The sequence below is a fragment of the Rattus norvegicus genome, chromosome 17 (genome assembly GCF_036323735.1).
Source record: "Rattus norvegicus strain BN/NHsdMcwi chromosome 17, GRCr8, whole genome shotgun sequence".
Lineage (NCBI taxonomy): Eukaryota > Metazoa > Chordata > Mammalia > Rodentia > Muridae > Rattus > Rattus norvegicus.
The window spans coordinates 66,443,332-66,515,420 of NC_086035.1; the positions used below are offsets into that span (position 1 = coordinate 66,443,332).

A 72,089-nucleotide genomic window follows, 5' to 3' on the forward strand; every position below is an offset into this window, starting at 1 on the left:
TCTCTTCCAGGAACTCCCTCGAAAATCTCTCGTCTCTATGAGAAAATGACTGACGAAAGAAAATTAAAGAAAGAATGTTTATTTAGCTCACAGTTTGAGGAGGCTGCCCGTGATGCTAGGAAGGTGGGGTGACAAAGGAGTTTAAATGAGTGGACAGGAAAGTGAGGCAGCTGGTTACACCACAAACAAAACAAAGGGACAAAGAGGAATTCAGCTGTCTTTCTATCGCCCCCACCCCTCTTAATTCAGTCTGGAACTCTCGTCCAAGAGCTGCCCAGAGGTGTGTCTCATAGGTGATTTTCAATTTCTTCAAGTTGATAGGTTAACCATTTCATAGATACGCAAAGAAATAATATTAATTCCTACTTGAGGTTAGTGTTGTAAGTTCCCACATAAAGTTAACCCTCACTTAAAAGTAACGTACTTATAATTCCTGTTAGCTGATGAGAGGGCTTTATCACTCAGTTTCTAAAAGACTGCCCAGCTTAAAATAAAAACATAAGGGGTTGGGGATTTAGCTCAGTGGTAGAGCGCTTGCCTAGCAAGCGCAAGGCCCTGGGTTCAGTCCCCAGCTCCGAAAAAAAAAAAAAGAAAAAGGAGAAAAAAATAAATAAAAACATAAGAAAGAAACAATGAGAGCAGAATAGAAGTTAGAATTTTTTTTGTAAATAAAACTCAACATCCTACCAAGAGAAGTATTTTCAAGAGTTCATGAAATATCTGTGTTTGGGACCAGGTAATAGACCATTGACAAAAGCTGAAGCCATAGATGACATTTTATAGGTGCTACAACCAACACTAAACATATGTCTATACTTCAAAACAATAGGAAAATGATGCCGTGAGATAATTTAGTAAGTAATGTCAGAAAGTTTCATATTATAGCTTGTATAATTCACTGGCATTGCCATCACTGACAAGCCTGGTTCAGTGGAATACACCTGTTACTCCAACACTCCAGAAGGTGAAGCAGGAGGATCAGGAATTCAAGACTAACGTAGCCTACATAGTGAGGCACTGTCATAAACAGGACAAAAGAGGATGGTGGTAAGATGGACGCACTTGTTGCTTTCGTAGAGGACTCAGATTCAGTTCCCTGGCACCCCCTATGGCTTCTCTCAACCATCAAAGTCCAGGTTAGGATATCTGATACCCTCTTCTGGCCTCCACGGGCACTTCTGCATACAGTGCCCATTCATACACGTGGGCACTCATAGATACAATAAAATAAAGATAGATAAATCTCTTTTCAAAAGGACAAAACAAAGAACCTCATGTCTTTAAATGGTGCATTATTGTTTTTAAGTGCTGCGTTATGAAATTTATTGCCCTTCATTTTAAAGATGAAAAGGTAAAAAAACCATTTAAAATGGGGTTGGAGAGATGATTCAGCAGTTAAGAGAGATTACTTCTCTGGGAAAGGACCCAGGTTCAGTTCCCATCACCCTATGGTGGCTCATAACCTGTAGAACCAGCTCTCCCAAATTAAGCACAGAATGTGCTTAATTCACTCAGTATTCTCTATCCCTTTTCAACATGCTCCAGGGGATAAGACAGGGAATGTTGTCACTGGGTTAGTGGAGGAATAGGGATCTGATACGTAGAGAACAGAAATACAAGTCATGAAGAGAAAGAATGAGAGGAGAGAAGGGTGAAGAGACAGATACAGAAGGAAGAAGAAAGAAAGAGATGGGGGGCAGAGATCATGGTTGAAGAATACAAAGAATTTTCCTAAAACAGTTTTCACAACTTTTTTTTTCATTGCTGAAGGGAACCCTGGGCCTCACTAAGGCTCTACCACTGTGCAAGATTTCCACTGTTATGGTTTTCAGAGTTGCAGTTCATAACCAAGATGGTACACAGGAAAGCCTTAGAAGAGGATTAATAAAATCAGACGATTACTAGGAAAGATTGTTATATTATATGGAGACAAACTAGAAGCAGCAGAAAGAGTATGAGCTATCAAGGGGAGATCAAGAAAGACGGGGCTAGAAGAAAAGCAATCGGTGGGAGAGTGAAATTTTAGTGGATAAAACTCGGGGTTGTTCTTCCCGAAGACCTGGGTTCGATTCTCACACCCACATTTTGTCTCACAAGTATCTGTAACTCAGTTCCAGGGAATCTGATGCTCTTCTCTGACCCTCACAGGCACTTGGGTGCATGTAGTTCATAGACAGCCATGTAGGCAAAACACCCTCACATATAACATGATAATAAAATGTTTGAAAGAAAGATTAAGAACTGCAAAAAGACTGGGTTAAAAAGAATTAGAGGATTCTTTCCAGCTTCTGGCTATTATAAATAAGGCTGCTATGAACATAGTGGAGCACGTGTCTTTGTTATATGTTGGGGCATCTTGTGGGTATATGCCCAAGAGAGGTATAGCTGGATCCTCAGGCAGTTCAATGTCCAATTTTCTGAGGAACCTCCAGACTGATATCCAGAATGGTTGTACCAGTCTACAATCCCACCAACAATGGAGGAGTGTTCCTCTTTCTCCACATCCTCGCCAGCATCTGCTGTCACCTGAGTTTTTGATCTTAGCCATTCTCACTGGTGTGTGGGGAAATCTCAGGGTTGTTTTGATTTGCATTTCCCTTATGACTAAAGATGTTGAACATTTCTTTAGGTGTTTCTCAGCCATTCGGCATTCCTCAGCTGTGAATTCTTTGTTTAGCTCTGAATCCCATTTTTCAATAGGGTTATTTGTCTCCCTGCGGTCTAACTTCTTGAGTTCTTTGTATATTTTGGATATAAGTCCTCTATCTGTTGTAGGATTGGTAAAGATCTTTTCCCAATCTGTTGGTTGTTGTTTTGTCCTAACCACAGTGTCATTTGCCTTACAGAAGCTTTGCAGTTTTATGAGATCCCATTTGTCGATTCTTTTTTTTTTTTTTTGATTTTTTTTTTATTAACTTGAGTATTTCTTATATACATTTCGAGTGTTATTCCCTTTCCCGGTTTCCGGGCAAACATCCCCCTCCCCCCTCCCCTTCCTTATGGGTGTTCCCCTCCCAACCCTCCCCCCATTGCCGCGCTCCCCCCATAGACTAGTTCACTGGGGGTTCAGTCTTAGCAGGACCCAGGGCTTCCCCTTCCACTGGTGCTCTTACTAGGATATTCATTGCTACCTATGGGGTCAGAGTCCAGGGTCAGTCCATGTATAGTCTTTAGGTAGTGGCTTAGTCCCTGGAAGCTCTGGTTGCTTGGCATTGTTGTACTTTTGGGGTCTCGAGCCCCTTCAAGCTCTTCCAGTTCTTTCTCTGATTCCTTCAATAGGGGACCTATTCTCAGTTCAGTGGTTTGCTGCTGGCATTCGCCTCTATATTTGCTGTATTCTGGCTGTGTCTCTCAGGAGCGATCTACATCCGGCTCCTGTCAGTCTGCACTTCTTTGCTTCATCCATCTTGTCTAATTGGGTGGCTGTATATGTATGGGCCACATGTGGGGCAGGCTCTGAATGGGTGTTCCTTCAGTCTCTGTTTTAATCTTTTCCTCTCCCTTCCCTGCCAAGAGTATTCTTTTTCCTCATTTAAAGAAGGAGTGAAGCATTCACATTTTGATCATCCGTCTTGAGTTTCGTTTGTTCTAGGTATCTAGGGTAATTCAAGCATTTGGGCTAATAGCCACTTATCAATGAGTGCATACCATGTATGTCTTTCTGTGATTGGGTTAGCTCACTCAGGATGATATTTTCCAGTTCCAACCATTTGCCTACGAATTTCATAAACTCGTTGTTTTTGATAGCTGAGTAATATTCCATTGTGTAGATGTACCACATTTTCTGTATCCATTCCTCTGTTGAAGGGCATCTGGGTTCTTTCCATTTTCTGGCTATTATAAATAAGGCTGCGATGAACATAGTGGAGCACGTGTCTCTTTTATATGTTGAGGCATCTTTTGGGTATATGCCCAAGAGAGGTATAGCTGGATCCTCAGGCAGTTCAATGTCCAATTTTCTGAGGAACCTCCAGACTGATTTCCAGAATGGTTTTACCAGTCTGCAATCCCACCAACAATGGAGGAGTGTTCCTCTTTCTCCACATCCTCGCCAGCATCTGCTGTCACCTGAGTTTTTGATCTTAGCCAATCGCACTGGTGTGAGGTGAAATCTCAGGGTTGTTTTGATTTGCATTTCCCTTATGACTAAAGATGTTGAACATTTCTTTAGGTGTTTCTCCGCCATTCGGCATTCCTCAGCTGTGAATTCTTTGTTTAGCTCTGAACCCCATTTTTTAATAGGGTTATTTGTTTCCCTGCGGTCTAACTTCTTGAGTTCTTTGTATATTTTGGATATAAGGCCTCTATCTGTTGTAGGATTGGTAAAGATCTTTTCCCAATCTGTTGGTTGCCGTTTTGTCCTAACCACAGTGTCATTTGCCTTACAGAAGCTTTGCAGTTTTATGAGATCCCATTTGTCGATTCTTGATCTTAGAGCATAAGCCATTGGTGTTTTGTTCAGGAAATTTTTTCCAGTGCCCATGTGTTCCAGATGCTTCCCTAGTTTTTCTTCTATTAGTTTGAGTGTGTCTGGTTTGATGTGGAGGTCCTTGATCCACTTGGACTTAAGCTTTGTACAGGGTGATAAGGATGGATCGATCTGCATTCTTCTACATGTTGCCCTCCAGTAGAACCAGCACCATTTGCTGAAAATGCTATCTTTTTTCCATTGGATGGTTTTGGCTCCTTTGTCAAAAATCAAGTGACCATAGGTGTGTGGGTTCTTTTCTGGGTCTTCAATTCTATTCCATTGGTCTATCTGTCTGTCTCTGTACCAATACCATGCAGTTTTTATCACTATTGCTCTGTAATACTGCTTGAGTTCAGGGATAGTGATTCCCCCTGAAGTCCTTTTATTGTTGAGGATAGCTTTAGCTATCCTGGGTTTTTTGTTATTCCAGATGAATTTGCAAATTGTTCTGTCTAACTCTTTGAAGAATTGGATTGGTATTTTGATGGGGATTGCATTGAATCTGTAGATTGCTTTTGGTAAAATGGCCATTTTTACCATATTAATCCTGCCAATCCATGAGCATGGGAGATCTTTCCATCTTCTGAGGTCTTCTTCAATTTCTTTCCTCAGTGTCTTGAAGTTCTTATTGTACAGATCTTTTACTTGCTTGGTTAAAGTCACACCGAGGTACTTTATATTATTTGGGTCTATTATGAAGGGTGTCGTTTCCCTAATTTCTTTCTCGGCTTGTTTCTCTTTTGTATAGAGGAAGGCAACTGATTTATTTGAGTTAATTTTATACCCAGCCACTTTGCTGAAGTTGTTTATCAGCTTTAGTAGTTCTCTGGTGGAACTTTTGGGATCACTTAAATATACTATCATGTCATCTGCAAATAGTGATATTTTGACCTCTTCTTTTCCGATCTGTATCCCTTTGATCTCCTTTTGTTGTCTGATTGCTCTGGCTAGAACTTCAAGAACTATATTGAATAAGTAGGGAGAGAGTGGGCAGCCTTGTCTAGTCCCTGATTTTAGTGGGATTGCTTCAAGTTTCTCTCCATTTAGTTTAATGTTAGCAACTGGTTTGCTGTATATGGCTTTTACTATGTTTAGGTATGGGCCTTGAATTCCTATTCTTTCCAGGACTTTTATCATGAAGGGGTGTTGAATTTTGTCAAATGCTTTCTCAGCATCTAATGAAATGATCATGTGGTTCTGTTCTTTCAGTTTGTTTATATAATGGATCACGTTGATGGTTTTCCGTATATTAAACCATCCCTGCATGCCTGGGATGAAGCCTACTTGATCATGGTGGATGATTGTTTTGATGTGCTCTTGAATTCGGTTTGCCAGAATTTTATTGAGTATTTTTGCGTCGATATTCATAAGGGAAATTGGTCTGAAGTTCTCTTTCTTTGTTGTGTCTTTGTGTGGTTTAGGTATAAGAGTAATTGTGGCTTCGTAGAAGGAATTCGGTAGGGCTCCATCTGTTTCAATTTTGTGGAATAGTTTGGATAATATTGGTATGAGGTCTTCTATGAAGGTTTGATAGAATTCTGCACTAAACCCGTCTGGACCTGGGCTCTTTTTGGTTGGGAGACCTTTAATGACTGCTTCTATTTCCTTAGGAGTTATGGGGTTGTTTAACTGGTTTATCTGTTCCTGATTTAACTTCGATACCTGGTATCTGTCTAGGAAATTGTCCATTTCCTGAAGATTTTCAAATTTTGTTGAATATAGGTTTTTATAGTAAGATCTGATGATTTTTTGAATTTCCTCCGAATCTGTAGTTATGTCTCCCTTTTCATTTCTGATTTTGTTAATTTGGACACACTCTCTGTGTCCTCTCGTTAGTCTGGCTAAGGGTTTATCTATCTTGTTGATTTTCTCAAAGAACCAACTTTTGGTTCTGTTGATTCTTTCTATGGTCCTTTTTGTTTCTACTTGGTTGATTTCAGCTCTGAGTTTGATTATTTCCTGCCTTCTACTCCTCCTGGGTGTATTTGCTTCTTTTTGTTCTAGAGCTTTTAGGTGTGCTGTCAAGCTGCTGACATATGCTCTTTCCTGTTTCTTTCTGCAGGCACTCAGCGCTATGAGTTTTCCTCTTAGCACAGCTTTCATTGTGTCCCATAAGTTTGAGTATGTTGTATCTTCATTTTCATTAAATTCTAAAAAGTTTTTAATTTCTTTCTTTATTTCTTCCTTGACCAGGTTATCATTGAGTAGAGCATTGTTCAATTTCCACGTATATGTGGGCATTCTTCCCTTATTGTTATTGAAGACCAGTTTTAGGCCGTGGTGGTCCGATAGCACGCATGGGATTATTTCTATCTTTCTGTACCTGTTGAGGCCCGTTTTTTGACCAATTATATGGTCAATTTTGGAGAAAGTACCATGAGGAGCTGAGAAGAAGGTATATCCTTTTGCTTTAGGATAGAATGTTCTATAAATATCCGTTAAGTCCATTTGGCTCATGACTTCTCTTAGTCTGTCGACATCACTGTTTAATTTCTGTTTCCATGATCTGTCCATTGATGAGAGTGGGGTGTTGAAATCTCCCACTATTATTGTGTGAGGTGCAATGTGTGTTTTGAGCTTTAGTAAGGTTTCTTTTACGTATGTAGGTGCCCTTTTATTTGGGGCATAGATATTTAGGATTGAGAGTTCATCTTGGTTGATTTTTCCTTTGATGAATATGAAGTGTCCTTCCTTATCTTTTTTGATGACTTTTAGTTGGAAATTGATTTTATTTGATATTAGAATGGCTACTCCAGCTTGCTTCTTCTGACCATTTGCTTGGAAAGTTGTTTTCCAGCCTTTCACTCTGAGGTAGTGTCTGTCTTTGTCTCTGAGGTGTGTTTCCTGTAGGCAGCAGAATGCAGGGTCCTCGTTGCGTATCCAGTTTGTTAATCTATGTCTTTTTATTGGGGAGTTGAGGCCATTGATATTGAGAGATATTAAGGAATAGTGATTATTGTTTCCCTTTATATTCATATTTGGATGTGAGGTTATGTTTGTGTGCTTTTCTTCTCTTTGTTTTGTTGCCAAGACGATTAGTTTCTTGCTTCTTCTAGGGTATAGCTTGCCTCCTTATGTTGGGCTTTACCATTTATTATCCTTTGTAGTGCTGGATTTGTAGAAAGATATTGTGTAAATTTGGTTTTGTCATGGAATATCTTGGTTTCTCCATCAATGTTAATTGAGAGTTTTGCTGGATACAGTAATCTGGGCTGGCATTTGTGTTCTCTTAGGGTCTGTATAACATCAGTCCAGGATCTTCTGGCCTTCATAGTTTCTGGCGAGAAGTCTGGTGTGATTCTGATAGGTCTCCCTTTATATGTTACTTGACCTTTTTCCCTTACTGCTTTTAATATTCTTTCTTTATTTTGTGCGTTTGGTGTTTTGACAATTATGTGATGGGAGGTGTTTCTTTTCTGGTCCAATCTATTTGGAGTTCTGTAGGCTTCTTGTATGTCTATGGGTATCTCTTTTTTTAGGTTAGGGAAGTTTTCTTCTATGATTTTGTTGAAGATATTTACTGGTCCTTTGAGCTGGGAGTCTTCACTCTCTTCTATACCTATTATCCTTAGGTTTGATCTTCTCATTGAGTCCTGGATTTCCTGTATGTTTTGGACCAGTAGCTTTTTCCGCTTTACATTATCTTTGACAGTTGAGTCAATGATTTCTATGGAATCTTCTACTCCTGAGATTCTCTCTTCCATCTCTTGTATTCTGTTGGTGAAGCTTGTATCTACAGCTCCTTGTCTCTTCTTTTGGTTTTCTATATCCAGGGTTGTTTCCATGTGTTCTTTCTTGATTGCTTCTATTTCCATTTTTAATTCCTTCAACTGTTTGATTGTGTTTTCCTGGAATTCTTTCAGGGATTTTTGCGATTCCTCTCTGTAGGCTTTTACTTGTTTATTAATGTTTTCCTGTGCTTCCCTAAGTGTGTTCAGGTCTTTCTTGAAGTCCTCCAGCATCATGATCAAATATGATTTTGAAACTAGATCTTGCTTTTCTGGTGTGTTTGGATATTCCATGTTTGTTTTGGTGGGAGAATTGGGCTCCGATGATGGCATGTCGTCTTGGTTTCTGTTGCTTGGGTTCCTGCGCTTGCCTCTCGCCATCAGATTATCTCTAGTGTTACTTTGTTTTGTCATTTGTCGATTCTTGAACTTAGAGCATAAGCCATTGGTGTTTTGTTCAGGAAATTTTTTACAGTGCCCATGTGCTTGAGATGCTGCCCTAGTTTTTCTTCTATTAGTTTGAGTGTATCTGGTTTAATGTGAAGGTCCTTGATCCACTTGGACTTAAGCTTTGTACAGGGTGATAAGGGTGGATCAATTTGCATTCTTCTACATGTTGACCTCCAGTTGAACCAACACCATTTGCTGAAAATGCTATCTTTTTTCCATTGAATGGTTTTGGCTCCTTTGTCAAAAATCAAGTGCCCATAGGAGGGTGGGTTCATTTCTGGGTCTTCAATTCTGTTCCATTTGTCTATCTGTCAGTCTCTGTACCAATACCCTGCAGTTTTTATCACTATTGCTCTGTAATACTGCTTGAGTTCAGGGATAGTGATTCCCCCTGAAGTCCTTTTATTGTTGATGATAGTTTTAGATATCCTGGGTTTTTTGTTATTCCAGATGAATTTGCAAATTGTTCTTTCTAACTCTTTGAAGAATTGGATTGGTAGTTTGATGGGGATTGCATTGAATCTGTAGATTCCTTTTGGTAAAATGGCCATTTTTACTATATTAATCCTGCCAATCCATGAGCATGGGAGATCTTTCCATCTTCTGAAGTCTTCTTCAATTTCTTTCTTCATGTCTTGAAGTTCTTATTGTACAGATCTTTTACTTGCTTGGTTAAAGTCACACTTAGGTACTTTATAGTTTGGGTATATTATGCAGGGTGTCATTTCTCCAATTTCTTTCTCGGTCTGTTTCTCTTTTGTGTAGAGGAAGGCTACTAATTTATTTGAGTTAATTTTATACCCAGCCACTTTGCTGAAGTTGTTTATCAGCTTTAGTAGTTCTCTGGTGGAACTTTTGGGATCACTTAAATATACTATCATATCATCTGCAAATAGTGATATTTTGACTTCTTCTTTTCCAATCTGTATCCCCTTGATTTCCTTTTGTTGTCTGATTGCTCTGGCTAGAACTTCAAGAACTATATTGAATAAGTAGGGAGAGAGTGGGGAGCCTTGTTTAGTATGTACTTCAACAGAGGAATGGATACAGAAATTGTGGAACATCTACACAATGGAATATTACTCAGCTATCAAAAACAACGAGTTTATGAAATTCATAGACAAATGGTTGGAGCTGGAAAATATCATCCTGAGTGAGGTAACCCAATCACAGAAAACACACATGGTATGCACTCATTGATAAGTGGATATTAGCCCAAAAACTTGAATTACCTTAGATGCATAGAACACATGAAACTCAAGACGGATGATCAAAATGTGAATGCTTCACTCCTTCTTTAAAAGGGGAAACAAGAATACCCTTGGCAGGGAATCGAGAGGCAAAGATTAAAACAGAGACAGAAGGAACACCCATTCAGAGCCTGCCCCACATGTGGTCCATATATGTACAGCCACCCAATTAGACAAGATGGATGAAGCAAAGAAGTGCAGGCCTACAGGAGCCGGATGTAGATCTCTCCTGAGAGACACAGCCAGAATACAGCAAATACAGAGGCGAATGCCAGCAGCAAACCACTGAACTGAGAATAGGACCCCCGTTGAAGGAATCAGAGAAAGAACTGGAAGAGCTTCAAGGGGCTCGAGACCCCTTATGAACAACAATGCCAAGCAACCAGAGCTTCCAGGGACTAAGCCACTAGCTAAAGACTATACATGGACTGACCCTGGACTCTGACCTCATAGGTAGCAATGAATATCCTAGTAAGAGCACCAGTGGAAGGGGAAGCCCTTGGTCCTGCTAAGACTGAACCCTAGTGAACGTGATTGTTGGGGGGAGGGTGGCAATGGGGGGAGGATGGGGAGGGAAACACCCATAAAAAAGGGGGGGAGGGATTAGGGCGATGTTTGCCCGGAAACCGTGAAAGGGAGTAACATTCCAAATGTAAATAAGAAATACTCAAGTTAATAAAAAAAAAAAAGAAAATTAGAAGAGCAGTACATATATGAGGGAGACACATGCACACAAAAGCAAAACAATAAAAAACAAAACAAACATGTGTACTTTGAAAAACAGTAGCCCAGCTTATGCTTGCTGGGTGTGGTGGCTTACACTTCTAATCCTAGCACTCAGGAGGCAGAGACAGGTGGATCTTTGTGAGTTTGAGGCCAGCCTGGTCTATAGAGTGAGTTTCAGGACTGTCAGGGCTACATAGAGAGACATTGTCTCAAAAGAAAAAACGGAATTAGTATTATTGAATTCAGACAGATAGGGCTGGGAGAGGTTCAACAAGTGAAGCGCTTTCTTCTAGGGGAGATCCTGTGAAGAATTGATATCCTTTTCCATGATTTATTTGTGAGGCCATGGTGGAATTCTGGCAATGAAACCCAAAGCTTCCCATGTGCTAAGAAAGTGAACGGCATCTCCGTCCTATTTTCTTTTCAAATGTTTGCTCGAGCTCTCCAGTGAGGCCCACCCTGCGTATCCTTTCTCTGTGGGAAGATTTTAATTGCTCATCTCTTAAAGAGGTATACAGGACTGGATTCACATCCCTGTATCAAGCAATTATTTATCAATTCCATCACTAATTTTAAAAATATGATCCTATCAATGTGAAGGCAGTACAGATATTTTTCTTATTGATTTTTGGTATTTTTTAAAAAAGCTAGTAGATCACTTTAGAGAAGTTTTTATTTACAGAAAAATGAGAAGAAAGCACATTTTCATGTAGTCTCCTCATATGCAAGCCACCCCTGTCCCTGTTATTGCTACTTTGCTTTAGTACGGTACATTTATTATTACCAGTGAACCTACAATGACACCTCAGTGTCATATAAGGTCAACAGTTTACAAGAAGGCTAATTCTTGGTGTACTTTCTTTAGACAGATGTATAATGACACATACTTGTCATTGTAGTTGCACACAGAAGTTTCACGGTTAATAAGGGTGAACTAGGGTGATCTCCTGCCCCAGCCCATCTCCTCTCTCTCCTCCACCCGCTGGATTCAGTTTTTATGCCACCAACCGGGATGTAGCAGCTGACTTAAGTTTCACCAAGTAGGTGTTTGAATGTCATTCCATGCTGTAAGTGGTCTGTCTTCTTTCTCTGGAAAACACATGGCTCTCTACTGTTTCAGAGTGAAACAAGGAAAATTGCAGTTAACACTGGGACGGGCCTGTCTACAGAAAGAGCCACACTGTGTTAAAGATTCTTCAAGGCTTGACTTCTTTTTGCATTGCAGAAAAAATATTCAGTCCCTTCTAAGTTTTATTCATATAATGTCTTTGTAATCTCAGCTGAAATGCAAAAATTCAAACATATACACAATATGTTGAATAAATCAAATCTTTACTTTTATATATGTTACATATACGTATACATACATATATTAATTTTAAAAGTCACATTATTGTAATGAACACACAAATAAAAATCAACATTTTTCCATTCCCAAACACCATGCATCTCAATGAACTCATGTAAAGTTAGTCTAGACATACTGATTAGATTGCTACTTAGCCAAATTATTGATTAAATAAAATACTTAGGCTGTGGTCACTTACATGGAGCCTCTGCACTGGCCCAAAGGAGTAAAGCTACTTACCCTGAAGGTCACACCAAGACTATTCACATTTTGTATGTGTTTATTTTATTTTGTGTGTGTGTGTGTGTTTGTGTGTGTGTGTGTGTGTATGTGTATTGTCCTCCACACACGCACACACACACCATGTGTGTGCAGGAACAGGTAGATATCAGAAGATTCATCAGATCCCGTGGAGCTGGTGTTGCAAATGATTTTGAGCTATCATGTAGGTGCATGTTGGGAACTGAACTGAGATCCTCTGGAAGAGCAGTGAGCACTCTTAAGTGTCGAGCCATCTCCCCCTGCCCCTAAAATGATCACATGTAAATATTAAAGTTGACAGTGGCTCCTAGCTCTGTTTGACTCTAGTAACAATAAATACATATTGAGTGTATGTATGTATGTATGTATGTATGTATGTATGTATGTATATATGTATGTATGTATGTATGTAAAAAGTGTGAGAGGTTGTATACCTTAAATTTATCTAGGGGCTCCAGATTGCCTGACAATCATTTTGTTGGTTCTTCACATCCTTGCTTTTATTTTATACACACACACAATACACACACACACACACACACACACACACACACACACACCTAAACCATCACTATTTCCTGAAGCTGGAACATATTATTTGTAGAAAAATCAAAATATTTTGTATGTTGTGCTGTCTAGCATGATGTCAACATGACAAAGCTACAATCATTGGAGAAGAAGAAACTTCAGTTGCCAAACGCCACCATAGGACCTGTAGGGCATTGTTTAAATCAGTGATTGACAGGGAAAGTGCCCAGTCCATTGTTCATTGGTCCACCGCTGGGCTGGTGGTCCTAGGTTGTATAAGAAAGCACACTGAGCAGGCCATGAGGAGAAGCCAGTAACAGCATCCATCCATGGCTTCTGCATCAGCTTCTGCCTCCGAGTTCCTGTCCTGACTTCCTTCAGTAGTGAACAGTAGTCAGAAGCATAAGAAAAATAAACCCTCTCCTCCCTGAGTTGCTTTGGTTATGGTGTTTCACTGCAGCAATAAAAACCCCAAGTAGGATCTGTGTATTGTTCCACTTCAAGCAGAGCTTGAGCTCGGGTTTAAATGACGTGTCCTGTGTGGTGCGGATACTTCGGTCATCTTTCCTATTCTAACCTCAGCCCTGAACCAGCAGGAGTATTTGGAAGCTTGTTTGCAATACAGAGTCTTGGTTGGAAGGAGAAGAAGAACTGAGCCTTCTTGGTGATAACAACAACAACAGAACCCTTAGAATGATTTGGGGCAGGGTTTGTCAGTGTAGACTGAATGGGCAGGTGTGGCTGAGCTGAGAGAATCTGTCTGTCTACTGTCACACATGGCCCTGCTTGGGTCTCATTGTGGAGTTTAGTAGTTCATCAGGTGAATGTGTGTGTGTGTGTGTGTGTGTGTGTGTGTGTGTGTGTTATATGTGTGTGCTGTATGTGTGTGTACATTATGTGCAGGTTCACATGTTCAGCTGCATATGGGGATTGTATGTGTACAAGAGACACCACAGGAAGGTGGGTGTCGGCCTCACAAGCACCAGCCAACTCCTGGGAGCAGGATCTCTCACTGTCTCATCCATCAGGCTAGATTGAGGAAGCAGTAAGCCCCAGGGATTTTCCTGTCTTTGCCTTAGTACTGTGATTGATTACAATGAAATGATTACACCGATCATTAATATGGCGAGTGGAATGTTCCACAGCACTGTTGGGGAGGTCAGAGGAGAATTGCACAGTTGGTTCTCTCCCTTCACCTTTACGTGTGTTCTGGGGATTGAAGTGGGCTCGCCAGTCTTGACCCACACGTGCTTTTAGCAGTAAGGCCCTCTCACCTGGTCCTGCACCTTACATCTGTACCCGAGTTCTGAGGATCAAACCCAGGTCTTTAGACTTGCAGGGAAAGATTTTGAGGACTGCATCACATTCTCTCCTCACAGTAGGATCTATTACTGTCAAAGTGTGAAATGCCTCTGCTCAGATGGGAAATTGAATACACTAGCCACGGTCTTTAATGTGGCAAACCTATAGACGTCATGGGTTCTACACTCATCTTTGAATTATCGTTGGAATCAGTGCTCCCCGACAGTGTGCTGGGAAGTTGTTGGGAGAAACATCACAGTGTGAAATCAACCAAGAAGGGTTGGTGATGACGAGTGCAGATGACTCCTCGACTCTGCTGGGGATGTCATCAGGACAAAAGCACTGAGTCTAAATGTGGCAAGGGACAAGACTGGGAATGACAGAGAAGAGATCCTAATGACAGAAGCCCCCCCTCCAAGTGATCAGTTCTACCTTGAAATCCTATGAATTCCTTATTCCAACAATCACCCCAGGACTATAGGCCATACAATACTCAGTGAAGGAACAGGTAATTTGTTCTTAGTTTTTATTTATTGACGAGAAAAAGGACTGAATGCAATAAGACAGCAAATGGCAAAGGATTTAACAAGCAGTGAAGAAAAAAAAACTTTTTGCTTTTGTATTAGCAAGAAATTACTTTTCTCATTAGTCAAAAAACAACCCCCCCAAAAAAAAACCAAAAAAAAAAATCCAAAAAACCCAGAAAAATCAAAATAGCTAGTTTTTTTCGTCTGATTATTATTAGTTATTTCAGAAATGTTTCTCCCGAAGTCCATGCATTTAAGTGTTGACCCTGATGCAGGATTGATGGTAGATAGTTTAGGTGACTAGAACATCGGGGCTTTCTTATTGCAACAGTGGGCAAATCTATTGAACTCATAGATAATGGGCTCTAAGGAGGTGGGACCTAGGTGGGTTATGCCTGTGAAGGATTTACTCTTCTCTGTGCGTCTCTCTCTCTCTTTGTGCTTCCTTGCCAATGTGAACTTTGCCCTCTTCTACCTACATCATAGCTCTAGCTCTTGCCTTACTGGTTTCTGTCTTACCTTATGTCCAAAGCAGTTGAGCCATAGAACACACATTGAGACTTTGATACAGTAAACCCAAAGCAATCGTTCCTGCTGTACTAAGTTTGCTTCCCAGCTATTTTATCACAGTTCCAGAATGCCGACTAACAAGCCAATGACTCCAGAGTCTGCATTCAGCGTTTCCATGATTTATAGACTAAAGATACTTTGGAATAGACATTCAACATTTTTTTATAATGTAGGCATAACATTTTGCCAAATATATTCACCCCTTCCTCATTTTGAAGAAAAGGAAAGTTTTGATTTCTCTTTATATTTGTCCAAAACAGTCCTGTATTTTCTCTTGTTATTCATTACTAGATAGCGTACAAGTAGACCTGAAAGCAAATGGAATTCTGGGGTTTGGCTCACCATATGAGGGCCAGGTTCTGTGAAGTTAATGAACCTGATTAGAAATGCAAATTTCTGCCTCTTTTACCTTTATTCTGTCTGTCTGCCTATTTATCTACCTACCTACCTATCTTTCAATCACCTACTTACCTTTTTATCTTTCGATTTATTTTAGTTTTTGGAGACAGGGTTTTTCTGTGTAGCCCAGGCTGTTCTGGAACTCACTAAGTAGATCAGGCTAGCCTCAAACTCAGAGATCCATCTGCATCTGCCTCCGGAGTGCTGTGACCAAAGGTGCCCAACCCCCATCCAGCCACAAATTCCTCCTGTATGTTGTTATAACCATGCAGCACACATCCCACCGGAGGGAATTCTGCAGTTGCAAGTGATGACTATAACAGGCAGAGACAACTGGGATCGCAGTGGTCCTTGTCTGAGCCTGTGTTCTACAGAGACTACAGCATATCAGATGCACCGCACAGAACTTTTAGGGAGGAAAGTGATATTTCTGTAGACTGCAGTTGAAAACTTTTTAAGAGCTCGAAGAATCAAGGGAACAACTAGTTAAAACTCACAGGGTTAATTTTAGCTGACAAATTGATTGAAGGATTTCAGCACTCAACTTCTATAACTACCTTCACCCTTATGTATTCCAATCATGGGTTGGAGATGACCTCTCCTATAACTGTACTTCTGACGTCTCACAGCCCATATATCTTGTCAGGCTCCACAAATGGGGACACATCTTCTAAATGGGGCCACCAAGATAACAGGAAGCCTTCTGCAATGGTTCTGAACCAAGGGGTGATCTTCTCTTCTCCACGGGTCCCCCTGTCCAGTAGCTCCTGCACGTCCTCCTGGCTCATATAGCTGTAGCTTCTCACTTCTCTGGGATCTGGGTTCAGCGTAAGGTCCTTCCTCACCAACAGAAGATAGCCAATCTCATGGTCTCCCCAGATATCATCAGAAGGACTCTTGTGGTAGATCCGGTTCATGAAAATGATGTCCATTATGGAAATCTGTGTCAAAGTTGGTACATTATTAATTCAGTAATAGATAAAATTTGGATTAAAGCAAAACAGTTGATTCCTTTGCTCAGTCCTTTTCATAGAGTGCCTCTGAAGCACTTGCACTTTATTAGCATGTAGGCGGATTACATTGAAAAGGGCACCATTTCTATAACAACAGCTTCACTTTTCATTCACAATGAAGACCACATGTGAACAGGACATGAGGCTGAACACAGCTCTGAGCATTAGGACATGCAGGTATGTGAAAGATTTCTTTTTGAGAATGGAAAGAAAAGCAGCTTCAATACAGTGCCTTGTTCCATAGCCTCTCCTGTGGACCAGGGTTGGGCACTTCACAGGAACATTGTTTCCTATGCAAGACAGAAGCCCTGTTAGGCCAGCAGACACTTCCTAGGTCAGCTTTTGATGGATGAAACTTGACAGCAATGTCATGTGACATTCTACGTATTAAACAGACCCCTGAGCACATGAAAAAGTTCATTGAGCCCCATGCTGGAGTGAGTGGGTACCTGGTCCTGGGGGATGCCCAGTTCAGCCTGCAGACGTCTCAGGGCTGCCCTCCTCACTCCCACGGCATCCTCCTCTTCCAGCTCCTCAGGCACATATAAAGGGTGACTAGAACAGGAATCTGTAAAATGTCCTGGGGCAACATACAGCATGCTGCTTTAGAGAGAACACTCTTTATTGAATAGGAGCAATTTCCTTCCTGGTCATAGTTAGTGTAGAGTGTGGGTTCACCTTGGACTTTTATCAGTATCAGGTCTTCTATATGCAAATAGTAGATTATAAAATCTCACAAGTTGATTCGAGTTGCAAAATGCTTATAATTTAATATCCTTGTATCGAGTGGGAGTGGGACTGTCTTTCTGTCTCTCTGTCTCTCTGTCTCTCTTTCTCTTTCTCTCTCTGTCTCTCTTTCTCTCTCTCTCTCTCACACACACACACGCGCGCGCACACACACACACACACACACACACACACACACACACACACGGGGTTAGGAGGGAAGAGTGCTCAGATGGGTTCTCTCACATCCCTGTCAGGTTCCCAAACCCTAAGTTAGACTCCAGTGCTCCCTGGGGTTGAGCTGGGTGGCTCACCAGGAAAAGTGTACTTGGCATCTGCTCTCTGCTGAACCAAGAGCTGGTTTTGTGTGTTGAAGAGGACCACACTGAAGCCTCGGTGTAGCAGGCCTGCAAAGTGAGCATGTGCGAGTTAGGGTCATGCTGGAGTCAGCATGGAGTCTGCATATCCATCTCTTTCTCATTCTCATGCAACTCAGGATGATGGCACCAGGAGTGGCTGGTGATTCTTGCTGGGATAGAACCTATGCCAGTTGATTGGCATTTGGTGACTCAGTATTTATTTACACACAGTAAGTCTGCAAGTGAATACTTCAGTTTTCCTCCACTTGTAAACAAAACCTAGAGAGCCAAGTAGTAAAGTAAGCCTTGCAAGGTAGGCTGAACCCCACTGTGTGAATCTAAAGCTATAACTTGAAAGTGTCCTAGCTGCTTTGGCCACACTGTGCAGGCATATGGATGGCCCAGTGGCATAGAGGCACTGCTTATGCCTAGAAGTTGGGACACGTGAGGCACCTAGAGGGCTCACAGTGGGGTGTCTCCCACCACCCCCTTTTCCTTGAGACACATATAGACCTGACACGCCTGCCTATGGAGAAGAGGCTGGCCTTGAACTCACAGAGATAACTTGTCTCTGCTTCTCTACTGGGACTAAAGATGTACAGCACCACCCCCAGCTTGTCTACAATTTCTGACTTTCCCAATCCCTTCGAGGCAGCAGTCACAGTCTGCATCACCCAGTGCACTGATGGAAGTGTTAGCCTTATCAAGTTAGCAGCAGCCGCAGCAGCACCCGCTGGACAGCTGCCTCCCGACCCTGCATGGCTCAGAGTGGCCCATGGCACCAGGCCTGCACATGGCACCCTCCTTTCCACTCACCCTTGTTGATGTTTTCCATCAGGTGGCAGTTCTTCTTGGTGTCGGCCCCAATGATCTGGTCCTGCTTGTCAATGACAATGAGGATCTCCTCTAGGCGTTTTATCTGGAGTTCATTCAGGTGGGTTTTGCTTGCCTGGAACATACCTGTGAACACCAACGGCCTCTTGTATAAACAGAAAGCATAAGGGGAGAGAGGTGTGTGAGCCCCTCCAATGTCAGCGCCGGAAGCATGCGCAGATATGGAAGTGTAACGAGAAGGATGAGGCTTTAGTGATCAGACAGTGAGCTACATGGGCAACTGAGAGTTCTCATGGTCTGAATTTTATTTCTCCATGATGATTAAATCACTGTGTAGAGAGAGCAGTGTCCTCAAATGAAGCTAACTGTGGCCAAGGGACACTCCTGGACGAATGCCACCAAAGAACTTCTCTACTGTTAGCCATCATTGTTGCTCTCTGTGTCTTCCTTTAATTTGCGATTATTATTTTTTTTTATTTGATACTTGCCCGTTCACAAAAGAAGTCCGGGAGTATGTAGAATTGGAGAAATCAAAAGACCAGGGTTGGGAATAGAGTTCAGTGGTAGGGAACTTGTTTAATCTGAGCGAGGACCTGAGACCCATCCTACTGTACTACAGAATAGATAAATAAATGTTCCCACAAGCCCCAATGCAGCCCACTCCCAATACAGGGTGATCATGCTAAGGAAGCCAGGAGACGAGTGCCTGGGTCAGAGAGATACACACTGCACCACAGCACAGCTCTGAGATACCAACCATTAGGCACAGACAGACCTAGGCTCTCACCTTCTCTGAAGTTGGGTCTTGTGCGGCCTCTGAAACCCAGGATGAGTGGAGACAGGCGGCCTTACCTGCAGCTTCTTTTATACTGGGTAACACAGTAGTATCCTGTTGGAAGACCTTTTCAGATTTGGCTCTGTGACAAAACGGTCTCTGTCCTTATCCCTTCCCACTGGAGACTGAAGGAGGGTGTGCCTACCTCAGTGTATTACCATAGGTGAATAAAAATGACAGGCATTGCAACTTTTTTTCTGGAATCCATGCATTAAATATTCCTCTGTAGTTTATCTGAGATCTCAGGGGCCCAAGTCACTGTAAAATTATTTATGAGTCTTGATTGCACTTAACCCCAAAAGCACATAAAATAAATAATATAAAAAGGCTGAGGCGGCAGTTTGAATTAGGTAGTTGTACATGTCTAGAACACAGAAGTCCATAGCCATGTCAGATGCTTTTCATCTCCAATACAGTAATCATGTCAGAGCAGAGCAAAATAAACTAAATTTAAAATGAAAAAGCAGGAGCGGGGCTGGAGAGACGGCTCAGTGGTTAAGAGCACAGTCTGCTCTTCTGAAGGACCCAGGTTCTATTCCCAGCACCCACAAGGCAGCTCACAACTGTCTATAACTCCAGTTCCAGGGGATCTGACAACTTCACACCAATGCACACAAAATTAAATAAATGAAGGCCACAAATCAGAAGCATCAGTGCCTGGAGTAGAGACTATGTGTGGAGGCCACCTACCCAGCCGCATCCCGTCACACTCTCGCAAGGTACATGCATGCTCACATCCCGCTCCCTGGCAGGCCATGCACACTCACTCAGGCGTCTACTTCTGTCCATGTAGCCTTCTCAGACTGACACTTGAGAAGATGCAGTGGAGTCTTAAGGAAAGTCTTAACATCCCTCCCTGTAGGTCTGAACTAGGGTGATCTCCTGCCCCAGCCCATCTCCTCTCTCCCCTCTACCCGCTGAATTCAGCTTTTATTCCAACAACCGGGATGTAGCAGATGACTGAAGTTGCACCAAGTAGGTGTTTGAATTCCATTCCATGGTGTAAGTGGTCTGTCTTCTTTCCCTGGAAAACACATGGCTCTCTACTGTTTCAGAGTGAAAGAAGGAAAATTGCAGTTAACACTGGGACGGGCCTGTCTACAGAAAGAGCCACACTGTGTTAAAGATTCTTCAAGGCTTGACTTCTTTTTGCATTGCAGAAAAAATATTCAGTCCTTTCTAAGTTTTATTCATATAATGTCTTTGTAATCTCAGCTGAAATGTAAAAAATTTAAACATATATACAATATGTTGAATAAATTTGGCTATTTAGCCAAATTATTGGTTAAATAAAATACATAGGCTGTGGTCACTTACATGGAGCCTCTGCACTGGCCCAAAGGAGTAAAGCTACTTATCCTAAAGGTCACACCAAGACTGATCACATTTTATATGTCCTTATTTTATTTTGTGTACATGTGTGTGTGTTTATGTGTGTGTATGTGTGTGTATGTGTGTGTGTTTGTGTGTGTGTATGTGTGTGTGTGTGTGTGTCTATGTGTATTGGCCTGCATACACACAACATATGCAATGCAGGAACAGGTAGAGGTCAGAAGAGGCATCAGATCCCCTGGAGCTGGTGCTGCAAATGGTTTTTAGCTCTCATGTACGTGCATGTTGGGAACTGACCTGAGATCCTCTGGAAGAGCAGTGAGCACTCTTAAGTGTCGAGCCATCTGCTCCTGCCCCTAAAATGATCACATATACATATTAAAGTTGACAGTGGCTCCTAGCTCTGTGTGACTCTACTAACAATAAATAAATATTGAGTGTATGTATGTATGTTTGTATGTATGTAAAATTGGTGAGGGTTGTAGACCTTAAATTTATTTAGGGACTCCAGATTGCCTGACAATGATCTTGTTGGTTCTTCACTTCCTTGCTTTTATTTTACACACACACACACACACACACACACACACACACACACCCTCCCTCCATCTCTATTTCCTGAAACTGGAAAATATTATTTGTAGAAAAGTCAAAATATTTTGTATGTTGTGCTGTCTAGCAGGATGTCAACTTGACAAAGCTACAATCATTGGAGAAGAAGAAACTTCAGTTCAAAACGTCACCATAGGACCTGTAGGGCATTCTTTAAATCGGTGGTTCAGCATGTGTGTGTGTGTGTGTGTGTGTGTGTGTGTGTGTGTGCTGTATGCGTGTGCACATGTATGTGCAGGTTCACATGTTCAGCTCCATATGGAGATTGTATGTGTACAAGACAGACCACAGGAAGGTGGGTGCCGGCCTGACAAGCACCAGGCAACTCCTGGGAGCAGGATCTCTCACTGTCTCATCCATCAGGCTAGATTGAGGAAGTCGTAAGCCCCAGGGTTCCCCTGTCTTTGTCCCATACTGTGATTGATTACAGCGAAATGATTACATCGATCATTAATATGGGGAGTGCAATGTGCCGCAGCACTGTTGGGGAGGTCAGAGGACAATTGCACAGTTGGTTCTCTCCCTTCACCTTTACGTGTGTTCTGGGGATTGAAGTGGGCTCGCCAGTCTTGACTCACACGTGCTTTTAGCAGTAAGGGCCTTCTCACCTGGTCCTGCACCTTACATCTGTACCCGAGTTCTGAGGATCAAACCCACGTCTTTAGACTCGGAAGGGAAACATTTGGAGGACTGCATCACATTCTCTCCTCACAGTAGGATCTATTACTGTCAAAGTGTGAAATGCCTCTGCTCAGATGGGAAATTGAATACACTAGTCATGGTCTTCAATGTGGCAAACCTATAGACGTCATGGGTTCTACACTCATCTTTGAATTATTTTTGGAATCAGTGAGCCCTGACAGTGTGCTGGGAGAAGCATCACAGTGTGAAATCAACCAAGAAGGGTCGGTGATGACGAGTGCATATGTCTCCTCTTCCCTCCCCTTCAACCTGTTGCTGGATTCAACTTTTATTGCAAGCCCTGCGATGTGGCAGATGGCTCAAGTTTCAGCAAACGAGAATTTGCACATGACACCATTTTTTAATATCTTCTTTTTCTGGAAAGTAGAAGGGTCTCTACTGTTTTAGAGCCCAACTTGAAGTTAAAGCAAAATTGCACCTAATAATATGAACTGCATGTATGTATGTGTGTGTGTGTGTTTGTGTGTATGTATGTATACATACATGAAGGCCTCACCTATGTCAAGAAAAGTTAAGAATGGACATCACTACTTCGTGTTGTCTCTGCTTTACTTGGTTCTTGTGTATCTCCAAATCTCAGCTCCTGGTAGCACTCATTCTGCTTCACAGAATAAGGGGTCATTTGTTGCCCGATTCTAGAACTTTGGATAGAACTAAGGTCCTTAAAACAAACCAGCTACCATCCATCAACAAATTCTTCAAATTTGTTTGTGATTCTGTCTTTCAACTTCTTTATCTAATCTTTCATACACACGCACATGTACACACACACACATACACACACACACACACACACACACACACACACACACACACACGCACGCAAACAATCCAAAAATCTCATCTCCCAATCTGATGACCCACGGAGACTCATTGCTTGCAAACTTAATTCCACTTTCCCTGCAAAATTTCCACAGACTCAAGTCCTACCCTAGTAACTCCTGTTCACCCTGGATCCTGGCAACAAAGAACTACCAGGCCCTGTGCAATCCCACACACCCCTCCTATAACCTTGTGCAATAGCCCATCGGATGCTGCAGGATGACAACTTTTCTACCTGACTCCTGCTGTCCTTTCTTGGGATAGTCAACCTTTGTCTTGCTAACTGCAGAATTACAACAAAGGCCACATTTCATCATCATCTTGGATTATGAGTCCTTCCTTGGATTGTTAGTCATGATCTCCTTTAGAATTATTTTGTTTGGGCTAGGTAGTTAGGTTGGCTTAGTGATTGCCTAGCATGCATGACATACTAGTTCACTGCCCAGCACTGTGTAAAACCAAGTAGAGTGGTGAACCCCCGTATCTTAGCACGTGGAGTTAGAGACAGGATTAGAAATTCAAGGTTTTCTCCCTCTACGTGGTGCGTGTGATGTCAGCCTGGGCTTCATGAGACCTTCTTCATAATGAACATACTAACTAACTCAACTAACTAGCTAGTTAACTAACTAGACAAATCAATGTCAAACCCTGATCCTTTATTCCTGATTTTTGTTTGGATGTTTGCAAAGCCCCTGATGGGTGAGGGGTTCTTGAATATGGAAAAGGATCGCACAGACTTGAGATATTTTCTATCCCTTTTGTTCCAAACCATCATAACAATTATTAAACAGACAGAAATATAATACCCAGTAGGTTTTTAAAATCAATTATCAAATGCTACAAATGAGCACCTCCAACAGGAGGGTCAACCATTAAACACTGTCCAGCCTGGTTTTGCCCTTATTTCTCATGTGCTGAGATTTAGAGGGTATTCCAATCTGTCTAGTTATGCAGATCAGAGGATAGGACCCAGGAATCCAAGCACTCTAACATTGGAGCTCTATCCCCACCCCTCTTTTATGTGATTTTTTTTTGGTGCCTGTTTGTTTCATTTTAAGACTTATTTATCTTTATTTTATGTTTATGGATGTTTTGCCTGCATATGCATGTACACTGCTCAGTACCCACAGAGGTGGAGCCCCTAGAACTGGACTTCTACACAGTTGTCATCTAGTGTGTGGGTGCTAGAAATGGAGCCAGGTAATTTGAAAGAGCAGCCAGGTCTGTTTATTTAAATTCTATGTTTGATACGGTGCCTCAGCATTTTGTCACCTTGGCCTCGGATGCACTATGTAGTCTGGTTGGACCTTGGATTTTTCTTCCTGAGTGCTAGGACTGCTGGCATGTGTTGCTGTTCTAGGTTCAAGTTAATCATTATTCTTTTTTCAATGTACATTTCCTTTAATGACCCCCATCTCCCTTGAAGGGTAGGTGCAGGCAGCTAGGCGACTAGCAAGACAAGTTCACTTGAAGATCTTGCCTTGGTTGATGGCTTTGCCCACGTGCTGAAGGCTCCCTCCCAGGAAGAGTACTCTCGAACGAGGGTCTGGGTCTCCTCGCTACCAGAATCCAGTTTCCGCCATGTCCACCTGCCAATCTGGACTCTGCGGAAAGGCAAGATCTTGGCCTCGGAAGACCCAAACCCCAGAAATGGAGCTGCTGTCGTTGGTTCCAAACAGGATAACACTAGCACAAGCATTCTTTCTCAGTTTGTCCAATCGCTGGAACATTCCAGTGATGCGGTTACAACTCATGAAGGTCTGGGTGAGCTCTTCAGAGAAGCGGTACTCGACATACCACAGGGACCAGCCATCCTTATCAAAGTGCTCCCAAAAATATGGCAGCGCCACAGGGAGGGCGTCCTCATTGGAGTACGTTCGTTTAAACTCATCCAACACAACGGTACTCTTGGGCAGGTGAGCGAAAGGGTCCTTGGCCTTGGGCTCAGCAGTCAATGCCTATTCACACTCATCCATCTCTTTCTCAGGAGCTGGGGCCGCTGCCTCTTTTTCCTCTTTCCGCTCAGTCTGGGGCTTCTGCTTCTCTTCTCATGAGCCCTTTTCTTTCCTTGGGGTATCTTTTTCTGGCTGTCTCTCTGCAAACTTCTTAGCATCAAACTGAGCCATCTTTTTACACAGCTTCACCTCCCCCAAGATGGCCCTGAACTGAGGCTGGTTAATGCAGGTAAGGAACCATTGGTTGATATTGGGGAAGGCCTGGCGAAAAGAAAGCTCTAAGACCTGTTTATAGAGCCACAACAGGGTACAGACAACTGTGATGCCAGTCAGTGTCACTCTCTCACCAACCAGAAAAGTCCGTGTCTTCAGATGAGTGTCCAGCAGCCCCAAGATTTGCTTCACCTCCTCTTCGGCATTTTCAGTGGCCTACTTGTTGTGGTGCATAATGTCTAGTGGGGATCACCCAGGTGCTAGCTGGAGGGACAATGTCACTCTCAGCAAAGCTCACCCACTGCACCACCTGAGCTGCTGCCTCTGGCGTACTTCCCTGCAACTCCTCGTTGCTTAAGCAATAAGCGATGGCATTGCTCTCAAATACACAGAGTCTGTTATTGCCCTCAACCTTGCCGGCAGGAAGTTTTCTGAGAAATTCGGGGGTGCGGTTGGTTTGGCCAAAGTGGAAGTGGGGTGGTGCGGAGAGCATGCGGACCTGAGCCCCGCTGAACTGAGCAGCGATGAGGGCCTTGAAGGCCCTCCAGTTTTCAGGGTTTGTGTGCAGGGTCCCAGCCACCATGGTGATTCCGCAGAGAAAAGGGCTCAAGTTAATTATTAAGTATTTTCTGTAATTTTACTCTTCCCATAGTCCCTCGGCATGATTTATTTATAAATAAACCTCCGTCCCGTTCTCACACCAAACATTTATCGTTTCACTAAACATCTAAGCTATTGTTTCGTGTCAACAGTTATATTTTTAGATCTAACCATTCCTATCTAAGCACGTGTGGTGCCAGAGTCAGCAAGCAAATAAGGGAAGCTCCTTGTTAGCTTTTGCTTTGTTTCATTGAACTCTCTTTTGAGACAAGACTGGCTTCAAACTCACTATGTAGCTGAGGCTAAGCTTGCTTTTCCTGACCACACCCTCCTTGTGTGACACCATGTACACTCTCCACAGACATGGACTGCACATGAACAATAAATACGATTTAGTTTTTATCTAGCCTAAATATTGCATGGAGGAATATTACATGTCCATGATTTGACCAGCTCTAGAAAAGGGAATGATTCTATCCTTGTTGGTTTGACTTGGTCAGATTAAAACTCTAAACTTGTGAGCAGGTCTTTATTCCTGTGGAACTCTGCTTGAACACATCTGTATGCTAAGATCTTTAAAATATCTTTTAAATTTTTTGTGTTTATTTTGTGTGTCTGGATGTAGATCTGCACACTATACATATTCAGAGCCCTTGGAAGCCTGAAGGAGGTGTTGGCTGCCCTAGAACTAGAGTTAGAGGTTATGATAAGGCTGTGTGAGCATTGATCGTTGATCCAAAAGAGTAGTTGATGATCTTAACTGATGAGCCATCTCTACAACCCCATCTTGATATTTTAAATGTTTTATTAGCATATATCAACTAGGCGTAATTATGGGGTTCATTTTTTATATTTTTTATATATATATGCACATAAGGTATTTTGATCATACTCACCCTTTATTACTGTTGGCCACTCCCAACCCTGCTGATCTCTTCCCTCTACCCATTCTACTTCCCTGACTTTTATGTTTTGTGACCCAAGAGGTTCCATTAGGGTTGTTTTCAGGGAGCATGGACACTTTTTCCATTGAAAAGAAATATCTCTTCCTCCCTCAGCAACCATTAATTGTTTATCAATCCTCAGGGATGGGTGGGGCTTCATGACAGCATTTTGAACACTCTTCACCGATTGGGGGAGGGGTTCTTACATTCTTTCTGCTCCCTCCTCTGTGATGCCTCCTATCTTTGAAGAGGGTCACATGGTTGTCTCATTCAGAGCTGAGTGTTCAACGTCACTTATTCCCATCACTGTGCTCAGTTGAATCTCTGCAGTTAATACTGTCCACTGAAAATGGAGCTTCCAATTAGAGCACATATTAATAATAATAATCTATGGACATAAACATAATTATTTAGAAGGCAATTGGATGTGTGCATCATATCTATTTAACAAAGTAAGAGTAAGAACTTCTCCACTGGACATATAGTTTTCGATAGGTTTGCAATGCCAAACACCAGTTCCTTCATATAAAGTGGGCATCAAAACCAGAGACCACTTGGTTGACTCATAGCAGAACAGACTTGGCACTATCGTGACGATGGCATATCTTGCCTGGCTGGACTGCAGTGTTATGTTCACTGTCTACAGACTAGTCCATGAGTTTGAGGCGTGTCTAGCCTCTGCAGTGACACCTCACAAAGTAAAATGAGGGAGGAGGGGGAAATCCAACCAAAATGAAGCATGTAGGAAAACTTCCTATGAAAGCCCGTTACTTTTTAAATTAATTTGAAAAAGAAAAAATAGTGACAGAAACATATGTAAGAGACTCTTACATATAAATAACAATAATGTATTAGTAATGCCTATAATGTGTCTTCATAGGCATAACAATTGTTGACTAGTTTTTTTGACTCTGAGATCAGGAACCAAACTTATCTCATAGGAAATAAAATTCACAAAGTAAAATAACCATTTGAGGCCTGCCAACAGCACTATGTATGTAATATGTATGTGATTTACTTTATTAAGAAAGCAGAATAGCACTGTTGAGATGATTCAATGGGTAAAGTGTGCAAGTATGAGAACCTGGGTTCAGCTCCCTAGAAGCCATGTAAAAGCCAGGAAGGACAGAGCATGTCCATAATCCCAGCACTCCAGCTAGCTGGGTGTTCACAGTAGCAAACAAGAGATTCCTTTCTTAAAGCAGTGTGTAAGATGATTCCCTGTACCCAATGTTCTCTCTGACCTTCACATGCGCAGTATGGAATACATGTGCTCCCCAATTCTCACATCACACTCAGAGACGTGCAAATGTGAGGACACACACACACACACACACACTTAAAAAATAGAAATATAGAGCAGTTCAAAGCAGTGATTTAATAACAGTCAGCATTAGCCAGTGTGGTGGTGCACAGCTTTAATTCCAGAACTTGGGCAGCAGAGACAGCAGGCAAATCTCTGTGAGCTCAAGGCCAACCTGGTCTACACAGTGAACTCCAGGAGAGCCAGAGGTATAAAGAGAGACCCTGTCTTGAAAAACCAAACCAAACAGCAAGCAAATAGACAAACAACAGCAATAATGATAAAACCAGCTACTGTGTGCTGAGGGCTTGCCTCTGACACTTGTTGCAAGGCCTTCAGAGGCAGGGGCAATATACACAAGAAAAAATAGAGACCCAAGATCAAACAAACAAAAAACTGAGACCAGAGATTCAAGCCCCATTTTGCCCTACTTACCTTCTGAGGTGTGGTCCTTTTGTGGCTATCATTAGGATAGCTTAGTCTAAATCATTTTTGAGACAGAGGCAGAACAATAGTGTCTTCCTTTCTTACACTAATTTCTCAACATTTTGACCATGAAATAGTGTTGTCAGGAATAATGAAGGGTGACTTGCTTCATCCTCTCATCAGGAAGGGTTCAGAATGACTAAACACATTATCGTTTTCTCATGAAAAGAAGGCAGCAGTTGGCTGTTCCTTGAGAGGCACAGGACGGGCTGTGGCTCCATTCACCTACCTCACACCCAACCTTATCTCCTTGGTTCAACTCAGAAATGTCTTGGAACACTTATGAGGTGTGGGGTGTAACTCAATGCCTGTCTTTGCCATTTCTGCTGAGTTTATATGTTATCTGGGCTATCTTTGTGGCTGGCATTTTGACAGTATGAGAACCCCTCCTTCTAGGTTTCTCTTACCACTTCTAGGTAAGTGGGGCGGGGGATCTGAATAAGGAGAAGTGCTAGGATGATGAATTTTCTCTACAAACTGAACTCTTGGGGCTTGCATGTTGGTCCAGGACCTGGTAGCAGAAAGTAGCATCTCTTGGATCCCAGCTTTGTTTTTTCTCTACATATTTGATTTTGAAAGCAGTGGGTACAAGATCTTTGGGGAACTAGCTCACCGCAGTCTCCTGGTGTACTCCACTGGAGAGGTAACAGCATAATTATAGAGCATGGCATTTTGATATTTGTAGGGGCAATGGTAGACAGATGGACACACACACACACAGAGAGAGAGAGAGAGAGAGAGAGAGAGAGAGAGAGAGAGACAGAGATAGAGACAGAGACAGAGAGAGACAGAGAGAGACAGAGAGAGACACACACACACACACACACACACAGAGAGAGAGAGAGAGAGAGAGAGAGAGAGAGAGAGAGAGAGAGAGAGAGAACAGTTGAGGCTTCAGGGACCCTATCCACCTGTAACCATTGGATTAGTAGAGCCACATACAGAATTTCTGAAAGCATGAAGCAATAAGGGAGATCCAGATCACAGACCAGGGGATGACCTGTCTAAGGACAGCACATCTGACTGACTAGGGTGTAAAGTGAAAGATAGATGGATGCATGGATAAGTGGGTGGACAGACAGATGGATAATAGCAAATATAGAAATATGGACAAATGTATGTATGTATGAATAGATAGACTGATGGACAGAAGGATGGATGCCTACGTGCATGGATGTACAGACGGATGCATGGGTGGATATACAGACAGACAAGTGGGGTGAATGGTCTGCTGGCTAGTCTTATGCCAAAAGGTCACAAGCTAGAGTTATCTGAAAGGAAGAAACCGCAATTGGGAAAACACCTCCAGAAAAGATCTAGCTGTATACCCAGCTGATGGAAACAGATGCAGAGAGCCACAGCTAAACATTAGGTAGAACTTGGGGAATTCTTCAGAGGAGGGAGAGGAAGGATGGTAGCAGCCAGAGGGGTCAAGGACACTACAAGACACCTACAGAATCAACTAACCTGGGCCCAGAGGGGTCCCAGAGCCCAAAATGCCGACCAGAGGCTTGCATAAGACTGGCCAGGCCCTCTGCACACATGGAACAGGTGTGTAGCAGGACTTCATGTGGGACTCCTAATAGTGGCAGCAGGGGCTGTCTCTGACTCTGTTGCCTGCTTTTGGGATCCTGTTTTCCTACTGCGCTGCCTTGTCTAGCCTCGATAGGAGAGGATGCACCTCGTCTTACTGCCAGGACTGGTTGAGATCCACGCCCCCCCCCATATTCTGAAGAGAAAGGGAGGAGGAGTGGATGGTTGGGGAGGAGAGATGTGTGTGTGGGGGATATGACTGGGGGGGGGATGGAGGCGAAATTGCTTTACAAATTAATTAGTTCATGAGCAAACTGATCCACCTAGAAGGCATTTTCCTAGTGATTGGTAGGAAAAGGCCCAGGCTGTTGTGGGTGGTGCCATCCCATGGCTGGTGGTCCTGGGTTCTATGAGAAAGCAGACTGAGAAAGCCAGGGGAAGCAAGCCAGTAAGCAGCACCCCTCCATGGCCTCTGAATCAGCACCCATGTCCAAAATCCTTCCCTGCTTGAGTTCCCGACTTGACTTCTTCTTCTTCTTTTTTTTTTTTTTGGAGCTGGGGACTGAACCCAGGGCCTTGTGCTTGCTAGGCAAGTGCTCTACCACTGAGCTAAATCCCCAACCCCCCAACTTGACTTCTTTCAATGATGAACAGGGGTAAATATACCCTTTCCTCCCCAACTTGCTTTTTGGTCATGGTGTTTTGTCAAAGCAACAGAAATCCTAGACAAATGGATTCATGGATACATGGAAGGATAAATGGATACATGAATAGACCAATGAAAAGACAAGTGGATGCGTGAATGTTTGTACGTCTGGGCTGAGAGATAATCAGATGTGTGTGTGTGTGTGTGTGTGTGTGTGTGTGTGTGTGTGTATGTGTGTGTGTGTGAATGAATGAATGGATGGAGAGTGGTGGGTGGACCCCTCAGGAATTTGAGACCAAACTGGACAACATAGCAATATCCTGTTGTCAACACTAAAAAAACCCCATAGTTCTAGCTTCTTGCTTAGGAATCATTCCTATTCCTTCCTCTACTTAGGTTTGCAGCCATGTGTTTGGAGCACTGCATCTGTGGGGTGGCAAACATAGGGAAGTCCAGGTAAAAACGTGCGAGAACTCTCTACACAACACATAGGACAGCCAGACCAGAAACCAGGGTGGAAACATGCCAGGGATCCTCTGTTCTTTCAAGAGGCAGTGAGAACACCTCCAGGGTTAGAATGGATCATTCTGCAATTTCACTCTGAGGTTTTTAAAAGACAGATATCATATAATGAATCTTCCATGTGCATCCATTGGTTATCTAACCCAGTGGATTGGCCTGAAGTATACACACAAGAAACAATGTGCAGGTGGAGCAGATTGTGCCCATGAATTTGGGGGACATACATGTAATATGTATATATATATATATGTATATATATATATATATATTAATAGCAATTAGTGAAAAAGAGGCTATGAATCTGAAAGGGACCAACAAAGAGCGGGGATTTGAGTGGAGGAAGTGGGATGGAAAGATGATACAGTGGTAGGATAATCTCAAGGAATGAAAAAATATTGAAGAATAAAATGCATGCTGGTCTTGGATCCAGCTGTCTGCTTCTGCACCTTGAACTACTGTTGGTGTTTCTAGGTATAGACGCATGTGCACAAAACACGCACACGGAAAAATGCTCACGGCTGTCCTATAAAGTCATAGAGAGGTGTGTGTGCTACAACTTGTGTAAGCTTATTTCTAAATGAAAGTGGAAAAGTCAAAACTACATCTCCCGTGGAACCAAGATGAAAATCAATCAAAGCATGGTGAATAGCACAGGACCCCACAGAGGGGAACAAAATAACATTCTCTACTCTCTCTCTCTCTCTCTCTCTCTCTCTCTCTCTCTCTCTCTCTCTCTCACACACACACACACACACACACACACACACACACACACAGAGAGAGAGAGAGAGAGAGAGAGAGAGAGAGTTTACTTATCTATTATTCATCTTTGTATGTCATTGTTCAAGAATCCACAGTCAACCCCTGGATTGTCTGCTCTTTGGTCTCTCATCTTGAATTTTGGGACTTTCCCGATTCTGAGCTCACCAGTTCACCTACACTCCTTTTTGAGCCTCGCAAGAGTAGGGATTACCACTGTGTGTTGCTGGCCCTGACATTGTATGTGGGTGATGTGGGTACTGGGGACAAGAATGTAGGTCCTCACTGATTTTTGACAAATAGATTAGCAATAGAGGGATCACCACAACACAACCCCCTGGTTCTTTTTTTTTTCCCACAAAGCAACAGATGCAAGCTGTTTTTTTTTCTTTTTTGGAGCTTAGTTTCCTAATGGAACTGTAGTTGCAAAGATGTCTTAGAAGATAAACTTATTCTGTGTCTTATTTTGCTATATATGCGGATTGAGCCATAGGCCCATCTCTGTGTACTCTTGGGATGGTGGTTTAGTCCCTGGGAGCTGTACTTTCATAGCAGCCTTATTTATAATAGCCAGACGCTGGAAAGAACCCAGATGTCCTTCAACAGAGGAATGGATACAGAAAATGTGGTACATTTACTCAATGGAGTACTATTCAGCTATTAAAATCAATGACTTCATGAGATTCTTAGACAAGTAGATGGAACTAGAAAATGCCCTGAGTGAGGTAACCCAATCACAGAACAACATGCATGGTGTGCACTCACAGATAAGCAGATATTAGTCTAAAAGCCTGGAATACTCAAGATACAATTCACAAGCCACATGAAGCTCAAGAAGAAGGAAGACCAAAGTGTGGCTACGTCAGTCCTTCTTAGAAGGGGGGAACAAAGTACTCATGGGAGGAGATATGGAGACAATGTGTGGAGCAGAGACTGAAGGAAAGGCCATCCAGAGCCTGCCCCTCCTGGGGATTCAGCCCATATACAGCCACCAAACCCAGACAATATTGCTAATGCCAAGAGTTACATGCTGACAGGAGCCTGATATAGCTGTCTCCTGAGAGACTCTGCCAGAGCCTGACAAATACAGAGGAGGATGCTCGCAGCCAACCAGTGAACTGAGAATGGGGTCCCCAGTGGAGAAGTTAGAGAAAGGAGTGAAGTAGCTGAGGGGGTTTGCAACTCCATAAAAGGAACAACAATATCAACCAACCCTAGTTTATTTTTTTTATTAATAATGTAATTTAAAAAAAACTATTGTTCCAAATCTTAAAATCTTTGTAAGGGTAGATTGTTTTGAATTTTATTTAATTTTTTGTTATTTTACTTATTCATGTTACATCTTGATAACTACCCCTCTCTCAGTCACCCTCCTCCCATAATCCTTCCCTCTACCCTCCTCTTCTCTCCTAAGCAGGTGGGGGTCTTTCTGGGTATCCCCTACCGTGGTACATCGTCTCTGTGAGGCTAGGTAGTTCCAATTTCTTAATCTCAGTGTGTACCATGATTGTAATCTCTGTCACTCTCACAAGCAGACCTCAGAATGCGGGACTCTTCAGAAGACCATGTCCAATCCCAGGGCAGAGGTTAAATGTCCATCTGCATCAGTTTGGCTTTGGCTGTGACCAAAGGATGACCACCCGGGAAGAACACTACTAAGGAGTTTCCTGCCTGTTGGTCAGAACTTTCACCAAAATGCTAGAGGATCAGCCAGGTGGGGTCAGCAGAGCCCCTGACCTGCTCATTCTTCCCAGAGATTTGTGTCTTCTGAGGTTCTGAGAGGGCTCTGTCCTTTCTCTCTGAGCTTTGGGAATGGCAGGTAACCCTGGTGTCCATTGACAGTTCTTACCTGGTGATGCTGTTCCTCCAGATTCTGATTCCTGTTCTCTGTGTGCCTGTCTGCTGAGTTGAGAGCAGCCACAATAACCCCAAGTCCAAAGAGGTCCCTTCTACCATTACCTGACACCAGGTCTCTCTCTCACCAGGTCTTAAATCCCCACACTCAGAAGGCAGAGGCAGGTAGATTTCTGAGTTTGAGGATGGCCTGGTCTCCTGAGTGAAAAAACTGAAACAATGTTTTGAAAGCCAAAAGGAAGAAAGAAAAAAAAAAACACAAACACAAATGCTTTTGTGAAATTGCAAAAGGGAACAGCAGTCCCTGGGCCCAGAGAGAGAAAGTAAACAGATCAAAACTGACAGCCCTGGGCTTTGGGGGCAGAGGCTGCTCTAAACGGGCCTCTGCACTAGTGGCCTTGGCTAGCCACCCTACTTTCCTGGGGCCTCAGGAAAAATCGCTCTGTGGCAGGGAATTGGATTCGGATGCTTCAACACGAATTGACTGGGTTTCTAAGTGGCTACCTGATTGGACATAGGCTCACCAACAGCGAAGAATTGAGTATCCTTGTGCCTCTATGTGGTGAGAATTTTGGTTTCTTAAAAAGACTCAGTTATGGTACAACCATTCTGGAAATCAGTCTGGAGGTTCCTCAGAAAATTGGACATTGAACTGCCTGAGGATCCAGCTATACCTCTCTTGGGCATATACCCAAAAGATGCCCCAACATATAAAAAAGACACGTGCTCCACTATGTTCATCGCAGCCTTATTTATAATAGCCAGAAGCTGGAAAGAACCCAGATGCCCTTCAACAGAGGAATGGATACAGAAAATGTGGTACATCTACACAATGGAATATTACTCAGCTATCAAAAACAACGGCTTTATGAAATTCGTAGGCAAATGGTTGGAACTGGAAAATAGCATCCTGAGTGAGCTAACCCAATCACAGAAAGACATACATGGTATGCACTCACTGATAAGTGGCTATTAGCCCAAATGCTTGAATTACCGTAGATGCCTAGAACAAATGAAACTCAAGACGGATGATCAAAATGTGAATGCTTCACTCCTTCTCTAAAAGGGGAACAAGAATACCCTTGGCAGGGAAGAGAGAGGCAAAGATTAAAACAGAGACTGAAGGAACACCCATTCAGAGCCTGCCCCACAGGTGGCCCATACATATACAGCCACCCAATTAGACAAGATGGATGAAGCAAAGAAGTGCAGACCGACAGGAGCCGGATGTAGATCGCTCCTGAGAGACACAGCCAGAATACAGCAAATACAGAGGCGAATGCCAGCAGCAAACCACTGAACTGAGAATAGGACCTCCGTTGAAGGAATCAGAGAAAGAACTGGAAGAGCTTGAAGGGGCTCGAGACTCCATATGTACAACAATGCCAAGCAACCAGAGCTTCCAGGGACTAAGCCACTACCTAAAGACTATCCATGGACTGACCCTGGACTCTGACCTCATAGGTAGCAATGAATATCCTAGTAAGATCACCAGTGGAAGGGGAAGCCCTGGGTCCTGCTAAGACTGAACCCCCAGTGAACTAGACTATGGGGGGAGGGCGGCAATGGGGGGAGGGTTGGGAGGGGAACACCCATAAGGAAGGGGAGGGGGGAGGGGGATGTTTGCCCAGAAACCAAGGAATTATTATTAAGTATTAAATAAATTTAAAAAAAAGAGAGAGACTCAGTTACGAGAACATGCTTTTTGTTTCAGTCCCATGCATGGGATGTGGGGCTGTTTCTTATTGTCCACAGCAGCTGACTGTGATTTGTCTCGTGCTCTGGCAGAGGCGTGATTCTGCCACCTGAACAGCATTTACATCTGGAATCCTTGGGGACTCTGGAGAGGATATGAAAATGCCAGAGCACCTAGAGAGTGTGTGGTTGTTGCTGCTGTTGTTGCCGCCACCCCTGCCCGCCGCCCCTGCCCGCTGCCCCTGCTGCAGCTGTTTGCTTGGGTTGCTGGACTGCTCTTTGCTGAATTGCTGATGTTCTGTTTGCTGTGTTGCTGTTGGTGTTTGCTGGTTTGCTACACTACTTGGAGATGTCCTGACAATGAAGATTGGAATTGCCCCAAGGAACTTAATGACATTGCTAACCAGCAAGCAAATCTAAGGAGGCTGATGGGCTCTTTCTCCTCTAACCTACTTTCTTACCTACCTAGTGTTGGGAGGGGGTTGAAGGGATTGGGGTGGAGAAGGGTGGTTGATATAAATACCCAAAAGAGTAGCCAAAAACTATGGTGACAACTGTGCTGCAGACCTGACAATATTTGGGCTTTAGAACCAGCCACCAATAAGATATAGGTGTCCCGACAAAGGGAAGCACCTATTGTCATTGCCAAAACTTTGGGGGTGGATGAGTTCTGGGAAGTAAATGCCATGGTGTATAGAACACAGGGTTAGGTGTTCTTGACTGAGAAGATGTGCCACAATGTTTTTATTCACCTGGGACTGGATATCATAGTTTTCTTTCAAGGAGAAGAGATAGGCCAGTATAAAAGAAAATGATGTGAGCGTTTAATAAAAATGAAGGACTTTCCATGTGAGGCCTGAGGAATCTTGTTTCAACTACGGAGAGCATAACACTGCTCCAGGTTCATAGTCTTGATGTGACAACATCACGAAAGAAACCAATCCACAGGATCCACAGTACCGGGTCATTGTGGGGCAGGCTCCCCCATGGAGCTGAGAGATGATGTTCTATGGCGGTCCCACAAATGCAGCTGAGGGTAGTTTCCCCGGTCGTCTTTGCAGATTCAAGCCACATGCTTACTTTTGAAGAGACATATCTGATGAAACAAAAATTAAATCCAAACCATGTGAATGTAGAAGTCTTTCTCTTGAAAGCTTTTTGGACACACACACACACACAAATATTGCAGATTGAGAAATAGATGCCACACCTAAGAATAATCAATTACAAAAGAAGAACTCTTAATGGTTTTCTCTATTTCCTCTTTTTGTGCCTCCTGTCTTTTATGTGTGTCTAGGTACATGTGCATGGGTTCATTGTGTTCTTGAGCACTTGCCCATTTTTGCTCAAGTATGAGTAGGAGGGGAGTCTCAAGTGTCCTATTAACCTTGTTTTTAGAGACACTCTCCTTAACGCTGGAGGTTGTAAATTAGGCTAGACCATCTGCACAGGGATCAAATGGGGCTGTTCCCTTCCATCTCCACAGAGATGGGATTGAATGCTCACACTGCCCTTCAAGGCTTTTAGGTGGTTGCTGGACCTTCGCTTATGTCCTTATGCTTGCAGAGCAAGCACCTGGTGTAACGAGCTTTCATCCCGGCACCAGAAGAGCAGTTTATGGCTAGACTCTCATCTCCTGGTATCTCTCACAAGCCTATTGTAGTCCACAGGGCAAATGGTTCACATATCTCTGTGCAGTCAATCCCCTGTTACACAGTTGTGTCTGTGAAGCATGAAAAGCTTGTGGTTGAATATTTTCCCTGTCTTACAAAGTTTTTAGGACTCATGGCAGCCTGCAGACTAAGTTGGAACAAGTTTCCTGGCATGGTGGGCAGTCTTGGGAATCAGGTAGGTGAGCCAAGAAAGCAGTACCTTGACTTGTGGTAAGGGCAGAAGTGTGCAGTTGTGAACTTAAAGGGCCACAGAAGTGATCCTGTGCTTTGCTGAGTTAAGACCCCAAAGCAGATGAGACTTGGTGCATTAGAGTTGTTGAAAGGAAGTCACCTTGCTTATTGGATGTTGTCCATAATGGACTCTGTAATCCTGTCTGTCAGGCTATTTCTCTCACATTGCCCCTGGCTAGGTAGCCCTCTGCCTTAAGGAGAGATGGGTAGACATATGGTTCAGGTTCTCTGCCTTCCCCTTCCCCCATGCTACTTCACATATTAGAGGAAATAGATCATGATGTAGGAGTCATGCTGAATGTGACATTTTTACAACTTTCAACACCTCATGAGCAGAGCCATGAACATCATCCAATGCTTGCTTAGAAAACTTTCCCAACCCAGGAAGCTAATTGACAGGCCACTCTATAAACAGCAGGGTGCTCTGAACTGGTCCTGGCTCATGCTTGCATTGCTATAGTGTGTCTTTGATAGGTAAGGGCTGGAAGACACTAACGCTAAATAGTCCACCTGCTTGAGCAAGTTACCATGGAGGCCATGGCATGGGATAGATGAGGGTCAGACATCTGTTGTCACATATGGCAGACCAGGGGCGATGTTTTCTGTTTTCTCTCAGTGGGAATTGTGGGGTGTGTGTGCTATTTTCTATTTTTCTGAGACATAGATTCATGATCCAGCCGGTTCTGACCTTGTGGGATGATTATGATCATCAGTGTGGGTGCAGGAACCCAAATATGGCTCCTCTACATGAGCAACTACTCAAAAACAAAACAAACAAACAAACAAAAAAACCCCGCTTCTTAGTGGATAACGGTGTATGCAAGAGTCCTCTTCTCCTAATGTTTTCATGGAGGCTTAGGTCTGTAACCCCACCCAACATGCCTGTCTGTTCTTCTCAGCTGCCCGACCAGAGCTGGAACTTCCTATGGGTAGGTCCTCCTCCTTCCCCACTTCATGCTCTTTCCTTCCTCACCCTCCAACTGCTTTTCTTCCCTTTTGACATGTCCCACGTGCCCCTCCCCTCCTCGTCCCCAGACCTCTTCTTGTGCCTCCTTACCTCATGGGCTACCGAGTACATGCAGTTCATTGCATCTGGTCATTGATAAGGATCAAAATTAGGTGATGAGCTATCATGGGAAACACAAAATTCTCTCACGAGGTTTGCTGCATCTGGACAGCTGTCTCTTCATAACAAGTGATCGACTGCTCTGTCCAGCCTCAGTGCTGGGGCACGGTAAGTTAAGAAGTAGGCAGCCAATAGTCTACACTGCAGGGAGAGGAGGGTAGAGAGCTCGTGCCCAGGCTGTAGGTGTCTGACAGGTAACAACAGGTCTTGTGGTACAAAGCTCTATCCTGTTCTGGCCTGGCTCCCTCCTGTAGCTGGTGGACCATACCAGGCTGAACGGAAATCCAGGGCTTAAGAATCACAGACCCAGGCAAGATCTTCAGCCCTTGAAAGGAGACACAAGCAAAGGGCTCTGTTAGTGACTTTGGCAGGATTTAACCTCAGCGACTCTGCTCTATGTAGTTCTCCACCCAGTTTCTTCCTTCCTAATGTACTTCTCATTACATTAGTCCCTCCTCCTCCCTCCCCAACTGCCCCTGGTTGCATCCACTGCTGTCTGCTTCGGGCAGACACTGAATCCACGTAAAGGGGCACAGTGGGAAAGAGTCTTCTAGGATCACAGCAATCTTAGGGCCACATCCTATAAATGGGTACAGCCAACATATCTGTGGCAAAGGGCCTTGGTGGCCTTGCTACTAGGTTTCCTTGCTACTCCATTTTCCATGTCTTATGGCAATAAGACAGTGTCTTACCTGGAGGTTGTCTCTCTTTTCTTCGGGGTGGGGAGGCAACAGAATAAACTGTAAAAGAACTGACTAATCTGCCTTCTTTGCTTCTTTATGGGGTCTTTGGGCAGCTCCCAGAACTGGTCCTTGCTAGATAAAGATGGTGACTCCTCTAGGGTTATGCCATTGTCATCTTCATAGTTAGCGTTCCTACTCTGGGCAGAGATCACGGAGTATGTAGTATCACGTATTCTCTCACTGAACTGTAGGTCAGTTTCACTCACGTCACTGGATACACCGATGCAGTTGGTAACCTTGGTATCATCTTGAAGTTCTGGGATCTGTTTGCAGTTTGTGTCTTCAAGGAATAATACAGCACTTAGGGATGTGTACCTGATCCCGATGGTACTGTTGGTCTTCTTGGTCCCTACCTCCACACCAGCCTGCTGTGAGTCCGAGTTAGAGTCGGGAATGATATCCTCCAGGTAGGACAGGTCATCCTCAGAGGAGCCACTCAGTGAGACAGTGCTCTCTGCCTCCTCAGAATTTTTGTGGCTGTTGTAGTCCTCCTCAGCATAGCACTGTTGGGCAGACTTCCACAGCCAGCTGATCTTCAGCATCTCGTCTAAATCTGGAGAGAAGCACCTAGAGGAGCTCTCCCCTTGCCATTTGTGGGTGTCAGATGCCACGGACATGGACAAGGCAGGATCACTCTCTCTCCTCCAAAGGGCAGAAGCGAGGTTGTCAGGACCTGCAGGACTCTTGGCAGAACAAATCTTTGGAACATGCCTTATTTCTCCAAGGATGTTCCCAACAATTTTTTTCCTGTTGAACATATTATTTTTTGTCAGGACATCATGAAGCCTATTTGCTCCTATGAGTCCCAGGGTTTCTTCGGCCTTTTGGCCTAAACAACACATAGAATCCACAATGGTAGATATGGACAGCCTGGAACCAGTTTGTCTGGATGCTGGTGGTAAATTTGCATTGCAGAAATCCATGCATGGGATTTCCTTCTCCAAGTCCACCACTGTAACAGGTGGGGAATGGGATCACCACGAGACGCTCTAAAAAGGAAAGAAAAATGAAACCAAAATAAGGTGGAGGAGACAAGTTTATAGCTTACATTTCTATATCATGAAAATCATAGCTGGGGCTGGAGAGGTGGCTCAGTAGTTAAGAGCACCGACTGTCCTTCCAGAGGTCCTGAGTTCAAATCCCAACAGCCACCAACCACATGGTGGCTCACAACCATCTGTAATGAGATCTGACATCCTCTTCTGGTGTCTGAAGACAGCTCAGTGTGCATAATAAATAAATAAATCTTTTTAAAAAAGAAAAAGAAAATCATAGCTACCTCAAACATCCTAATGATGCATCTTGGGTCAGATGTTTTTTTTCCCCCTAAGCCCACTCAAGCCCCTAACTAGTTATGAGAAAGTATAAGAAAGATCAGAGTTGAAATATGAGGACACATAGAGGTTGAAACAAAGAGCAAAGGCACAAAAGATCTGATAATTTGAAAGGATGAACAAATCTGACTAGCCCTTGACCTGTATCACCCACAGAGAAAATACAAATTATTGATGTGTGAGATTAAAGGATGAGAGGAATCCGTGGGAATCCTAGGGTTTGGGGTGATGCAAACTCATACTTTAGAGAGTTGATGATTCTGAAAGAAAAAGATTGCTTGAATCATAAGACATCAACCTTGGCGAGATGTTATTAAAGATGAGTACCACCTGCTTCCTTCTAGTTGCTACACCCTGGGTGTGATGATCATCTCTGGACATTAAAATGCACGTACAGTGATCATTATAGTCACAAGATGGAAAGGGTGATGCAATCTGTCATTAAGGATGGTCCGGGACCAACAGATTGCATTATGGGTCTTACCTACTGGCCTTAGAGTGGAGACTGATGATCTTCAAGCTGCTTCTCCAAAGAGACAAGAAAAGCTCATTCCAAACTTGGTCTATAAAGCCAGTATTACCCTGGTGTGAAAACCATAGCAAGAGCAGCAGCAGCAGAAGCAGCAGCAGCAACAGCAACAACAACAACACACACACTCTGGGAGAGAGACAGAGACACAGACACAGAGACACAGACACAAAGACAGACAGAGTACAAGCCAATGTCCTTAATGAATAACCATGTATACTGCAATTATGAGATTCCTTGTTATCGCACACAAAGTTCTACATGACCAAGTTGATGCTTCATGTTCACAGCGAGGTCCACAGTTCAGCAGGACTATGTTCACAGTTTCCATATGGAAACTCATTGGCAACATTCATGAAGGGTCACCCAGGCTCAGCCACAAGAACGACATTTTGCATTTTCTGAAGTAGAAATAGATACAGGGATTGCTGTCTGTAACGTGCCAGTTCTAGAGGTAATGGTTAGTCTAACTAGAGCTGTGGATCGGTAAGTAGAACCCTAATTGAAATGAGAACTTTCTGGCACAGGCCAAAAGCAGCTGCAATGCAACGGGGCTCATGAAAACGATCTCCGTTCACTGTGTACTTCCATGAAAAATCTTCAATAAAAAATTTTAATCACTTCTCAAAGGGTGTTTATTTATTTATTTATTTATTTATTTATTTATTTATTTATTTATTGGTGACTTCACAGGAAGGGACTGTGTAACTTTTGTCATGGCTGTGAACAAATCCCAGTGAACAGGATTGTTGGAGGGAGCACAGTAATGGGGGGAGGATGGGGAGGGGAACACCCAGATAGAAGGGGAGGGGGGTTAGGGGGATGTTGACCTGGAAACGGGAAAAGGGAATAACAGTTGAAATGTAAATAAGAAATACCCAATTTAATAAAGATGGAGAAAAAATAAACACACACACACACACACACACACACACACACACACACACACACACACACACAAATTGTAGTTGAAAGGATGAAAGGTATTCTCTCCTTCCAGACTCTCAGAGACAGGGAGGGATGGCAGTTGGAGAAACCAGTGACTTGGAAAGACGGATCTGAAGCAGTTGGTTATGTGCTTTTGGCAGGCCCTTACTGCATCTAGTCACCCAATTTCTCCTGCTGCTTTCCATGGTCCTGGGGTTTTATGACTTCCCCAGACAGCATCCCCGACGAGAGACCAAGCATTCAGACACATGAGAAGGTGTGAGCCCATTCATATCTAACCTTGAGGAGGACATTTTGATTTTAACAACAGTAAGTCCAAGGACGACTGACTCTGGAACTCTGTGCTGATCTGGGTATGACAAAGGATATTAGTTATAGAATGAATCTATGTTTCTGATCCAATTGTAGGATAAAGGGCAAAGAAAGCCCACCAATCCCGAGCTTTCAAAACCAGGTCACATGAGCTCGCCAATCCCAGGCAAACTTGGAAGGCTCTGCCCCACCCCTTAAGAATGCCTTCTGCTCTGTTCCCTCCTGCTTCTGGTTTTCCCTGTCCAATCTCTTATGTGAGGTCTTTGTGTGGTGTGACTTTGTGGTATTCCTTCGCTCCTGATGGCCAGGATACCTCTCTGAGTAGGGCTCACTTACACTGCAACGTTTACACCAATGGCCTTCTGTTAGGAGCCTAACACTTTCTTAATAAATCTGCCTCCTACAGACATCGCTACACTTGTGGTTTTCAATCCTTTATCTTAAGCTCGTATACATGGTCATCTAAAGATGACAGCCCTCCCTGACACCGCAACGCTGTAATGAAACGGGCTGCACTTCGCTATACACGTGGCATGATTTTGGTCTTTTTGCGGAGTGTTAGAGTGAAAGACAGCAAGTGCGGAAGACGGTTACCAGGACAGACCAGCATTCAAGCTGATCAGAGCTTGCAGGAGAGAACTGCACAGGTAGATGCAATGGAAGTGCTCTTGGTGAGGACAAAGCTTATTTTTCTTTTACAACTTGTCCGTACTAATAAAGCTGTTCAAACCAGACAGATTAAATTTTAAAATGTCAAGGGATTATGCTTAAGAATAGTAAATGTTGCTCTCGGTCTTAGCGCCATCTTCCTTGAACATCCTGCGCCATGAGATCGAAGTGGCGGAAGAAGAGAATGCATAGGCTGAAGCCAGCAAAAGAAAGATGAGGCAGAGATCCAAGTAAAGCAGCTTGTGCACCCGCGAAGCCTGCAGGAGCAGAAGTAAGGGATGCTGAAGGCCGGGACACCGGAACAAGTTGTTGGACTGTATGCTGCTGTCGGTAATAAGTCTCAGTAGACCCGGAATGTCACCTTGCCCAGATCACCTGGGAAAATGACTGCCTTTCTTATAACCAAAACAGTCCCGCTGGCCCTCTGCCCTGGACCTTTCGCATTCTGGACTAGCTCTATTCTCACTTGTGGCCAAATGTAACTCGTGTACAATAAATCCTCTTGCTGTCAGGTGAAGAATTTTTTTTTAAAAAAATCAAAACCCACAAACTCGCTGTTTGGGGGTCCAAGCACATCAACAGAATCTGTTTTCAGGAGGTCAATAATATCCAAGCCTTCTGTGAACCAGCGACTCTGTAGCCAACCAAGCAGCGAGTAGTGCCTTATGTGGGCGGAGTCTGCAACTCTTCACAATGACTTCTGTGAGGTTAAACACAATGGACCAATCACAGCTTTTTACAACCAAAAATGATTAAATAATAAAGCACGTCTTCACGTTCTGTCTCCAAGCACAGAATTACTTTTCTCATTGCTGTGACAAAAATCCCCGAGAAGCAAAAACATAGGGTACACAGATTTTACTGTGCTTCAGGCTCTCTGAGCACAGGGAAACCATGGCTGGAGTCTCAGGAAGATGGGTTTGAAGTAGTTGCTTCCGGGCTTCTGACATGTCCCATAGCTTCTAATGATTCAATTTCTCCTGCTGGGTACCGCTACTATGGGATTTGCCAACTTCCTAAATAGCCCACCCAACTGGGGACAGAATTCAGTGAGGTGAATCGGGTGTGAAACCTCTCACACTCAGACCTTGAGGAGGACATGTGGGCTTTAGTTAGCTGCAGTAACAAGAACGGACCCAGTGAGCTTTGGGCCGACCTCAGGGAGAGATTCTTGCTTATTGGTTATCAACTAGTTTCTTCAAGGCCCTTTTCACTCAGACCCTCAAATTGTGTAATGGCTCTACTACGGACCTCTACCCTCATGGTTCGCCGTCCTTCTTCCTTACACTTATGTTTATGGGCATTGAAGAATGGTGGCTCTTTGACAGTGTGATGCCATGAGGAAATGAGCTGTCCCTCCAGATTCCTCAGTTGCCTCATGAGTGGCATGGTGTCAGGAGAAGACTCTTAACATGATAGGGGGATTCTTTTTAACCACAGGGGAAGGTTGAGGGAAATAACAAAGCAGATGGATAGGATCTAAACTCATGGTAAAGTCAAATTCCTTAGTTTTTACAGCTAATATAGACTAACCAAAGGTTTAAGGTAACAAAATTAGCCATTCTACAACATTTAAAAGTAAATGGAGGGCTGGAGAGATGGCTCAGTGGTTAAGAGCACTGACTGCTCTTCCAGAGGTCCTGAGTTCAATTCCCAGCAGCCACGTGGTGGCTCACAACCATCTGTAATGGGATCTGATGCCCCCTTCTGGTGTGTCTGGTATGAGTAACAGTGTACTCATAAATAAAATACACCTTTAAAAAAAATTCTGAGGCCTAGAGAGATGCCCTCAGAGAAAAAGAAAAAAAAAAGTAAATGGATACATACATACACATACATACATATATACATACACACACATACATAAATATTAATGGAAAATGGTTGATAATAAAAACAAACTGAAGCATATGCACAAACTAAATCTAAATCAATGAACATTAAGTCAACATCCAGGCAGCAAACTTACTATCTTCAGGTTAGTAGTTCTAAAGTAGGAAATAAAAAATAAACTCTCAGGACCAACATCTTGAGACCAAGCGCTCTGCAACCAACCAAGAGTGTAACTGCAGTGTAAATAGAAGATCAAGGCCCAGCAGAATCTTCTATAGGTGGACTAATACCCTATCTCACAATGGCTCCTTGTGAGGTCAGGAGCCACGGACCAATCACAACTAGCCAAAACCCACCCTCATTTTTTTTTTGGTGTTCTTTTCTCCCAGCTCCTCTCAAATCAGTGCCAAGGGTCAACTTAAGGGACAGAGAGGTCATTTTGTCTCAGGCATCTAGAGAGTCAGTACGGCATGGTAGTGGGCTCATCTGGTGGAGCTGGCAGCCAGGTGTGAGGCAACAGTTTTTATTGCGTTGACAATCTCCCAGGTCACTTATGAGTCCCTTTCTTCAAGCTGGGCTACCATCCAAGGGCTCCCCGCTTCTAAATGAGGGTCAGGTCACGTTCAGGTCATACCAAAGATATTTTCCACTTATTAATGTGCAGCGGGAACAACACTAGTGAAGAAACAGGAAGCTTCTCTGGGTTATAGACACTGGCACTGACCAGCTCGAAACTGAACCTAGGCTGCGTCACCACCCTCAGGACGAAGGCTCTAAGATTCTGTAACTTCATTTGGTTTTTGCGATTCTTACCATCTGACCACTGAGGGTATCCAAACACTTTGGCTTTAAACCTCTTCTGGTTTAAAAGACTGAAGCCCCTTACTGACACGGAGACCGATTCCCAAGGTGTGTAACGCACATCTGTGACCTGAGAGGAAGCAGCTTTATCAGTTTCCTGTGATGATCACTTGTCCCATCAGAAGCTCTAGAGTTCAGACTCAGTGGTTGTTATTAAGCAAACTTGTCAGTCCAGGAGCCGATAGTCAAAAGTGTCTTCTTGCTGTGGACATGGGGGGGGGAGATTCATCAATGCCTCCTTGCTCTCTAACAACATGTCCGAGATTGGTCATCCAACAAGAATTGGTGCATTGTGTTGTTAGAGATGGTGATAAGATCAAGCTGTGAAGAGATGTATCATGGGAGGAGGGTTGCTTTCTCTTAGTAACATGGGAATCTGTTTTGGGGATGATTAGGGGGTCTCATTCTAGGCCAGTTTCTTGAGAAAATGTGTGTGTATTAGTCAGGGTTCTTTAACCAAACTTAGAGAAAGATGAATCTCTCTCCTTCCCTCCTTCTGTCCTTCCCTCCCTCCCTCTCTTTCTCTCTCCCTCTCTTTCACACACACACACACACACACACACACACACACACACACACACACACAATGCAGCCTTTGCCTGAATGTATGTATTGTATGTGCACCACCGGTGTGCCTGGTGTCTTCAGAGGTCAGAAGAAGGCATCAGATCCCCCAGGGACTATAGAGTGTTTGTAAGGCACCATGATGATGGGTATTGAAACTGAGCCAACTTTCCAGACCCATTCTAAGCTTTTAAAAATTGAATAGGATGGGAGTCTGGAAGGATGGTTCAATGGTTAAGAATACTTGCTGCTCTTGCAGAGGACCTGGATTTCATACAGTACCCGTGTGACAGCCATCTGAAACTTTACATTTAGGGGACCCCATGCCTCCTTCTGGTCTCTGAAGTCATCAGGCAAATACATGCATACATCATGCAATCATGCATACATAATACATACATACGTACATATGTACACATGTACTTAAAAATAAATAAATCTGTTTTAAAAAAATCCTATTTAAATGTTATTTTTGAGGTCTGTTGTTTTATAAAATATTAAAAACCTTTGTTTATATAAAATGAAATTGTTTTGGAATCATAAAAGTTTCATTAAGCTATTATCACTTTTAATGTGATATACATAGATTTTTGATAAATATTTTCTTACATAGCAGGTTGTAAAGGAGAAAATATTAACATAAAATGTTGTATGCTAATTAAAAGGCTAAGCATTTCTTAAAAATCCTTAGTGGGGATCTTGAGAGATAACTCAGTGGCTAAGACCACTTGATATTTTTGTAGACAGAGGACCCATGTTCACAGTGCACATATCATGCTGTTTCCAATCACTTGTAGCTCCACTTCCAGGGGATATGACACCCTCTTCTGGCTTCCAAGAACATCTATGGGCATGTGGTATACAAGCAGACACATAGCATGCATATAAACATCAATAAATATTTAAAAATCCTTCTTAGACTGATTGCTACAGATTAAGTTTAGAGAAATTACTATTACTATTAATTTTTTATGAGTTGGTGTTTTGCCTGCTTGTAAGTAAGTCTGTGCGCAGTATTCTCAGAGACCAGAAGAAGGTTTTGGATCCTCTGGAACCTGAGTTATAGATGGCTGTGAGCCACCATGTGAGGGCTTGCGGGGAATTGAGCCCAGGGTCTCTGGAAGAACACCAAGTCCTCTGAATCACTGAGCCATCTCTCTGGCCCTTCAGAGATATTCTTAATATACAAGGGACCAACTGGGGCTTCACTGAGGAGTGTATTAGTGAGGGTTCTCATAGGACTGAGATATTCTTAATATACAAGGGACCAACTGGGGCTTCACTGAGGAGTGTGTTAGTGAGGGTTCTCACAGGACTGAGAGTGGAGGTATCATTACAAGGACATCTACTCTGCTGCTCTACACACTGTAGTCCCGAATGGCTCTTTCACACCGGAAAGGTTGAGAATCTACGAGTTCTTCAGTCTGTTGAACTGGACGTCTTAGCAGTCCGATCTGGTGCAGCCTGTGTGGAGGATACATTGGAATCCAGAAGAAGTTGTTCTAATACGGATGGAGGAATGTCTCAGCAACTGGACGATGCTTGCCCGTAGAGTGAGGCCAAGCAGGGCAAACGCCAAGTTTCCCTCTCCCAGGTGCTTTTGTGTACATTGCCACCAGAAGGTGTGGCCCAGGTTTGGGAACCTTCCTGCTTCGTGTAAGTCTCTCTGTCTTTGAAAGTCAAAACTCTTCAGCCTTATTCATATGGAGTCATACTTTTCAATGTATAAAATTGACAAGGTCTTCCTTTTTCAAAAAAAAAATTATATATTTACTATATATAAGTACACTCTAGCTGTCTTCAGACCCACCAGGAGAGGGCACCAGATCTCATTACAGATGGCTGTAATTGAACTCAGGGCCTCTGGTTAAGAGCAGTCAGAGCTCTTAACCACTGAACCTTCTCTCCAGCTCTTGACAAGGTATTCCTAACCACTTAAGAAAAAAATCAGATAAACAGCTTAGAACTGCCAATGAGAAAAATCCAAATAAAAGCTATGAGATTTTTGATGTTTTTGTTTGATCTGGTTCATTTTGAGACAGGTCTCTTTACACACCTCTGGCTGTCTTGAACTTGTGTACAGACCAGGCTGGCTTTGAAATCACAGAGATCTGCCTGCTTCTTCCTCCCAAGTGCTTGGATTAAATGTATGTGACACTCTGGCTGGCTTTTGATAGGTTTTGAAAAATCTAGCTTTACTTTAACGGTTCAAATTTATGTGTCTGTATGTGTTTAGTTTTTTAATATCACTTATAGGCTATCATATAAATTATAATTGCTAAATTAAGCTCAATTCTATTCAGATTATAGCAAAAGTGCGGTTTCAAGAGGAAAGGATCCAAAACCAGCAGCCTGACTCCTTAAGTTTGGCTGTCTACCTCACCTGTTTAAGAGACAGCATGGGAAGAGACCAAAAAAGAGAGACTATTTCATCAATGTGACCACGTCTAGAAAACAACACATGCCTGATGCTCTCAGATCTTTCTTTGGGGTGTCAACATGAGTTTTTAAAATTAAATTTTAAGAATCACTTTATAACAAACTCACAAAGGTCACATAGCTGAAGTGAGGTATTCAGTCAGATACATACACAAGTCCTGTGCATCCCAATGGCCCTCTCTACAGTCAGGACGGCTGGTCAGAGGGCCTGGAGCCTCACTCAGAGTTTCACACCTTCTCTGTTTATTACGCTTTAATGCACTGGTCCTCCATGAAAAAGAAAAAAAACTGACAGAGTTGAAAGAAACAATCAAGAAGCACAATTAACTTTCTATCCTCTTTCATGACTTGTGTGTCCTTTCCTGAGCATCTCATCCTTTGACCACCTGATTCTACTCCTTGTGATCTCTCTTCTCAACACTAGACTCTACCAACACAGTTGTTTACATATAAAAATGGACCATCATTGTCTAGGAACCACATGTGAGGGAAGGCACTTGGTTTTTTGTTTTTTTTTTTCTGAATATGGGTGACTTTGCTTACTATCACACTTTCCAAGATCATCCATTTTTCTGGAAAATTCATTCCCTTTGTAACTAACTAATATCCCGTTTTGCATAGATACCACATTTTCATCAATTGATTAATCTGTGGGTAGACATCGAGGTTGGTTCCATTTCCTTGGTGTTGTAATAAACATGGATATGCAGTCTCACTATGGTAGAAAAAAGAGGTCCCTGGGTGTGATGGTTTGCATATGTTTGGCCCAGGGAGCACTACTACTAGAAGGTGTGGCCTTGTTGGAGGAAGTGTGTTACTGTGGGGGTGGACTTGGAGACCCCCTCCTAGCTGCCTGAGGATGCTTAGTCTGCTCCTGGCTTCCTTCAGGTGAAGATGTAGAACTCTGCTCCTCCTGCACCATGCCTGTGTTGATGATGATGGACTGAACCTTTGATCCTGTAAGCCAGCCCTAATCAAATGTTGTCCTTTATAAAACTCACATTGATCATGGTGTCTGTTCACAGCAATAAAACCCTAATTGAGTATATGCTCTGGAAGTGAAACCTGGGTCATGCTGTAGTTCTATTTTAATTGTATATATTTTTTAAAAAGATTTGTTTATTTATGTAGTAAATGAGTGCTGTACCTCCATGTACACCTGCATGCCAGAAGAGGGCACCAGATCACATTATAGATGGTCGTGAGCCATCATGTGGTTGCTGAGGATTGAACTTAGGACCTCTGGAAGAGCAGCCAATGCTTTTAACCACTGAGCCATCTCTCCAGCCCCCGGCATTTCTAAGTATAGTTAATGGTCTTTTATGTTTCTTCTTTTGAAAACACTCCATTTTATTAGCCTACTTGTTAATTGACAGTTTTGTTTCCTTGGTATTTGATTTATGTAGTTCTTTGTAAATTCTGGATATTAGCTTCTGGTGTAGCTGGTGAAGATATCCAAGCATTCTGTGAGCTGTCCGTTTGCTCTGCTGATAGGTCCTTTGATGTCAGAAACTTTTAAAATGTCTGTAGCCTTTTCAGATAATTCCCAGGTCCTCTGCTCTGTTCCCTTGGTCTGACTGGTTTTATCAGGTTGTCTTTGTCAATCTAGCTCTGTAGAAAAGTTTGAAGTAGGGTATTCTCATGCCTCCAGCTGTGGTTTCACCTTGAGGATTGCTTTGTGTATTTGTTGTCTTTTGTGTATCCATATGAATTCTTGGGTTGCCTTTTCTAGACCCGTGAAATATTACATTGGAGTTTTGTTTTTTATTGCATTAGATCTATATATTGATTTTGGGAACATAGCCATTTTTACAATATTGATTCTGCCAATCCAGGACCATGAAGGGTCTCCCCATTGTCTAGTATTTTCTCTTAAAAGATAAAGCATAAAGCTGGGTGTGGTGGCGCATGCTTTGATCCCAACACATGGGTCTATAAAGCAAGTCTCAGGACAGCTAGGATTTGACACAGAAACAACGTCTTGGGAAAAAAGTGTGTGTGCGTGTGTGTGTGTGTGTGTGTGTGTGTGTGTGTGTGTGTGTGAGTGTGTTTGTCTATATGTTTGTGTGTGTTTGTGTGTCTCTCTGTGTTGTGTGTATGTCTGTGTGTTTGTGTCTGTATCTGTGTGTTTGTGTGTTGTATGTGTGTCTATGTGTTTGTGTCTATGTGTTTGTATGTTGTGTTTGTGTCTATGTGTGTGTGTTGTATGTGTATCTGTGTGTTTGTGTGTTGTATGTGTGTCTATGTGTTTGTGTCTATGTGTGTGGTGTGTGTGTAATTGGACAGTTCTTGTCAAGGTGTTGTCTCCAGGATCCTTATATGAATTCTGGTTCCACGAGAACATCCAAACGGTTGCTATTACTTGATAGATAAACTGACTTCTGGGAGATAAGAGCTTCTGCTCACGATGTAGCCTTTGCTCTGCTGTCAAAAGGATGCAGATGGAAAGGCCGGTCTTACCCTGCTTTGGATGCCTCAGAAGCCCAAATAAAAAATGAGACTTATAACGACTTAAGCCTCTAACAAACAGAATTGTTAAGGAAGCATGACTATTTCTATGCTTTACTTGAACACACTTGTTAGATAGCTAAGGTACAGTATACATGCTTTCTCCGCTCCAGGTACAGCTTCCTAGGCTGTTATTTAGAATATATTTTGGGTTTTGTTTTGTTTTGTTTTGTTTTTTAGAGAAGTATTTTATGTCTTTAAACCCATAACCTTGATGATAATAAGGAAGAAAGCGACCACCAAATGAGAAAAGAAGAGATGTAAAGGTTATACGCATGACATATACTTTTGGCAAAACAAAGGTAATAAAATAAGGAAGCTGCTTTGGATAACAAAGGACTTTGTATGATGAGGTAGAGATTGTTCCAAAATAGGAGTTGGTGGAGCAATGAGAAGACTAAAGTGAGCTGTAGAAGGATTGTTGGGAATTGGTCTTAAAGAAAGTGGACACGGTTATAATTAAGTCGCGTGTGATATACATGTTATTAGAAACTATACAGCGAAAATTCAATACTCTGAGATAAGTTCATTCTTGGTTCTCTTGTTTACAGGAATATCCATTCATTCTTAGTAATGTTTAAAGAAAAGAAACTGGTTTAGAGAAGCAATTTCTTTCTTTTTTTGAGAAATGATACACAGAGATCTGTGATCAGTTTTATCATGTGTTTTATACGGTTTCCCATTGGGAAAGCATTCACTTGCTGTGTGGCCACTGCCTTCACAGTGGGGAAAATACCTTTAAAAGAATTGTTCCTAGCTGAGAATGTTAATATACACCTTTAACCCTAGAATTTAGGAGGCAGAGGCAGGCAGGTTCTTATGCATCCCAGGACAACCTGGTCTACATAGTTAGATCGTGTCGTCTTAACAAACGAATGAAGGAACAAACAAGAATTATCCCTACTTGGGGCAATTACATAGTAATCTTACAGTACATTTGAAAGGGCAAATGTTTAATTCTAGCTACGAAATTTAGCTGATTATATAAACAAATAACAATAATTTGTCAAAATAGTCTGAAGCTTTGTATTTCTTCACAAGCATACTCACGCCTTTTAGAAAGTGCCCATTATCTCCTTATAAAATAAGTACTGGGTGTCCTAGAAACTAATTAAGGAAAAAAACCACAGGAGTGTTATCCATTAAAGAGAGAAATATGTTGTATAAGAGACTTCTACATAAGATAACTAAAAAGTCAAAACTGGTTACAGAGTCATCCCCAAAATATGAAGAAAACCAAACGATTTCATCAACCAAAAGAAAAGAAACCCAACATCACACCAAAGATTTTAGTCTTAGGGCTGGAGAGATGGTGCAGCATTTAGGAGCACTTGCTACTCTTCAAGAGAACCCCAGGTTCAGTTCCCAGAACCCGTGTCAGGCACCTCACCACCCCCTGTAACTCCAGTTTCTCCAGTTCAGCTTCCTTCTCTGGCCTCTGCAGGCCCATGCACACACGTGGTTTACAGACATACACTCAGGCACACACACACATACACACTACATAAATACATCTTTAAAAGAAAAGAGTCAATTCTAACCGGAGGGAAAGACTATTTGGATGTATGTTCAGATCCACATTTCCCCCATCAAACTCATGCCAGCTTTGAGAACCAAACACATCTACACGGACTTCAGAAATGCAGAACAACATCTTCTATTGCAATGACAATTATCTCAAGCAACTGAAAATTTTCTCTTACGTTTTACCTTTCTTAAGTCCCTTTGTAATTTGATATTTCGATTATTTCAATGCTTAGAATTTCACTTGGTATATTCTCCTAAGTGACAATGTTAATCTTAACTTTAACTGTGTTACTATGAGGATGTCACTAGGTCCTTTCAGCAATCACGTTTTCGTTACGACTTGGCTTACCTGGAACCCCTGCCTTACTTGAACTCAGTTGACCAGCAGTAGAGGCAAAAGGCAGGACTAAGTCTGAAGGGATGAGTGAGAAGACAGATGGCAGGTCCAGGTGGGCAGGAAACCGGGAAAGTGCTTTTAAGGAAGCTGTGTTGACAGTAGGGAAAAGCTAAACTGAAGCCCCCAGGACAGTTAGGAATTGTAGTTCAGTCTTTGATGTAGACACTGTGTGGTCAGATGATAGGTCAATTAGGGTAGTGCTAAGTTGTTGCGGTAAATATTAAAAAAATACTAAACCGTCTGAGACACCGCTGGAACCATAAGGGACCGACCGGATAAACAGTTCTCTGCACCCAAATCCCGTGGGAGAGAGAGCTAAACCTTCAGAGAGGCAGACACGCCTGGGAAACCAGAAGAGACTGCACTCTGCCCACATCTCTGACGCCAGAGGAAAACACCAAACGCCATCTGGAACCCTGGTGCACTGAAGCTCCCAGAAAGGGCAGCTCAGATCTTCCTGGTTTTGGCCACCTCGGAGAGCTCATAGGCAACACCCCATGAGCAAACTTGAGCCTCGGGACCACAGGTAAGACCAACTTTTCTGCTCCAAGTGACCTGCCTGGTGAACTCAAGACACAGGCCCACAGGAACAGCTGAAGACCTGTAGAGAGGAAAAACTACACACCCGAAAGCAGAACACTCTGTCCCCATAACTGGCTGAAAGAAAACAGGAAAACAGGTCTACAGCACTCCTGACACACAGGCTTATAGAACAGTCTAGCCACTGTCAGAAATAGCAGAACAAAGTAATACTAGAGATAATCTGGTGGTGAGAGGCAAGCACAGGAACCCAAGCAACAGAAACCAAGACTACATGGCATCATCGGAGCCCAATTCTCCCACCAAAGCAAACACGGAATATCCAAACACACCAGAAAAGCAAGATCTAGTTTCAAAATCATATTTGATCATGATGCTGGAGGACTTCAAGAAAGACGTGAAGAACTCCCTTAGAGAACAAGTAGAAGCCTACAGAGAGGAATCGCAAAAATCCCTGAAAGAATTCCAGGAAAACACAATCAAACAGTTGAAGGAATTAAAAATGGAAATAGAAGCAATCAAGAAAGAACACATGGAAACAGCCCTGGACATAGAAAATCAAAAGAAAAGACAAGGAGCTGTAGATACAAGCTTCACCAACAGAATACAAGAGATGGAAGAGAGAATCTCGGGAGCAGAAGATTCCATAGAAATCATTGACTCAACTGTCAAAGATAATGTAAAGCAGAAAAAGCTACTGGTCCAAAACATACAGGAAATCCAGAACTCAATGAGAAGATCAAACCTAAGGATAATAGGTATAGAAGAGAGTGAAGACTCCCAGCTCAAAGGACCAGTAAATATCTTCAACAAAATCATAGAAGAAAACTTCCCTAACCTAAAAAAAGAGATACCCATAGGCATACAAGAAGCCTACAGAACTCCAAATAGATTGAACCAGAAAAGAAACACCTCCCGTCACATAATAGTCAAAACACCAAACGCACAAAATAAAGAAAGAATATTAAAAGCAGTAAAAGAAAAAGGTCAAGTAACATATAAAGGCAGACCTATCAGAATCACACCAGACTTTTCGCCAGAAAACATGAAAGCCAGAAGATCCTGGACAGATGTCATACAGACCCTAAGAGAACACAAATGCCTGCCCAAGTTACTGTATCCTGCAAAACTCTCAATTAACATAGATGGAGAAACCAAGATATTCCATGACAAAACCAAATTTACACAATATCTTTCTACAAATCCAGCACTACAAAGGATAATAAATGGTAAAGCCCAACATAAGGAGGCAAGCTATACCCTAGAAGAAGCAAGAAACTAATCATCTTGGCAACAAAACAAAGAGAAGAAAAGCACACAAACATAACCTCACATCCAAATATGAATATAACAGGAAGCAATAATCACTATTCCTTAATATCTCTCAACATCAATGGCCTCAACTCCCCAATAAAAAGACATAGATTAACAAACTGGATATGCAATGAGGACCCTGCATTCTGCTGCCTACAGGAAACACACCTCAAAGACAAAGACAAACACTACCTCAGAGTGAAAGGCTGGAAAACAACTTTCCAAGCAAATGGTCAGAAGAAGCAAGCTGGAGTAGCCATTCTAATATCAAATAAAATCAATTTTCAATTAAAAGTCATCAAAAAAGATAAGGAAGGATACTTCATATTCATCAAAGGAAAAATCCACCAAGTTGAACTCTCAATCCTCATCTTCGGTTGGTTTATATACAAGTGTGCAATTTCTAGGCTTGAAAGTAAAATGATGGTATCTGGTGCCGGATAGAGGAGCCTTATTTTTTATTATGACAGCTTGCTATTTTTGTAACATGGTGATTTGGTTGAACACAATAAAGTGCAGTAGTAACTGATCTCCCCTTCTTCCTGGATGAGTGAGGAGATGATTAAATGTTGATGTCAGCATCCTTGAGCATATTCAGATGAGCTTCTGCTTCTGTTGAAAAGGATGCTGTGTTTGATTGTGGTCCGAAGCTTTGAAGCACTACTTGGCATCTCCTTCCTTGGAGGTCTCACTGTTTAAACATAACAGATTTGACAGCTTGTTGGTAAGGTGAGGTCCAGCTTGTCTCTACTAGGTCATCTTCATGTGAATCCGGTGGTTATACGGTTTTGTTCTAGGGATATTTCATTTTTTTAATAACGGTTTTAGCTGACATTCATGGAGAGAATGAATCCTTAGAACTGTGCCACTAGTGAAAGGAAATCCTGTCTAGAGTATGTTTCTTTACAAAGCTGTGTCACACCATCCTTTGGGCCCTCTGCTGGAAAAGTAGAATCAAGTCTCAAATAATGCCTTTTAAATTGGATCCTCTAGTATTATAGATGTAGGACAGTACTGTATCATACCTCTGTGGATGTAAAATAGCTTGTACCTGCTTTATGATACGTAGTAGTGACCGTGCTTTATCAGAGCTGTTTTTAATGATGTTGCTCAGAATGTTTTCTTTCCAGATGATGATTGAGAAGCTAATTTAAAAAAAATGGTGCCAGGTACCACAAGAGTAACAGAACTGTGCTGTTTTCTCGGGTTTTGTTTTTTTACTTTTTTTTTTCAATGCAGTGTGCTGAATGTCTCTACAGTTTTGTTCAGATGACTGCAGAACCTGGAAAAGCTGTTGCTGCTGTTAATGCATAATACACTGCTATTATTGGTCTTTTTATATAAATATAAATATATATATACAGATATATAATTTGAATTTTTTGAAACTTTAGCTGTGCTGTCAACTTTGGAAAAAAGTATCCCCGTTTACTGCGTTGAGTTGGCACTGTACAGAAATTAACAGCCATATTGGTCTAGAAATGTTGAACTTAAGTTTTTTCCATTTGTACAGGGGTAACACACTGTATTAAATATGTAGGTCTTAAAAAAAAACTTAGAAAGGACTGAATATTTTTTCTGCAATGCAAAAAGAAGTCAAGCCTTGAAGAATCTTTAACACAGTGTGGCTCTTTCTGTAGACAGGCCCGTCCCAGTGTTAACTGCAATTTTCCTTCTTTCACTCTGAAACAGTAGAGAGCCATGTGTTTTCCAGGGAAAGAAGACAGACCACTTACACCATGGAATGGCGCTCAAACACCTACTTGGTGAAACTTCAGTCATCTGCTACATCCCGGTTGTTGGAATAAAAGCTGAATCAAGCGGGTGGAGGAGAGAGAGGAGATGGGCTGGGGCAGGAGATCCCTAGTTCAGACCTACAGGGAGGGATGTTAAGACTTTCCTTAAGACTCCACTGCATCTTCTCAAGTGTGAGTCTGAGAAGGTTACATGGACAGAAGTAGATGCCTGAGTGAGTGTGCATGGCCTGCCAGGGAGCGGGACGTTAGCATGCATATACCTGGAGAGTGTGACGGGATGCGGCTGGGTAGGTGGCCTCCACACATGTCTCTACTCCAGATACTGATGCTTCTGATTTGGGGGCTTATTTTGTTTAATTTTGTGTGCATTTGTGTGAAGTTGTCAGATCCCCTGGAACTGGAGTTATAGACAGTTGTGAGTTGCCTTGTGGGTGCTGGGAATAGAACCTGGGTCCTTCAGAAGAGCAGACTGTGCTCTTAAACTCTGAGCCTTCTCTCCAGCCCTGCTCCTGCTTTTTCATTTTAAATTTGGTTTATTTTGCTCTGCTCTGACCTGACTACTGTATTGGAGATGAAAAGCATTCTGACATCGCTATGGACTTCCATGTTCTAGACATGTACAACTACCTAATTCAAACTGCCGCCTCAGCCTTTTTATTTTACTTTATGTGCTTTTGGGGTTAAGTGCAATCAAGACTCTTGCATAATTTTACAGTGACTTGAGCCTCTAAGATCTCAGATAAACTACAGTGGAATACTTAATGCATGGATTCCAGGAAAAAAGTTGCAATACCTGTCATTCTTATTCGTCTATGCTGATACACTGAGGTAGGCACACCGTCTGTCAGTCTCCAGTGGGAAGGGATAAGGACAGAGACTGTTTTGTCACAGAGCCAAATCTGAAAAGGTCTTCCAACAGGATACTACTGTGTTACCCAGTATAAAGGAAGTTGCAGCTGAGGCCTCCTGTCTCCATTCACTATGGGTTTCAGAGGCGGCACAAACTCAACTTCAGAGAAGGTGAGAGCCTAGGTCTGTCTGTGCCTAACGGTTGGTATCTCAGAGCTGTGCTGTCAGTGCGGTGTGTATCTCTCTGACCCAGGCACTCGTCTCCTGGCTTCCTTAGCATGATCACCCTGTATTGGGTGTGGGTTGCACTGGGGCTTGTTGGGACATTTATTTATCTATTCTGTAATACTGCACATTGGGTCTCAGGTCCTCACTCCGATTAAATAAGTTCCCTACCACTGAACTCTATTCCCAAACCTGGTGCTTTTGATTTCTCCAATTCTACATACTCCCAGACTTCTTTTGTGAACAGGCAAGTATCAAATAAAAAACATAATCAGGCAAACACTGACGGGGCCCACGAGGATCTGGCACCTTCCAACACAATCTGGCACCGCAGTACCCCAAGATATCTGCTGGATATCTTGACAGAAGCATACGTTCCAATTCCGTGGCAGCCCAGAACAGCTGCCCCACATTCCCTTACACTTAAATCTGCACATGAAAGAATAAACAACACAATGACCTTAGATCCAATTGATAAGATATACTGGCCCAACTGCTCCCAAACCCCTTGGGAGAGAGAGCTTGCCTCCCGGACAGGTGGGCCCTCCTGACTGCAGAGCGGTAGAGACCAACTATACTGCCCACCCCTGCCCACATCCCTGGCCCAAGAGGAAACTGTATACAGCCTCTGGGAACCGGAAGATAGGGACACTCTTAGGGCAGACCCCATGCAGTCCAGATACCGCCCAGACCTGAAGGGAATTGGTCAACAGTTCTCTGCACCCAAACCCCGTGCAAGGGAGAGCTAAACCTTAAGAGTGATAGACACGCCTGGGAAGCCAGAAGAGACTACACTCTGCCCACATTTCTGACTCCAGAGGAAAACACCTAACGCCATCTGGGACCCCAGTACACCAGGGCTCCGGGAAAAGGTGGCGCAGACCCTCCTGGTTGCTGCCCTCACCGAGAGCTCAAAAGCAGCTTGCCACGAGCAACTTGAGCTGCGGGACCACAAGTAAGACCAACTTTTCTGCTGCAAGTGACCTGGCTGGTGGACTCAGGACACAGGCCCACAAGAACAGCTGAAAACCATTAGACAGGAACGACTACATGCCCGAAAGCAGAACACTTTGTTCCCATAACTGGCTGAAAGAGAACAGGAAAACCGGTCTACAGCACTCCGGACACACAGGCCTATAGGACGGTCTAGCCACTGTCAGAAATAGCAGAACAAGGTAACACCAGAGAAAACCTAATGGCAAGAGGCAAGCACAGGAACCCAAGCAACAGAAACCAAGACTACATGGCATCATCGGGACTCAATTCTCCCACCAAAGCAAACACTGAATATCCAAACAGACCAGAAAAGCATGATCTAGATTTAAAATCACATTTGATCATGATGCTGGAGGACTTCAAGAAAGACATGAAGAAGTCCCTTAGAGAAACGCAGGAAAACATAAATAAACAAGTAGAAGCCTATAAAGAGGAATCACAAAAATCCCTGAAATAATTCCAGGAAAGCATAATCAAACAGGTGAAAGAATTCAAAATGGAAATAGAAGCAATAAAGAAAGGACACAGGGAAACAACCCTGGATATAGAAAACCAAAGGAAGAGACAAGGAGCCATAGATACAAGCATCACCAACAGAATACAAGAGATAGAAAAGAGAATCTCAGGAGCAGAAGATTCCACAAAAATCATCGGCACAACTGTTAAAGATAATGTAAAACGGAAAAAGCTACTGGTCCAAAACATACAGGAAATCCAGGACTCAATGAGAAGATCAAACCTAAGGATAATAGGTATAGAAGAGAGTGAAGACTCCCAGCTCAAAGGACCAGTAAATATCTTCAACAAAATCATAGAAGAAAACTTCCCTAACCTAAAGAAAGAGATGCCCAGAAACATACTAGAAGCCTACAGAACTCCAAATAGATTGGACCAGAAAAGAAACTCCTCCCATCACATAATAGTCAAAACACCAAATGCACAAAATAAAGAAAGAATATTAAAAGCAGTAAGGGAAAAAGGTCAAGTAACATATAAAGACAGACCTAACAGAAGCACACCAGACTTCTCACCAGAGACTATGAAAGCCAGAAGATCCTGGACAGATGTCATACAGACACTAAGAGAACACAAATACCATCCCAGGTTATGATATCCTGCAAAACTCTCAATTAACATAGAAACCAAGATATTCCATGACGAAAACAAATTTACACAATATCTTTCTACAAATCCAGCACTACAAAGAATAATAAATGGTAAAGCCCAACATAAGGAGGCAAGCTACACCCTAGAAAAAGCAAGAAACTAATTGTCTTGGCAACAAAACAAAGACAAGAAAAGCACACAAGCATAATCTCACATCCAAATACGAATATACCAGGAAGCAATAATCACTATTCCTTCATATCTCTCAACATCAATGGTCTCAACTCTTCCATAAAAAGACATAGATTAACAAACTGGATACGCAATGAGGACCCTGCATCCTGCTGCCTATAGGAAACACACCTCAGAGACAAAGACAGACACTACCTCAGAGTGAAAGGCTGGAAAACAACTTTCCAAGCAAATGGTCTGAAGAAGCAAGCTGGAATAGCCATTGTAATATCAACTAAAATCAATTTTCAATTAAAGTCATCAAAAAATAGAAGGAAGGACACTTCATATTCATCAAAGGAAAATCCACCAGAATGAACTCTCAATCCTAAATATCGATGCTTCAAATACAAGGGCACCTACATACATAAAAGAAACCTTACTAAAGCTCAAAGCACACGTTGCACCTCACACAATAATAGTAGGAGATTTCAACACCCCACTCTCATCAATGGACAGATCATGGAAACAGATATTAAACAGAGACATAGACAGACTGAGAGAAATCATGAACGAAATGGACTTAACAGATATTTATAGAACATTTTATCCTAAAACAAAAGGATATATCTTCTTCTCACCGCCTCATGGTACTTTCACCAAAATTGACCATATAATTGGTCATAAAACAGGCCTCAACAGATACATAAAGATAGAAATAATCCCATGCGTCCTATCAGAACACCACGGGCTAAAGCTGGTCTTCAATAACAATAAGGGAAGAACGCCCACATATAAATGGAAGTTGAACAATGCTCTACTCAATGATAACCTGGTCAAGGAAGAAAGAAAGAAAGAAATTAAAGACTTCTTAGAATTTAATTTAAAAAAGATACAACATACCCAAACTTATGGGACACAATAAAAGCTGTGCTAAGAGGAAAACTCATAGCTCTAAGTGCCTGCAGAAAGAAACAGGAGAGAGCATATGTCAGCAGCTTGACAGCACACCTAAAAGCTCTAGAACAAAAAGAAGCATATACACCCAGGAGGAGTAGAAGGCAGGAAATAATCAAACTCATAGCTGAAATCAGCCAAGTAGAAACAAAAAGGACCATAGAAAGAATCAACAGAACCAAAAGTTGGTTCTTTGAGAAAGTCAACAAGATAGATAAACCCTTAGCCAGACTAACGAGAGGACACAGAGAGTGTGTACAAATTAACAAAATCAGAAATGAAACGGGAGACATAACTACAGAATCAGAGGATATTCAAAGAATCATCAGATTCTTTGAAAAAAGCCTATATTCAACAAAACTTGAAAATCTGGAGGAAATGGACAATTTCCTAGACAGATACGAGGTACCAGAGTTAAATCAGGAACAGATAAACCATTTAAACAACCCCATCACTCCTAATGAAAGAGAAGCAGTCATTAAAGGTCTCCCAACCAAAAAGAACCCAGGTCCAGACGGGTTCAGTGCAGAATTCTATCAGACCTTCATAGAAGACCTCATACCAATATTATCCAAACTATTCCACAAAATTGAAACAGATGGATCACTACCGAATTCCTTCTATGAAGCCACAATTACTCTTTACCTAAACCCTCAAAGAATGAACAAAGAAAGAGAACTTCAGACCAATCTCCCTTATGAATATCGATGCAAAAATACTCAATAAAATTCTGGCAAACTGTATACAAGAGCACATCAAAACAATCATTCACCATGATCAAGTAGGCTTCATTCCAGGCATGCAGGGATGGTTTAATATACGGAAAACCATCAACGTAATCCATTATGTAAACAAACTAAAAGAACAAAACCACATGACCATTTCATTGGATGATGAGAAAGCATTTGACAAAATTCAACACCCCTTCATGATAAAAGTCCTGGAAAGAATTGGAATTCAAGGTCCATACGTAAACATAGTAAAAGCTATATACAGCAAACCAGTTGCTAACATTAAACTAAATGGAGAGAAACTTGAAGCAATCCCACATAAATCAGGGACTAGACAAGGCTGCCCACTCTCTCCCTACTTATTCAATACAGTTCTTGAAGTTCTAGCCAGAGCAATCAGACAACAAAAGTAGGTCAAGGGGATACAGATCGGAAAAGAAGAAGTCAAAATATCACTATTTGCAGATGATATGATAGTATATTTAAGTGATCCCAAAAGTTCCACCAGAGAACTACTAAAGCTGATAAACAACTTCAGCAAAGTGGCTGGGTATAAAATTAACTCAAATAAATCAGTAGCTTTCCTCTACACAAAAGAGAAACAAGCCGTGAAAGAAATTAGGAAAACGACACCCTTCATAATAGACCCAAATAATATAAAGTACCTCGGTGCGACTTTAACCAAGCAAGTAAAAGATCTGTACAATAAGAACTTCAAGACATGAAGAAAGAAATTGAAGAAGACCTCAGAAGATGGAAAGATCTCCCATGCTCATGGATTGGCAGGATTAATATAGTAAAAATGGCCACTCTACCGAAAGCGATCTACAGATTCAATGCAATCCCCATCAAAATACCAATCCAATTCTTCAAAGAGTTAGACAGAACAATTTGCAAATTCATCTGGAATAACAAAAAACCCAGGATAGCTAAAACTATCCTCAACATTAAAAGGACTTCCAGGGGAATCACTATCCCTGAACTCAAGCAGTATTGCAGACCAATAGTGATAACAACTGCATGATATTGGTACAGAGACAGACAGATAGACAGAATGGAACAGAATTGAAGACCCAGAAATGAACCCACACACCTATGGGCACTTGATTTTTGACAAAGGAGCCAAAACCATCCAATGGAAAGAAGATAGCATTTTTAGCAAATGGTGCTGGTTCAACTGGAGGTCAACATGTAGAAGAATGCAGATCGATCCATGCTTATCACCCTGTACAAAGCTTAAGTCCAAGTGGATCAAGGACCTCCACATCAAACCAGGCACACTCAAACTAATAGAAGAAAAACTAGGGAAGCATCTGGAACACATGGGCACTGGAAAAAATTTCCTGAACAAAACACCAATGGCTTATGCTCTAAGATCAAGAATCGACAAATGGGATCTCATAAAACTGCAAAGCTTCTGTAAGGCAAAGGACACTGTTGTTAGGACAAAATGGCTATCAACAGATTGGGAAAAGATCTTTACCAATCCTACAACAGATAGAGGACTTATATCCAAAATATACAAAGAACTCAAGAAGTTAGACCGCAGGAAGACAAATAACCCTATTAAAAATGGGGTTCAGAGGTAAACAAAGAATTCACAGCTGAGGAATGCCGAATGGCTGAGAAACACCTAAAGAAATGTTCAACATCTTTAGTCATAAGCGAAATGCAAATCAAAACAACCCTGAGATTTCACCTCACGTCAGTGAGAATGGCTAAGATCAAAACCTCAGGTGACAGCAGGTGCTGGCGAGGATGTGGAGAAAGAGGAACACTCCTCCATTGTTGGTGGGATTGCAGACTGGTACAACCATTCTGGAAATCAGTCTGGAGGATCCTCAGAAAATTGGACATTCAACTGCCTGAGGATCCAGCTATACCTCTCTTGGGCATATACCCAAAAGATGCCCCAACATATAAAAAAGACACATGCTCCACTGTGTTCATAGCAGCCTTATTTATAATAGCCAGAAGCTGGAAAGAACCCAGATGCCCTTCAACAGAGGAATGGATACAGAAAATCTGGTACATCTACACAATGGAATATTACTCAGCTATCAAAAACAATGACTTTATGAAATTCATAGGCAAATGATTGGAAGTGGAAAATATCATCCTGAGTGAGGTAACCCAATCACAGAAAAACACACATGGTATGCACTCATTGATAAGTGGCTATTAGCCCAAATGCTTGAATTACCCTAGATGCTGAGAACAATTGAAACTCAAGAAGGATGATCAAAATGTGACTGCTTCACTCCTTCTTTAAAAGGGGAACAAGAATACCCTTGGCAGGGAATAGAGAGGCAAAGATTAAAACAGACACAGAAGGAACACCCATTCAGAGCCTGCACCACATGTGGCCCATACATATACAGCCACCCAATTAGACAAGATGGATGAAGCAAAGAAGTGCAGGCTGACAGGAGCCGGATGTAGATCTCTCCTGAGAGACACAGCCAGAATACAGCAAATACAGAGGCGAATGCCAGCAGCAAACCACTGAACTGAGAATAGGACCCTCGTTGAAGAAATCAGAGAAAGAACTGGAAGAGCTTGAAGGGGCTTGAGACCCCATATGAACAACAATGCCAGGCAACCAGAGCTTCCAGGGACTAAGCCACTACCTAAAGAGTATACATGGACTGACCCTGGACTCTGACCTCATAGGTAGCAATGAGTGTCCTAGTAAGAGCACCAGTGGAAGGGGAAGCCCTGGGTCCTGCTAAGACTGAACCCCCAGTGAACTAGACTATGGGGGGAGGGCAGCAATGGGGGGAGGATGGGGAGGGGAACACCCATAAAGAAGGGGAGGGGGAGGGGTTATTGGGATGTTTGCCCGGAAACCGGGAAAGGGAATAACACTCGAAATGTAAAAAAGAAATACTCATGTTAATAAAAAAAAAAAAAGAACATAAAAAAAATAAAAAACCTTTTATCCAATGCTAGTTCTGGCACCCGTGGGGTCGCAAGGCTCTGTTGGGTATCTATCTCAGCGGCTCCATGCTGCTCCCAAGTCCTCTCAGACCCAGGCAGTCCCCTAGCTGTTCCAGTATGGCACCTTGCCACTCTGATCCCAAGAGTCAGTTCCAGTACCCGTGGGGCTATATGGAACTAATCATAGTATCTTTGATTATTATCTCTCCTGGCAGTTCTCTGTTAGCCGTGAACTCCCTGGTCCCAGCTACCTGGTAAAATCAAGACTTAACGAACTGCAACCCAACAATCAGATTTATATGTTAAATTCTCAATCCACAGTACATCCACACAATAAACTCAGAACCCATTGATAAGGATATAATCCGTCCATTCAGATAAGATAAATTTTCCTACAGAAATCCATTCCTTAAGGAATATACATAACTACCTTGGCAATTCAAGATCACCTGGATCTAGGTCATCCTTCTTGGTCTCCATCTCGATTCTCCTCCTCCGTCCCCTTCTCTCCCGCCTTACAAAAGCTTTGTCCCGGCCTTATTTTTTTTACTCTACAATCATGGCCTTGACCTAACTTGTGCCAGCCCTCACTTGCATATAGACATCAACCTACACTAGGTGTCCACCTTTTATTGGGAGTTACACCCTTTCCTTGGCCTGTTGTGTTCAGTGAGTTCTTGGATCTGTTTTCTCTGATACTATTTTAATATAGCCATGTTCCCCTGTGGTCCCAATTAACCCCAATATATTTATTAAGTACCTTTCATTTCCCAGGAATAGGTCATCTCTGCATGTCTGTGCATGTGGGTAGTGTTGAGCAGCAGATGCCCTTCAAATGCCTACCCAAATGCAGTCATATTCCCTCTTCCAAATGTAGGGAAAAGCTGTTTCCAAAATAGAGTCTCTGTCTGAAGCTCTGCCCACAAAACCCCATTGTTGTGCACTCTTTGGAATGACAGTAAGAAAAGCCTGCTCCCAACAGAGAGAAACTCAGTGACACTGCATGATTTTGATTCTTAATCCTTTGAAGTATCCATTGAAGAACCTGGCCAGCGAGGTTCTTGTTACTTTTACTTTCTTTGAACTCAATTGCTGCACTTCTTTGCTATTATCTTTGAGAATAAATATCCGGGTGCAATGGCTGTTCCAGGTTGTCAATTTGACTATATCTGGAATGAACTATGATCCAGAATTGGAGGGCTCAACTGTAATCCAGATCTTGAGTCTGGAACACCCAAGTTCCTGACCTGGATCTTCACATGGAGATCTTGACACACAGTGGCCATGAAAAACTTAGGCCTAGGCAAGAAGTACACAGCCTTAATTTGGGAAACCAAGGCAAGGAGATCTCTGAGTTCAAAGTCAGCTGGGACAGACTCAGGCATGGTGGTATGAACCTTTAGTCTGGACCACACCTTCTGCTGGAGACCTACATAAGGACATTGGCCGAAAGATTTGCTCTTCTTCACCTGCTTGCATTTACTTGCCAGCACATCCGTGGGAACTCAACTTCTACAGAAGACCAGCTGAAACAACTAGCCTTGTGGGACTGAGTAACTACTAGATTCTTGGACTTCCTAGCTACATCTGACCATTTTGGGGTAGTTGGACTACAGACTGTAATCACAGTATATTCTCTCAGTATAGAGAGACATTCCATAAGTTCTGTGACTCCAGAGAACCCTGACTATTACACATGTAATCCCCCCAATTAGCTGTGAGGACTAAAAGGATGCTGAGAGATTGACTGTAGTTAATTCATAGTAAGGGAATACTAAAGGTCTTAGGGGAGAAAAATAACTTTTACTCTTATGAGCCTTTACACCTAGATGCGTTTCCTTTCTCTTTTTGTTCTGATCAAGAATGACAGGAGTGTAAAGATTGGTGAGAAAGTCTGGAATGGCTGGAGGACTGACATAACACTGGGCCAGCCAATGGTATCAGTCACAGGCTATATTATTCTCAGGGTTGGACTCCCCTGTCTTGCTACCCTATTTCAGGTATCCTCCAGACTGCTATGCCCACAAAATCTCTAATCACAGATGTTTATGCCCTATGGGTATTCAACTGAACTTTTATGGCAACTGTGGGTGCTAAGGTTGACAGAAAACTAAATTAGGGATGAGCAAGATGACTCAGTGGGTAAAGATACCATCAAGGCTGATGACCTGAGCTCAATTCCCACGCCCCTCAGGATAGAAGGAGAGATCCACCTCCTTCCTGCTGTCTTCTGATCTCCAGATCTGCACTGTGATACAGGTAAAACACACATACTCTCTCTCTATCTCTCTCTCTCTCTCTCTCTCTCTCTCTCTCTCTCTCTCACACACACACACACACACACACACACACACACACACACAAATAAACATAATATTTTAAAGGTAGAACGAGAATACAATAACCAACTACCACATCCAATTTCACCTTCCTTATACTAGAAAGAATGAATGGCTGTCTGTTTAGGAGAAAATCATATTGGCTAGCAGAGAAGGGCATTTAAAGCCAACCAGCAAAAGATAATTTGTCCCCTACTGCGGATATGCAAAAGAAGAACGGAGGATGGGAGAGCGATCACTGGAGTCTGCCAACTTGTGTTTGTGTTCAGAAATGTGGCTCACACAGTCTTGTACAAAATGTGGTCTTTAATGAAGTGATTTGAAGATAGGTTGGGCATTCTTGGTACTGGAGGTTTCTGAGGTCAAACAAGCTTGGGATCCTGTGCATACACTCCTCACAGCCTACACTTGTGGCTCTAGGGTGAAGAGGGACATCTTTCTTTATGACAAAGACGTCCCAAAGCAAACATCATAAAGTACTAGTTGAATGCCATGTTTCCCAACAACAACCACATGTTCAACCTCTCTCAGCTGTCCATCCTGACCATCCTCATGCTGACATACGAAAGTGTGGCCTCAGTATTGGTCTGAGCCTTAGCCTCTGGCTCTGACCAGTTTCTTCCGTTTCATTTGTGTCACATGCACAAGCTTATGCTTCACGTTTTCACTGCTTTGCTTCCTCACCATATTGGACTCTGTCCCTCTGAGATCATGAGCCAAGCCAGTTAAGCAGTTTCAGTGCTTGATGACAATCATTTAAGGGGAATTTAATATACATTAATAGACAGGGTGAACACACAATGGCCTGTGTGTGTTGAGGGGCAGACGTCAAAATATGAGCCACAGTTACCAAGCATGGTAGGTTGAAAAGTTGGGAGGTTGAGGAAGAAGAATTTTGAGTTCTAGGCTAACCTGGGTTACATAGTGTGATGCTCTCACAAACAAACAAACAAACAAACAAACAAACAGAGGTTAGACAAAATGAAATGAAATTGCTTTACAGATACAGGGTTTAATTTAGCAAGATGTAAAATGTAAGCAAAGGTTGTTGGCGGTACCTGGAGGAGAATGGGGGACAAGAGACACGAAGAAAGACGCCAAGACAAGAGTCTGATCAAGGCGACAATTTTATTTTTCCCAAAGCTGAATTTATACCATAACATGAGTAACAGAGCGGGGGGGGGGGGAGTGTGAAATGTTTATGTAGGCCAAGGACACAGTATTCGTGTGGTCAGGGAGTCGGCTGATGTTGACAGGATGTCAGAAAGTCACAGGTTTGTCATATTATTAGTCAGTATGAGAGCTTTATTGTATCATTCATCCTGACCACCAGATTTGTGTTAGTCTTCTGCAGCTCGCTGGGGATTTTCCCTGAACCCAGTCATACTTAATTCTAACCATAATAATAACATCAACAACGGAGGGCTTCAAGGGCATCGCTCCCAACAGTAAAATCCGTATTATTTTTTTTTCATAAATGGTGTTCTCTCCTCCATAAGAAAAACAAAACAGCTGGCTAGAGACTGGATTTCAAAGTGTTCTTTCGAGGACATCAAAACAGTTTGTCAAATCAACTACTTTTAAAAATTATATTTATTTAAATGACTGCTCACTCTTTTACCCAACTGATTTGAGTTTGACTGCGTGACTGTGTTCTATACAAATAGTTAGCATAGCAGTGAAGACAGAGGCTCCCAGCGGACAGGTTATCTATCCAGTGGCTGCAAGTCAGAGCAGGATACAAGTTAAGTATTAGCTAGGTACTCTAGTCTTGCCAAATTTGGGTGCTTAACAGATTATTCTGGATTTAATGTTCTTACGGTTTCCTCCACACAAAGCCTCAGGCCTTTGAGAGGACTGGCATGCCCGCCATTCAAGGGCTGCCTCAGGTGGTTGTGTAACTTCAGTTCTTACAGCATTGACATCGGCTCTATCTTTAGGGGATCCTCTCTTCTTTAGTTCCTCTGTTTCTAATTTTGGGAAAACAATACATTTCTTTCCCACACCGAGGCAGTTGAAAATAAAGAAATGAAGCAACTGGGGAAAAAAAGGCAAGAAACCACGGGATGGGATTGGTTGTTGGTAGCATGTTTGCACGCTGTACGTGAAGCTGCAGGTTCAGCCTCCAGCACCGAGCAGGCATACTGGTGTGTGCCTGGAAACCAAGGGCCAGGGGAGGTGGAGGCAGGAGGATCAGAAATTCAGTCATCCTTGGCTACACGAGAAGTTTGAGGCTGGTCTGGGATACATAGCTCTGTGTCAAGAAAGAAAAGAAAAGAAGATTCAGAGATAATGATAATGATTTTTGACTTTCTGGAAAAGAAGAGTCCTTTCCCTGTTTTGGTCCGGGTGCATAGCTAACATCTGAGCTGTGGGTCTGCCCTGAGCTCAGTGCTGGACTGGGGCTTCCTCACAACCAGTGTCTGATTTCCTGTTCCTCATACTCTGTATATCTTGTCAAGCTCTATGAACTTGGTCGCTTCATCTAAGTAAGGCCACCATGCATACAGGAACTGCTCCACGATGAATCTCAGCCAGGGGGTGACTTGGACTTCACCCCGGGCCCCCCTTTCTAGAAGCTCTTCCAGTTCTTCTCGAGTCAGGTAGCTGAAGCTACTGACTTCACTCGGATCTGGACAGATCTTGACGTCTTTCTTGATAAGCAGAAGGTAACAAACTTCGTGTTCTCCCCAGACTGCATCAGATTTTGCCTTATAATGATACCTTGTCATAAACACGATGTCCTCTAGAGAAACCTGTGATGGAAATTGATACAATGAGAACAAATCTGGTGTAAAATGCAGAATACGTGGAGAAATAAAAGCAATATATATGTGTTCTCAAGAGACATTAACAACTTTGTTTAGTAGTTGGTAATTGATTAAAGCTTAATTTGGTTGACTGATCTGTTCATTTTTTTGTGATTGTAATATATTTTATAAATGATGGATTTTTTACAGTACATTCACACACATGTAAAATATACTTTACACACACACACACCCTTTAACACCTCTTGCCTCTTTTTACACTTCTTGTTGTTACCCTCTTTCCTAACCACCAATCTTCTGTTTTCACCATAAACACACACACACAGACACACACAGAGACAAATACATGTACACACAGGCAGATCACACACAGATAAACACACAAACACACAAATCTAGATACTGTTTATGAAAGAAAATGTGATAATTGTCTTTCTTAGCCTTTTTTGTTTGGTGTGATGATAACACACATAAATTAATGATAAAATAAATTTTAAAATATTTTTAAAAGAATATATTACACACACATATCCCCCACATTTGTTTTAAATAATATCAATCTTTTACACATCCAATCCAGTCTACTTCTAGAATTTGACTGCTGTGACTACTGTCCCAAGAAACATACACATGTATCTTTGTTGTATGTGTATAAGGACTCCTATGGGCCTGTGTATAAGAGCTGTAGAACCAGCTCAAATGGAAGTCTTTTTTATTCTTAACAAGGGTCAACATCTTGTTTGGCATTTCAATGTAGTTAGGGTAATTATTAGGGTAATGGTTATGATGTTTAAGTTTCACACCATGCCCTTTAATATACATTAAAGATATAAGACCTGTATGAACTCCAGACATGAAGGGGAGAGATATACTTCCACAGCACTCTTTGCCATTTTTCTTAGAAGTTTTAAGATGTGCCATAGGGAGTGGCATGAGCTTGCATCATCTCTAGGCATTTTCTTTGGTACTCATGACACAACACTGGTGTAAAAAGAAGGGAAACAGGGGCTGCTAAATAGGGCTCGGGCTTGCTTTATTTCTCATGGGAACACAGGGGCCCCCACACTGATACTGGAGAAGATGATGCTTGGCAACTGCTTGGCATAGACAGCTATAGAATAACCCAAACATCTATGTCTCTTTCTTCTAGCTGTTGGAGAGGTGCAGATATGAAAGAGGAAGCTATCGAGAGGCTCCGCGCCAGCCTGAAGGACTGCTATTTAAAAGACAGTTCTTCAGCCTACTACTGTGTCTTGATTTTGCCAATAATTATTTCATTAAAACTTTGGAAGACATCTTTATCATCAATAGATTTAATCGGTGACAGAGCTGTTTAATCTGTCCTCCTCTGCCTTCTCTATCCTTGCTGACTTCTTTAGCCAGTTGTCTCAGCTCGTGGCAAGTGCTTCATGCACTTTGCAAACAGACTTGAGTCCTCAGAAATTTACAAAGGACTCAGAGGCCTTATCTAGAGCACTCGTAAAATGCTGATCAACATTCAAAGCTGTGTTGATACGTTGGACAAATTTACCACGTACTTCCAAAAGTCATTGTCCATGTAGTGTTGGCGTGTTTTCCGTAATCACTCCCAGGCCCTTGCTGTGGATGAGAGTCCTCTGTTCCTGAGTCATTATGAGGTAAACCAGTAGACACGGCATGGTGTAGGTCATACATGTTTGCCATGTCGTGTTTCTCTTGGCAAGTAATATGGCATTCCGCATGCAAGAACTGTAAGGGGTCTGCTGTTGTCCGTTGGGGATACTCATGATCACTTTAGTATACAAACTTGTGTGGATTTTCAACACTGAAATTCTTTATCTTTTAGTCCACCCAGAACCTTTTTCCTATGTGGTGATAATTTGATTTTTTTTATACTAACGTGAAGTTTCTTGCTTGCAATAACCCCCTGCTTCAGTTGGAAAGGGAGACTCCAAGATTCCCTAAAAAAAAAACTTTAAGAGAAAAAAGTCCCTTAAACTCTTCAGCGTGAGCCAAGGAGTCAATAACCCTGTGGATTTCTGCCTGGTTTCGGTCTTCTCCACCACAGTCATTTTGATTTCTTGGAGCAGCTCTGGGAAAGGGTGGTTTGAAGGAGTTCAACCATGGATTGGTGCCGCGTGTCTAACCTTGGCTCTGCTCTTTCTGCCAGATCAGCTTCTGTCAACTTATCCTTTTTACTAAACTGGGTAATGAGACACCTATTTAAGCAATCCCTTTAATCTCAACCTGGCTACTACTGTCTGCCTAGGACTCATTTCTCAGTCTCCAGGATGCTCTTGTGCCAATGTACAACATGATTTGCAAACCAAAACCAGACAAACCACCTTGTACCTTTGTAAACTCTTTCTCTACGAAGTTCAGGGTAGACCACGCATAAAGCCCAGGTAAGAGTT

At 42.5% G+C, this 72,089-nt stretch overlaps 1 protein-coding gene and 1 pseudogene across 2 annotated transcripts; both read right to left on the minus strand.

Annotated features, from left to right (window-relative positions):
• Window positions 1–23,836: 23,836 nt before the first annotated feature.
• Window positions 23,837–29,001, minus strand: Eef1g-ps8 (eukaryotic translation elongation factor 1 gamma, pseudogene 8; annotated as a pseudogene).
• Window positions 29,002–36,107: 7,106 nt separating this feature from the next.
• Window positions 36,108–44,991, minus strand: LOC100911936 (uncharacterized). 2 transcript variants are annotated; one of them, XM_008771800.3, is made up of 4 exons: window positions 44,840–44,991; window positions 39,028–40,067; window positions 38,267–38,660; window positions 36,108–36,401 (listed from the first exon to the last, which is right to left on the minus strand). In XM_008771800.3, exons 2-3 carry the CDS (start codon window positions 39,999–40,001, stop codon window positions 38,627–38,629), a joined length of 1,008 nt encoding a protein of 335 aa, XP_008770022.1. In that variant the 5' UTR covers window positions 40,002–40,067; window positions 44,840–44,991; the 3' UTR covers window positions 36,108–36,401; window positions 38,267–38,626. The 2 variants fall into 2 exon arrangements, with proteins under 2 accessions (XP_008770022.1, XP_038952278.1); XM_039096350.2 differs by lacking the exon at window positions 44,840–44,991 and adding an exon at window positions 40,897–41,448.
• Window positions 44,992–72,089: the final 27,098 nt, after the last annotated feature.

What these genes read in the sequence shown, in the direction of transcription:
- LOC100911936 (XM_008771800.3), bottom strand. Translation starts at nt 40,001, where the DNA reads ATGGATTTCTGCAATGCAAATTTACCACCAGCATCCAGACAAACTGGT. An exon ending in AAAAGAGAGACAACCTCCAG is followed by an intron (nt 38,661 to 39,027) that starts GTAAGACACTGT and finishes TCTCCTTTCAAG; the next exon opens with GGCTGAAGATCTTGCCTGGG.